Source organism: Scyliorhinus torazame, chromosome 24, assembly GCF_047496885.1.
Source record: "Scyliorhinus torazame isolate Kashiwa2021f chromosome 24, sScyTor2.1, whole genome shotgun sequence".
NCBI classification, from domain to species: domain Eukaryota; kingdom Metazoa; phylum Chordata; class Chondrichthyes; order Carcharhiniformes; family Scyliorhinidae; genus Scyliorhinus; species Scyliorhinus torazame.
The window spans coordinates 37351628-37423716 of NC_092730.1; the positions used below are offsets into that span (position 1 = coordinate 37351628).

A 72089-nucleotide genomic window follows, 5' to 3' on the forward strand; every position below is an offset into this window, starting at 1 on the left:
GAAAGCATGCTATCGGGCTGCATCACAGCCTGGTATGGCAACTGCTTGGCCCAGGACCGCAAGAAACTTCAGAGAGTCGTGAGCACTGCCCAGTCCATCACACGAACCTGCCTCCCATCCATTGACTCCATCTACACAACCCGCTGCCTGGGGAAAACGGGCAGCATAATCAAAGATCCCTCCCACCCAGCTTACTCACTATTGCAACTTCTTCCATCGGGCAGGAGGTACAGAAGTCTGAGAACACGCACGAACAGATTCAAAAACAGCTTCTTCCCCACTGTCACCAGACTCCTAAATGACCCTCTTATGGACTGATCTCATTAACACTATACCCTGTATGCTTCATCCGATGCCAGTGCTTATGTAGTTACATTGTATATGTTGTGTTGCCCTATTATGTATTTTCTTTTCTTCCCTTTTCTTCCCGTGTATTTAATGATATGTTGAGCTGCTCGCTGAAAAATACTTTTCACTGTACCTCGGTACACATAACAATAAACAAATCCAATCCAATCCAGTCAGCGGCGTTGTGTGGAAAGTAGGATTCAGTCTGTGGAGCTCCGTGTCCCATACTCTATATGTTCAGAGTGACCATTGCACAGTCCTTGTGGAGACAAGGCCCCATCTTCACATTGAGAATTCACTCCATCGGGTTATTTGACACTACCACCCTACTAAGTGCGATCAATTTTGAAATATAATTCATGTATATTTCAGTCTCTGACACTGTATGACAGAGTCAGATTCATTCCACATTTGTAATATTGCGGTAATTCATAGGATTGTTGCATATCTTCTGTAACAATCTGTCTTTGGGATTCAGTTAAATCGCTTTGCGAGAGTCTCTGGGACTGTATGAGAGTCTGTCATTCATTCAGTATCTTTCATTCTCTGAAAATCTGTGTGAAAGTCGAAGTAAATCTGCAATGATCAATCTCTGATATTGTTATTGAGTGGATAAAATCATTTTGTTGTTTGTCAGTTTCCGTTAAGACGTCTGCATATCAGAATCATTACGCGTGTCTGTTGGGGGAGGGGCATATAGGCATTTGGGTGGTGAATTAATCTTTATCTGTCAGTCTCTGATGTGCACAGTAAGAAGTCTGACAACACCAGGTTAAAGTCCAACAGGTGTGTTTCAAACACTAGCTTTCGGAGCACTGCTCCTTCCTCAGGTCCTGTTTTATTCTGTTCGCAGTGGAGGCCAACAAACCAAAAATACTCCAATTTACCGAATGATCCCAGTACGAAAAGCAAGGGACAAAAATTGTTTCTTTTCATGTTATTTGAACAACGAAACCAAATTGAACAGGAATAAAGAAGCGCACTGAGCGGATACAATAAGCTTCGGGAGGTAATGAGAAGCTGGTTTGAGTGAGTCCCGATTGTCGGTCGGATCGTGGGTTTAGGGGTATTGATTCCCGCTGACGGAACTTCCATTTGAGATGAAATGCGAGAAGTCCCGCGTTCAAATCCCGGATGAGCCCTGTTTTTTAATCAGGACGATGGATATGGTGTCATTGACTTCAATCGAGAGCAGGTTTGAGCTCCAGAGAATATATCAGTGCAGAACATGTGAAGAAACGAACACGACATTTAAAGACCGTTTCACCATGGTGTAAGACTCTGAATTTATCCTCATATATGAAGTAAAACAAACGAACGCTTGTGCACCCAGGTAGTTGGCTGAATGTAATGGTTGTATGTAACCCCGATAAACCTTTGATTTATTTGCTGAACAAGAATCTTTCAATCTCCGCCTTAAAAATAATCAATGTCCCGCTTCCGCCGCCTTCAGAGGCAGAGTTCCAGAGTCGCACAACTCGCTGAGAGGGAGACATTTCCCCATCTACGTCCGAAAGACACCCTTGTTTTTAACTGCCCAGTAGTTCTGCTCTTACCCACAAGCAGAGACATCCTTTCCACGTCCACCTTGTCAAGACCATTCAAAATCTGATGTTCTTCAATCAAACCAACTGTCACTCTTCACCTCTCCTTTCCTCAATAGAAAACCCGCTCATTCCTGGGACCTATCGAGGAAATCTCCAAATTCATTTTCGGCTAGGTTTATCACCAAACCTGCCTCCTGAAGTCGATCGAAGAACTCCATACGATGCTTTAAATGTTCTTTCCATGTCTGGAAGTTGGAAATAAAAGCAGATTGTCCCACTTTCTCAATGCAATCCCTCAATGGTGGGATAGGGTCAGAGTCCATTCTTGTAACTGCATTCACCTTTCTGTAGACCACACACAACCGTTGGGTACCGTCTGGTTGAGGTACCATCACTATGGGTGAGCTCCATTGGCTGCAACCCACTTCAATTATGCCATTCTTCAGCATACCCTCAATCTCTCTGTTAAACTGTGCCAATTTTAAAGGATTAAGTCTATATGGGTGTTGTTTGATAGGGACAGCATTTCCCACATCTACATCATGTATAGCCATTTTAGTACTTCCCAATTTATCTCTACAAACTTGCCCATGTGATATCAATAACTCTTTCAGGTCAGTTGGTTTTTCCTCTGGCAGGTAACTTCACAATTCATCCCAATTTTTAAGAACATCCTCATTTTCCAATTTAATTTGAGGTATGTCAAATGCACAGTCATCTGGATTTGGTTCGTCACTTTGAGTTAGAATCATTAAAATCTCCTTTCTCTCTCCTTCCCTTTCAAAGTACCTTTTAAGCATATTCACATGACACACTCGGTGAGTCTTCCTCCTATCTGGTGTTTTTACCACATAATTCACCTCACTTAATTTCCTTTCAATCTGATACGGTCCACAAAACCTAGCTTTTAAAGGCTCTCCTACCACTGGTAACAACACTAAAACTTTATCCCCACTGGCAAAACAACGAACTTTGGTTTCTTGTCTGCTACCCGTTTCATCGCATTTTGTGCAACTTTCAAATGTTGTCTAGCCAATTCACCTGCTCTATTTAATCGTTCCCTAAAATTTGACACGTAATCCAATAGTGTAATTTCCGATTTCTCACCCACCAATTTTTCGTTTTGCAATTTAAGTGGTCCTCTTACCTCATGACCAAAAATTAATTCAAAAGGACTAAATTTGGTAGACTCATTAGGTGCATCCCTAATTGCAAATAATACGAGTGGGATTCAGGCACTAGCTCATATACACTCAAGGTGGGTTTCTTCATCTCCTCATACGTTGCAGATACCTCCTCCGGAGGTGATGCAAACACTTCACTAACTCTACCTACCAACTTTGTTTGAATCAGTAACACGCACATGTCCTGTGGCCATTTCATTTGTTTAATTACCTTCTCAAATGAAATGAAAAAGGCTTCCACTTCCTTCTCGTCAACCCTTGGCAATGCTTGGACATTTTTAAATAGATTCCCACCAAGCCTTCGACTATGACGCTCTTTCTCACTATCCTCATCGCTATCATCCAACTGTACGTTTCCCTTTACATCTGCCAATTTTAATTGATTGTCATGTTTCAAGGCCATTTCCTGAAGTTCAAACTCCCACTCTTTATCTTTTTCCCTGATCTGTACCTCCCTTTCTTTTTCGTTTTGTTCTGCTAGGGCTATTCTTGATGTTCTCCTTTCTTCTCTCTCCTTTTCATTTTCCTCTCTCTTTCTCTTTCGACTCTCTCACTCTCGTATTCATGCCGCTTTAATTCTTTCTCATGTTCCATTTGTTTAATTTGCAACTGAATTTTTGCCATTTGCAATGAGCCAAACTCTATCTCAGGCAACTTTTAATGCTTAATCACCGCCATAATTACCTCACCTTTTCGCATTTTGTCAGGTAATGTTAACTGCAATGTTCTTGCAAAATCTAACAGTCTGCTTTTCGTTTCTGTCCGTAAAGTACTACGTGTGACATTCTCCACCCCCAAAAACTTCTGCGCCTCTGAAAGAGACATTGTTCACAACACTCTCCCCACTTAAACTAAAGTACCACACCGGAAAAGCAACAATCGTTCACTGTGTTTAAGTTCACAAAAGCCAATCCAATAGATAGACTATTATCGCGGACGGCCCCCCAATTGTTATGGGCGAGGCGTTTTCAGAACCCCAAAATGTATCATGGAGTTCAACCAACCTCTCCCTTTAATGGATTTGTTGCTTTTCCTAGCACACGGCTTGTTCCCTCGGTGTGGGATTACAATTATGGACACGTGGGTTTTTAAACACAAAACACTGTTTATTCCATGAACTCAACTTAACATCTTAAATAAACATTCGATCTCTTAACACCCCTTACTTCAAGGATAACTCAGAAAATATTGCAACAGTAACTAAATCCTTAAAATGTTCCTTCAAACTTCCAAGCGACTGAACACCTTTGAACAGAATCACATCAGGTTAAAGGCTTTACAATTATGAATTTAAATCACCCAAATGATCCAGAGATGGTATTTTATGTCAGAGATCCAGTACCCGTCAAAGACAGACACTCCCAAGCTCTTTTCAACCTTGCAGCTCTCTGGAAACACACAGACACACACAAGCTTGAATGCAATAACTTCCTGGAGTGATTCCAGGCTGGTTTTAGAATATATTCTATCGACCAAATTACTAATGAATAACGCAGTGAACACTGCTGCGATGGCCGAGTGCTTAAGGCGTTGGACTGGAAATCTAATGGGGTTTCCCCGCGCAGGTTCGAATCCTGCTCACAGCGACTGAGTTTCAAAATGTTTGTTCGACTCCCCGCACAAACTGCTGAATTGGAATGTTTGTAAATGAACGGTTTGAACCTATATCGAGTTCAATCAGATATTTAACATTTTTTGGGGGAAACTGAACGAAATATAAAGAAACTCGCACTCAAATCAACAAAGGGGTGTTAAGGGGCAGCACGGTAGCCTTGTGGATTGCTTCACAGCTCCAGGGTCCCAGGTTCGATTCCAGCTTGGGTCACTGTCTGTGCGGAGTCTGCACATCCTCCCCGTGTGTGCGTGGGTTTCCTCCGGGTGCTCCGGGTACCTCCCACAGTCCAAAGATGTGCAGGTTAGGTGGATTGGCCATGATAAATTGCCCTTAGTGTCCAAATTTGGCCTTAGTGTTGGGTGGGGTTACTGGGTTATGGGGATAGGGTGGCGGTGTTGACTTTGGGTAGGGTGCTCGTTCCAAGAGCCGGTGCAGACTCGATGGGCCGAATGGCCTCCTTCTGCACTGTACATTCTATGATTCTATGATTCTATGAATCAATAAATAATAACGTTTCCTGCAACTTTTGGAAGGAGAAGCAGGAATGGCAGCGACTGGAAACGTGGTTTAGTTTCATTCAGCTGAATGTATTTCTGGGGAACATGATCGAGGCAGAAATGGAACATATTTGAAAAATATTTTCTTGTTCTCTTTCCTTTGTCTATCTATCTGTTTCTTTTTCTCACCTCACTCTTTGTTTTTGTGCTTCTCCGGGGACTGATTGGATACACAGTGAAACTCAGCCCCATCTCATTCCAACTCTTTTGGACGAATACGTCCTGGTGATGGACGGTCCTGAATCATTGGAAGAATCGACAAACTATTCCATTCTTGTCCTTGTGAGAAGTTCCATTCCTGGTTGTGAGGTGGTTCTGGGATAAAGGGATCGAGAGAGATGAGGTGACTGCAGTCTGACTCTTACTCTGAAAACCAGTTAGTGCGCCCTTGTACAAAGTGGATGTGTCTGAGAACAGGAGGAAAGCAGATCATGGGCCTGTGATTGATTTTATTGAGCCGGACCTTGAAAAGTGAAGCAAACTTCTAACCAGTCGGTGTCTGTCTGAGAACTGGTAAGGAATTACGGCTGATATTGAAACGGTTCATCTTTAAGGTCACTAAGATGATTGATGCAGGTAGGGCAGTAGATGTTGTCTATATGGACTTCAGTAAGGCCTTTGACAAGGTCCCTCATGGTAGACTAGTACAAAAGGTGAAGTCACACGGGATCAGGGGTGAACTGGCAAGGTGGATACAGAACTGGCTAGGCCATAGAAGGCAGAGGGTAGCAATGGAGGGATGCTTTTCTAATTGGAGGGCTGTGACCAGTGGTGTTCCACAGGGATCAGTGCTGGGACCTTTGCTCTTTGTAGTATATATAAATGATTTGGAGGAAAATGTGACTGGTCTGATTAGTAAGTTTGCAGACGACACAAAGGTTGGTGGAATTGCGGATAGCGATGAGGACTGTCTGAGGATACAGCAGGATTTAGATTGTCTGGAGACTTGGGCGGAGAGATGGCAGATGGAGTTTAATCCGGACAAATGTGAGGTAATGCATTTTGGAAGGTCTAATGCAGGTAGGGAATATACAGTGAATGGTAGAACCCTCAAGAGTATTGAAAGTCAAAGAGATCTAGGAGTACAGGTCCACAGGTCATTGAAAGGGGCAACACAGGTGGAGAAGGTAGTCAAGAAGGCATACGGCATGCTTGCCTTCATTGGCCGGGGCATTGAGTATAAGAATTGGCAAGTCATGTTGCAGCTGTATAGAACCTTAGTTAGGCCACACTTGGAGTATAGTGTTCAATTCTGGTCGCCACACTACCAGAAGGATGTGGAGGCTTTAGAGAGGGTGCAGAAGAGATTTACCAGAATGTTGCCTGGTATGGAGGGCATAAGCTATGAGGAGCGGTTGAATAAACTCGGTTTGTTCTCACTGGAACGAAGGAGGTTGAGGGGCGACCTGATAGAGGTATACAAAATTATGAGGGGCATAGACAGAGTGGATAGTCAGAGGCTTTTCCCCAGGGTAGAGGGGTCAATTACTAGGGGGCATAGGTTTAAGGTGAGAGGGGCAAGGTTTAGAGTAGATGTACGAGGCAAGTTTTTTACGCAGAGGGTAGTGGGTACCTGGAACTCGCTACCGGAGGAGGTAGTGGAAGCAGGGACGATAGGGACATTTAAGGGGCATCTTGACAAATATATGAATAGGATGGGAATAGAAGGATACGGACCCAGGAAGTGTAGAAGATTGTAGTTTAGTCGGGCAGTATGGTCGGCACGGGCTTGGAGGGCCGAAGGGCCTGTTCCTGTGCTGTACATTTCTTTGTTCTTTGTTCTTTTTTGTTAATTAGTTACAGCAAATCGATTCTTTCAGAGGTGTTGGTGTGTTGTTTTCAGAGACACTGTCATAGTTTCTGAAAATATGATTTGTGCTTGTTTTTGTTTTGTTCAGTAATTTGGAAATCTATTTGGAGCGGGTGCAGTTGGTCAATATCTGTGCCTCTTGCTTGGCAGCTCCCCGGGAAGCAGCAGCTCCATTCCTATCGAGATCTGTGGACACAAACAGGAGACCCAAACTATTGAGCACTGCTGCCATCTCCTGGCTGAAAGCAAGTTGTGCAACAAGTTAACGATGTATTCGTGACACGTTTCAGTCGGAGCAAAATAACATTAACATGGTTAAATATTATCATTGTAGTAATCACATTTAAATCCCCAGATATCTGATTTCTGACTGAGCGACCCAGCTCATCCCGATCTATCGGAAAATAAAAGATTCCCAATACAGCCATATTGGTTACAAGAATATCCAATCTCTGATTGAATACATTCCCCCGCTTCATTGTTTGTGTATTCGTTCTATAAGCACATTGACATTGCCCGGGGACAGGTGGTGGTATAGTGGTGACTGTCCCAGCATTTGACCCAGCTTCAGTTCCTGGCCATCACAGTGGTGAATTATTTAATTAAATATCGCAGGTCAGGACAGAAAAGGAGGGACACACCTCAAATAAAATTCACCAATTGTTCTCATCACCCATGGGTTTCTTATCTAATAACCAGCATCAATTTGTTTTGCGTGTATACATGGTTTAAATAAACAACAACTTCAACATTAATAACTAAGTTCTCAGTCAGAAACAATAGTAAATAGGTGGGTTAAACGGGCCAGAAATACGAGCCACGCGAAGTTCCGTTTACAGAATGAGCTTAAAACACTCCTAGTGGCTGAATAAATTAATCACTAAGTAAGTTACATAATTAATACCAGTAAAAAGTTATTACTGAAACAGGATGAAAAGGGCAGCATCTGGACACAAGGACAAGGTAAGGTCTCAGATCAGTGTAAGAGTCCTATGAAATGACACACAGAACATCAGAAATAAATTGCTTAAATACATTTATTGTGGACTGGTGCAATCTCCTGGCTGAACGGGAGCCGTGTGACACAGATACTTTCATTCAGGGGCGTTTCAAATTGGAGTGAAATGTACACAAACAACACGAATTTCTTTCTGCTCACTGTGCCCAGTTATAGTGATCTGTCTTAAACAGCAGGAGCGGGACCCGCAGTCTTCACCTTGTTTTAAAAGAATTTAGAGTACCCAATTCATTTTTCCCAATTAAGGGGCAATTTAGCGTGGCCAATCCACCTAGCTTGCACATATTTGGATTCTGGGGGCGAAACTCACGCAAACACGGGAGAAGGTGCAAACTTCACACTGACAGTGACCCAGAGCCGGGATCGAATCTGGGACCTCGGCGCCGTGAGGCAGCAGTGCTAACCACTGTGCCGCCATGCTGCCCTCGCACTCTTCACCTTCACGGTGCGTCTGAATTTCAGTTTGGGGGTTTCAGAGAGAGCGGATGATATTGTGCAAACTGAAGTCACTTTTCCTGTGAATGGAGCCGGTTAAAGAGCCCTGGCCGGCCTGAGAGTCCCCGGATCCGGTGTCAGTGGGAGCCTGGAGACAAGGCAGATCCCAGAGAAAGGGAAATAGATTAGAGATAGAGGGCGGATAGGAAAAGCGAGGAAGGGTGAGAGGGGAGAAAAGAGGTGAGTGACACAATGGGTGGTATTGTGAGAGGAACAGATGGAGGGAACTGGAGGTAGGGAGGCAGCTGGAGGCAGGATTCCCCTTTATTTATCCTGATCATTACCACTTCAAATAATTCGAACAGATTGTCATGCATGATGTGCCCTTCTTGAAGCCATGCTGAATCGGTTTCATTATGTTATATATTGCTAAATGTTCTGCTATTATATCCTTTAGAATGGACTCTAACAGTTTCCACATGACAGATATTATGCTAACTAGCATTTAGTTATCTGTTTCTGTCTCCCTCCCTTTTCGAATAAGGGTGTTATGTTGGCAGTTTTCCATAAAGAACAGTACTGCACAGGAACAGGCTCTCCGGCACTACCAGCACTACCACTACTGCGCTCATTATGATGCCTGTCTGAAGTAAACACGCTGCGATTTTCCAGAATTTAAGGATTCATGGAAGATTTTCACCAGTGCATCCTTTTCATCGATGAGAAGTTGGTAAGAAGGTCGTGAATCTGCAGCCTGGTTTGCAATATTGGAAATACATCTTCCGGAAGCACACTCTTCACCACTGATACCACTCCAGTCAATCTCCACTGCACAATCTCCTCGGTCTTGGCGGTTTTCCAAAGGATTTGTTTGAACTCTCGCAAGGATCTAACAATCCACAGGAATGCCATATGACTCCAATTCTTTGAATCCCATCTATCAGAGCTATTTTGATAAAAGGAGGTAATGACACATTATAGACAATGACAAGCTTCCTTCAATGTTAATCTCCTTAATGACATCAAATACAATTGGTCTGAAATCTCTATTGAATAAATAATCATCAAATTCTGCAGTCAGTCCATGAACAACCCGCGCCTTCATTCCACTTATTGTAACTTTAATTTCCCTAATCCCACTTCTTTATTACAAAGGTTTCTTTAAACTCCCTTCAATAAAAGTGCTCACTTTCCTCATCCACCATTCGTAAATGTTTTCTTTTGTATAAAACTTATGTCAAAGAGGAATGAGAAAGACTGGCTGTAGGTAATGGTGACATGTCATGTGGACCAGGTGTGATGCAGCTGAGGATGCTGAGTGATGTAATAGTGGACATTGTGAAGTTACTGCCCAGAAACGTCCGAATTCTATTTGCGTTTTTAATGGACAGCTACAATCCACTTTTTTATTCCAGGACACAACAATGAATAAAGTGAATCAGTGCTGAACAGTTTCTATCATTCCAATCCTCCAGCTTGTCCTTATTGACAAACCGGTCCTGGAATGAAGTTTTTTGCTTTAACGATGAGACCAGCATCTCCTGGGAATACAGCAGCGATTCCTCGAGGACCTGAGCTGTAAACGTGAAATTCAGTGAAAGGATTTCACCCTCCGCACGGAATCTGATCACCTCCTAAACCCCAACATTCAGCTTGGGTGGGCAGGCAAGACAATTTCCTTCCCCCAGCCCCCCACACAGACTGGGTAATATCCCAAACTCGTATCCTGCAATTATCACAATGCTCTACAACATCGCTCTCTTCCCAAAACTCCAGGAATCTCACCCCAAATCCTCAAACCTATTATTCTGTATTCAAACAACATTTTGTCCCCTGACTAAGTTCATCCTGGGAAGAGAAGTTTGGTATTCCGAGTTCCTCTGCAGATATCCGGTTTTTGTTTAATGACCAAAAGAGGCCTAAAACCTGAAAGAAAGCCTCTCTCACAGCCCTGTGAGCATGTCTCAAATGGACGGTGTAGTCAATACCTGCAGAGTAGAAAACAATGGAGAGAATTGTGAGGAATGTCAGCGTCAACATTCGGTGGAAATAAATGATTCAAAAGAAAACATTATTTTAACTACTGAACAGATTCTCTGGGAGCACGACTGATGTCAAAGGGAAAAAATCCAGTTGATTTCTAGTCGAACGCATTAACCATTGGACTGAATTCAGTCCTTCTGTTAAAATCTCTGTAAATTATCCACTGGAAAGTGAAGGACAATTTAAACCTGCAATTCTGGAACAAAGACAGATTTTGCGCTGTTGTATTCTTTGGGGAGAATTACAGAACAAAGAGATCTAGGGGTACAAGTTCGGAGCTCCTTGTAGGTAAAGCCGCAGGTGGACAGGGTGGTGAAGAAGCCATTCAGCATGCTCGCTTTTATTGGTCAGGATATTGAATATCGGAGTCGGGACGTCTTATTGAAGTTGTACAATACATTGGTAAGAGCACACATGAAATACTATGTTCAGTTCTAGTCACCCTATTATGGGAAGTATATTGGTAAACTAGAAAGAGTGCCGAAGAGATTTACGAGGATGCTACCAGGACTTGGTCCTCTGGGTTATAAGGAGAGACTGGACAGGCTTGGACTTTTAGAGGTCTATAAAATAATGAGGAGCATAGATCAGGTAGATAGTCAGCATATTTTCCCAAAGGTAGAGGAGCCTAAAGGGCATAGGTTTAAGGTGAGAGGGGAGAGATGCCAAAGAGACCAGAGAGGATTTGCTTTCACGCGGAGGGTGGTGAGCAACCGAAATGGGCTGCCAGAGGCTGTGTGGAGTCGGTACAATGTTTTCCTTTAAAATACAGTGAGATATTTACCTGGGCAGGGTGGATATAGAGGGACATGGATTAAATGTGGGCAAGTGGGACTAACTTGGTGATAGAAACTGAGCAACATGGACAAGCTGGGCCGAAGGACCTGTTTCCATGCTGTAAACATCTATGACTCTGTGACTCTATGGAGGAAGTGTTCAATCACACAGATCAGGTCAAACGCAGTTACACACTGCTGGGATTGATCTAAGCTACAGAGTGTGAGGATGGTTAGCTGAACAAACCGGAATGCTTGAAATATTTTACGAATCTGTGGTATCTCTGACAAGAGAAATAGTTACCATTTCAGATCCTGACCTTTCATTGGAACGACCTGTTCCACCGTCCACAGAAGCTGCCGGATCAGCTGAATATTTGCAGCATTTTCTGTCTTTGTCTCGGGTTTGCAGAATCCGCAGTATTTTGCTGTTGGGCCAAAGGACAATGAGTTGCCTTTCCTGCTCTGAGGGTTATTGCAGGTCTCTCTGGCTGTGATTATCGCTGATTATCCATCTCTGGGACCTGTATTATTCAATATGACTGCCGTTTGTGGAGGGTTTCTGAAATCCTGTCAGGGAGCTGGAGTTAAAATACACGGAGCCCTTACTCAATCTAAATGTAGGGCAGAACAGTCTCGAGGTGCTCAACGACCAGCCCAGTTTGTTTGTTCCTGTGAATACAACAGGATATAAACAGAGACAGCTGCAAACACATGTAGCATTGCATTCATAAAGTCATCGAATCAGACAGCAGAGAAATGGCCCTTCAGCCCATCGCAACTGTGCCGGTCAGAAACAACCACCGAACCATTCTCATCCCATTTCCCAGCACTTGGAACATCGCCTCGTGTACCCTGGGATCGCAAGTGCCCATCTAAACACTTCTTAGATATTATGAGGGTCTCTGCCCCACCAGCCTTTCAGGCAGCGAGTTCCAAACTCCCGCCTCCCTCCAGGGAAAGAGGTTTTCCAATAAACGGTTTCACAAGAAAAGCCTCTGCAGTCAGGAGCTGAAAAGGGAGAGATGACCCCTCTGTCATCTTGTACTCTGTGCCGCTATTAATAAAGCCATGACACTGTTTGATTTATAAACGACTCTTACAGCCTGCCCTGTCACCTTCAATGATTTGTACACATGTCCCGCTGTTCCTGCACTCTTTTTTGTAAATAGACACTTTATTTTATATTGTCCACTTCTGTTCTTGCTACAAAAATAAATCACTTCATTCCTTGTCTGCTACATGTCCTCCCTTTGCACCAACCTGGCTGTGTCCTTTCTGAGTTTTACTAGAATTTCTGTAGCGCTTTTCGCAGCCACAGGACGGCCCAAAACATTCCCAGACAATGAAGTAGTTTTGAGATGTCGTCACTGTGCGAATTACTGAACTTTGGAACTGCCTGTTGGACAACTACAGAAATCCTCATATGGGGATGGGAAAGCGTTGCAGGCGTGGCTCTGTGGCGCAACGGATAGGGTGTTGGACTTCTAGTCCCTGTCGTGATGAGACATTCAAAGGTTGTGGGTTCGAGTCCCACCAGAGTCAGATTTTCGGTTTGAAGAAATCAGTAACAGGTTTATCAATGTTCCCAGATAAGTGGAACTGCCGTCCCGAACTTCCTTCTGAAAGGTGACTCCAGTCACTCTCCGCTTTCCCATCTGAGCAACGTCATAGACAAAAACCACTTCTGGACAAAATTAAACTCTTTGAAAGCTGCTGACCAGAGTCAGTCTGTTCCCTCCTCAGACAGATTGCAAACCGGGCAGATATCGCAGCGGGCAGTTTGTTCCTCACAGGCAGCTCCAAACAAGGATGATGTGAATCGACACCACTGAATGTTCACACCAACACGTTTATCACAGCTATAATGAGCTGGAACAGCTGTTTAGATCAGACAGTGGAGGATGATCACAGGCTCTCTGCATGTTCCTTCAGACAGGTTTCCGACTGGACACGTGGAATGAGCGGCCGTGTGAACATGAGTGGTTTTGGGGGCGATTTCTCACTTACCAGACTGGAGTTCCGGTTCCATTCCCAGGCCTTTCTCTTTCCTTGTCCTCTTGTCATTTGCATTTTTCATTGTTTCATCAATGGCGGCCGCGTCTTCAGCTGTCTGAGCCTTGAGCTCTACAATTCATTCTAGAAAAATCTCCAGCTGTCTCTCCGCCGTCCAAGTGCAAAATGAATGCAATTAGAAGCAAAAGACAAACAAACGGACCGGCAAGAAACACACCAAACAAAATGGAGAGAGATTGTATAATCTAAAATTACTGAGCTCGATGTTGAGGACGGAATTCTGTGGGTGGCTACTTAAATGTTGAGGTGGTTTTACTCGAGTTTCCGTTAATCTCCATTGGAACACGGATGACCAAGGACAGAAAGGTCAGAGTGGGAGAGGTGGAGAATTGAAATGACAAGTGGCAGGAAACTCAGAGACATGATTGTGGATTGAACAGAGATTTATCAAAGCGGTCACAGTCTGTAATCTGACCTGTTGAAGTAGATGAGACCAAATGGTGGCCGCAAATACAGGAGCTTAAACGGAAAAGCACAAGTGTATCACTGGTTCACTTGGGATGAGTGTTTTGGGCCCTTGGAGAATGAGGAGGGAGGAGGTAAAAAGGCAGGAGTTGCATCTCCTGCACTTGCAAAGAAAGTTGCAGATAGAAAGAGAGCGGATATTGGCGGTGGAGCAGCGGTGCGGAGGGGATTGTCCCTTCAGTCTGGAGAATGGGGAGAGCAGGGGAGGGTGTTTTTGATGATGTCATAAATGGTCCCTGGAATACGGAGACTGACGGGCTGCAAGGTGAGAACAAGCGGAACCAAAACAGTTCAGCTCGGCTTACACAGGACACAACAATGTCAGTAACGGAAAGATCTTTTGGGATAAGAGCAAGAGCTTTGCAACATCGTTCACTTTTATTTCCATTTCCCACCTCAGCCGCTTTTCCTAAAAATGTTGGCAGCGGTTGGACCTCCACCCGCATCCTCGAAGAGACTGAAACCTAAACCCATCTCCTCAGACCGCTCGGCCTCGCTATCCTAAAGGTTCATTGTTTCTGATACTGATGACTGGTGATTGGCATCTTGCTGTTTATCAGCTGAGTCCAGAATTTCACATTGAGAGAGAAGGAAATGATCCAATCACAGAGCTGGAACGCTGCTTCTAGTTTTCTCCCCACAAATGCTATTTAATTCTGAGCATTTCCAGCATTTCCTGTGTTTATTATTTATGATTTTCAGCATTTGAAGTAATTTGCTTTGTGATTAGTGAACTTTCGGAGCTCAGTTCAGCGGACTCGGTTTCCAAAATATTTTAAAAGTTATTTGACGGGATGTGAGTGTCGCTGAATCCGTCAACATTTATTGTCCAAAATTAATTACCCTTAAGAATTTGGCGGTGACGTGAATCTTGAGCCGCTGCAATTCCACGTGGTGTATGTACACACACAGTGCTGTTAGGGAGGGAGTTCCGGGATTGTGAGCCAGCCACAGAAAGGGTGATATATTTCCCAGGATGGTGTGTGTCTCGGAGTGGAACTTTCAGGTGGTCGCTGTTTCTCTGTATCTGCTCCCCTTGTATTTCCAGGTGAAAGATCCCGCGGGTTTGGATGGAGCCTCACGGAGGAAAAGCCAATGTCAGGGGTGGGATTCGAACCCACGCCTTCAGAAAAGTCTGCGACCTGAACACTCGGCCACACTGGGAAAAACATTGGGTAACAGCAAATTCCTGCCGATGCTGTAATCTGAAACGAAAGAGAAAATGCTGGAAAATCTCAGCAAGTCGAGCAGCATCTGTAGGGAGAGAAAAGAGCTAACGTTTCGAGTCCAATGACTCGGCTTTGACAAAGGTTCATTAGGCTCGAAACGTTAGGTCTTTTCTCTCCCTACAGATGCTGCCAGACCTGCTGAGATTTTCCAACATTTTCTCTTGCGGCCACGCTGACACACTGAGGTGATCAACCGGTGAAGTGGGGATTGTGCCAAGGGTCGGAGCCGACTCGATGAGCCTCCTCTTGCACTGGAGGGGCTCTGTGATAACTTAAACATGGTGAAAGCGGCAGCATCCGGGCACAAGGACAAGGTAAGTTCTCAGGCCAGAGTAAGTGTCCTATGTGATGACACACAGAACATCAGAATTAAATTGGTGAAATACATTTATGGTGGACTGGTGCCATCTGGTGGCTGAACGGGAGCAGTGCGACACGGATACATTCATTCAGGAGCATTTTAAATTGGACGGAAATAAGCGACGCAGAGCTGGATTTTTTCACGGAACACTTTATTAAACTAATGTGAAGTAGCAAAATGACTCAGATATCGTCAGTGAGCGATGGTGGTATAGTGGTGAGCATAGCTGCCTTCCAAGCAGTTGACCCGGGTTCGATTTCCGGCCATCGCAGTAGTAATTTGGAAGTGAACTTTTGCGCTACTTCGTGAACATAATAACATAAGAACATAAGAACTAGGAGCAGGAGTAGGCCATATGGCCCCTCGAGCCTGCTCCGCCATTCAATGAGATCATGGCTGATCTTTTGTGGACTCAGCTCCACTTTCCGGCCCGAACACCATAACCCTTAATCCCTTTAGTCTTCAAAAAACTATCTATCTTTATCTTAAAAACATTGAATGAAGGAGCCTCTACTGCTTCACTGCGCAAGGAATTCCATAGATTCACAACCCTTTGGGTGAAGAAGTTCCTCCTAAACTCAGTCCTAAATCTACTTCCCCTTATTTTGAGGCTATGCCCCCTAGTTCTGCTTTCACCCGCCAGTGGAAACAACCTGCCCGCATCTATCCTTTCTATTTCCTTCATAATCTCATATGTTTCTATAAGATCCCCCCTCATCCTTCTAAATTCCAACGAGTACAGTCCCAGTCTACTCAACCTCTCCTCGTAATCCAACCCCTTCAGGTCTGGGATTAACCTAGTGAATCTCCTCTGCACACCCTCCAGTGCCAGTTCGTCCTTTCTCAAGTAAGGAGATCAAAACTGAACATAATACTCCAGGTGTGGCCTCACTAACACCTGATACAATTGCAGCATAACCTCCCTAGTCTTAAACTCCATCCCTCTAGCAATGAAGGACAAATTTCCATTTGCCTTCTTAATCACCTGTTGCACCTGTAAACCAACTTTCTGCGACTCATGCACTAGCACACCCAGATCTCTCTGCACAGCAGCATGTTTTAATTTTTTATCATTTAAATAATAATCCCTTTTGCCGTTATTCTTACCAAAATGGATAACCTCACATTTGTGAGTTTCAAACCGAGAAAGAGAAACAGTTTCTAACTCAGAATTTAGGCGCAATTAGGGAGTGGAGTGAAATAAGTAACTTTCTCATCATTTTTAATATTGTTTCAATATGGACAGTGTTCCACTATTCACCCACAAGCCGTCAAACAACAGCTAAAAGCCGCAGCTTTTTCACTTCACCCTCATGAAGTGGACCAAACAGAGACACAACAGACACGTTACAGACGAGGATGGGATTTGAAGCCACGTGTACAGAGCACAATGGGATTATCCCCTTAACCACGTGGTGCAGCTGCTTTACTTCATGGCCCTTTAATATCCCTCAATCTAACCTCTTTGAGTTTCTTTCGCACAGTTGCTGATGTACAGAACACAGTCAAAGTGTAAATAAATAAAAATAATCTCTGAGTTAATTTGCGCTTGCGGCGCAACGGGAGCGCGCCTGACTCCAGATCAGAAGGTTGCGTTGAAATCACATCAGGCGCACGCAATTTTTCTGCAGCTGGTTCCAGGACTTTCTCTCTGTGTGGGAATGTTCTCGAAATGACTCCGTTCAAAAGCACGATGCAGATAATATATTTCATATTTACCCGCTTGAGCAATTTAGTCAAATATCAGGAGATTCAAAGTCGTCCTGTTAATGCAGAAGGAGGAGGGAGGGGGGGGGGGAGGAGGGGGGGGGGGGGCGCTTGACAGGATAAATGCTGAGAAGCTGGTTCACCATGTGGGAGAGTCGAGGACCAGAAGGAATAATCTCAGAGTAAGTGGCCGCCCATTTCAACCAGAAATTATGAGTAGTTTCTTCTCTCGGAGTATAGGGCATCTGTAGAAATGTTTGTATGAACCGAATATGGCTGTAGAGGGTGGGTCAGTTAATTTGTTGACGGCTGCCACAGACAGAATTCTTTTAAATTTAGAGTACCCAAACATTTTTTCCAACTAAGGTGCAATTTTGCAACCAATCCACCGACCCTGCACATCTTTTGGTTGTGGGAGCGAAACGCACCCAACACAGGGAGAATATGCAAACTCGACGCAGATAGTGACCCAGAGCCGGGATCGAACATGGGCCTTCGGTGCCGTGAGGCAGCTGTATAAATTACTGAACCACCGTGCTGCCCTTGAGACAGATTTTTAATCAGTAAAGGAAAGCAAGGATTATGGGGATAAGGCGGGATACTGGGTTTGAGGATTATATCCGGTCAGACATAACCTCTTTGAATGGTGGAGCAGACACGATGGGCAGAATGGCCTACTTCTGCTTCTACGTCTTACAGTGTAATCAGATCCTCTGATGGACTTGTTTTCACGGCTGGGCGGCCGGTTCTGGAAAGACAAAATCTGCCAGCAGTGCCCCAGATGAAGCTGGCGTCTGTTTTGGAGCTTCTGAAGCCGCAAGTTTTCATGGTGCCAAACTCCTGCCCAAAGCTGGTGTCGTGATTTAAATCGATTATCAGACAGAGGATTAGGAATACCGGTATAGAGAATGGTGCAAGAAGATTCAATCCTCAGTGCATTCCAGACCCGAAGCACTCGTTGTGCAAAAGTGCTTCTTTTTCAAACATCACAGCTGCTTCCTTTGCAAATCAACGGAAATCTGTGCCCTCTCATTCTTGCTCTTTTTACTCGGGGGAACTGTTTCTCTCTGTTTACTCCGCCTAGCCCCCTCATGATTTTGAACCTCTCCATCATATCTCCTCTCTGCCTTATCCTCTCCAAGGAGACCATTCCCAACATCTCCAATCTAGCCTCCTAAATGGAACCAATCCTGTAAACCTCTTCTGCACGCTGCCCAATACGTCCACAGCCTTCCAATATTGTGGCTCCCAGAGCTGTGCAAAATATTCCATCTGATGTCTAACTGGTGCCTTGTACAGATTCAGCATAACCTCCTTCCTCTTGTTCTCTTTTCCACTCGTAAATAAACCCAGAATAAGATTTGCTTTATTACCTGCTCTCTCCACCTGTCCACCTTCAATGATCTATCCACATACACACCCAGCTCTGTCTGCTCCTTCATCCCATAAATCGTTGAGGGGTAGCACGGTAACATAGTGGTTAGCACTATGGCTTCACAGCGCCGCGTCTCAGGTTCGGTACCCGCTTGGATCACTGTCTGTGTTCTCCGTGGGTTTCGGCCGGGAGCTCCGGTTTCCTCCCACACTCCAAAGATGTGCAGATTAGGTCGATCGGCCATGCTAAATTGCCCTTAGGTTAGATGGGGTTGCTGGGGTGCGGGGATAGGGTGGAGGTGTTGGCTTCATGGGGGTGCTCTTTGAAGAGCCGGTGCAGATTCTATGGTCCGAATGGCCACCTTCTGCACTGTAAATTCTGTGATTCTATACTTCTCTACCAAAATGCATCATCTCACACGTCTCCAGACTGAAAATCATCTTTTGTCGTTTGAAGTTCTAGACTGTCCGGTCTCAGTTTCCAAAATTTCCAAGTTTGTACCATCCCCAAATTTGAAACTGTTCCCTGTACACCATGATCTACAAATTGTTATGTATCAGGGAAAGCAAATGTTCCAGTAGGAACCCATGTGGAACACTACAAACCTTCTTCCAGTCCGAAAAGTCTCTATTGAGCATTACATTCTGTTTCTGATTATTCAACCACATTTATATCCATATTGCTACTGTCCCTTTTATTCCAGGAGCTACACATTTCGCTAATTCTGTGCAGTTTTGGTTTCCTTATTTAGGGAAAGATGTAAATACTTTGGAAACGGTTCAGAGAAGGTTTCCTCGATTGGTGCCAGGAATGAGCCTTTCGTCAGTGGTAGGGAAATTACTGGAGCGAATCCTTCGAGACAGAATCTACTCCCATTTGGAAGCAAATGGACGTATTAGTGAGAGGCAGCACGGTTTTGTGTCTCACTAACTTGATAGAGTTTTTCGAAGAGGTCACAGAGATGATTGATGCAGGTAGGGCAGTGGATGTTGTCTACATGGACTTTAGTAAGGCCTTTGACAAGGTCCCTTATGGTAGACTAGTATAAAAGGTGAAGTCACACCGGATCAGGGGTGAGCTGGCAAGGTGGATACAGAACTGACTAGATCATAGAAGGCAGAGAGTAGCAATGGAAGGGTGCTTGTCTATTTGGAGGGCTGGGGCTAGTATTGTTCCGCAGGGATCAGTGCTGGGAGCTTTGCTGTTTGCAGTGTGTATAAATGATTTGGAGGGAAATGTAACTGGTCTGATTAGCAAGTTTGCAGATTACACAAAGGTTGGGGGAATTGCAGATAGATACGAGGTCTGTCAGAGGATACAGTAGGATTTAGCTCGTTTGCCGACTTGGGCGGAGAGATGGCAGATGGAGTTTAATCCGGACAAATGTGAGATAATGCATTTTGGAAGGTCTAATGCAGGTAGGGAATATACAGTATTGAAAGTCAGAGCGATCTATGTCTCCAGGTCCAGAGGTCACTGAAAGGGGCAACACAGGTGGAGAAGGTAGTCAAGACGGCATACGGCATGCTTGCCTTCATTGACCGGGGCATTGAGTACAATAATTGGCAAGTCATGTTGCAGCTGTATAGAACCCTAGTTAGGCCACACTTGGCGTATCGTGTTCAATTCTGGTAGCCGCACTACCAGAAGGATGTGGAGGCTTTAGAGAGGGTGCAGAAGAGATTTACCAGGATGTTGCCTGTTATGGAGGGCATTAGCTATGAGGAGCGTTTGAATAAACTCGGTTTGTTCTCACTGGAACGACGGACGTTGAGGGGCGACCTGATAGAGGTCTACAAAACTATGAGGGGCAGAGACAGAGTGGATAGTCAGAGGCTTTTCCCCAGGGTAGAGGGGTCAATTACTAGGGGGCATAGGTTTAAGGTGCGAGGGGCAAGGTTTGGAGTAGATGTACGAGGCAATTTTTTAACACAGCGGGTAGTGGGTGCCTGGAAACCGCTACAGGAGGAGGTGGAGGAAGCAGGGACGATAGTTACATTTAAGCGGCATCTTGACAAACACATGAATAGGATGGGAATCGAGGGATACGGACCCAGGAAGTGTAGAAGATTTTAATTTAGTCGGGCAGCATGGTCGGCACGCGCTTGGAGGGCCGAAGGGCCTCTTCCTGTGCTGTACTTTTCTTTTTTTCTTTGTTGGTCTTTGAGCGGGTTTGCTATTGAGGAAAGGTGAGACAGACTGCACTTGTTTCCAGTAGAGATGTGAAGAGTGACAGTTGATCTGATTGAAGTACATCAGATTTTGAATGGTCTTGACAAAGTGGACGTGGAAAGGATGTCACTGCTGGTGGGTGAGAGCAGAACTACTGGGCAGCGAATAACAAGCAATTAACACGGTTTCGATTCCCGGCCATCGCAATAATGGTTTGATCGGAAGCGTTTGCGTGATTTCGTGGGTTTCACACTGAGGAAAGAGAGCTGGAAGAAGAGGCTGGAGGGAGGACTCCGGGTAAAATTCCCCTTCTCTTGTAGTAAATAGTCTGGTTGGATTGTTCACATCCGTCCGAGAGTGGAAACTGGGATCTCCGCTCTTATTCTGGTTTATTATTGGATATTGTTAAATATCCTTATTGCCCCTCTGTGGGATATTCCTGGAAGTTATTATATAAGCTTTTCCTCTTCTCGCTGTTAAAGGATTTTCAAACATTGAAACACTCCTGATTCTATCTTGACCAAATGCCATGACTGTGTTAATAAAACATAACCCATTCCAATCAGTGGAGATGTGATGTTGGCACCAATAATACTCACGCACCACAGCAACAGGACTCTGTTTCCCGCCGAGAGAGTCGATTGAAGAGCTTCCAATTTCGTTACTTTGAACTTCACAGTGATGTAATGCTGTCTGCTTCATTCCCGGGACAAATTTCCGGATCACACTGGAAGCAACACTTTGATTCTAATTTACTGAAAAGAAAATGCGGATGTGCTGGGGAATAGCGATTTGTTTACTTTCGGTGTGAGTGAGGATAGAAACAGCAGAGTTTCGGTTTCGATCCATCGACCTCTGGGTTATGGGCCCAGCACGCTTCCGCTGCGCCACTCTGCTCTTTAGTTCCACCGTGTCCACAATTGCTGTTCTGTGCCAGCCAGATAACTATTCACTGCCTCCATTTTTCCCTTCAATCAAGAACCCACGTGTTGTGAAGCTCACTCTGGCAGGACAATAACACGGAACATCAGCACGTCTGTAACAGACAGAGGACAGAGAAAGACACACCGAAAAGCAGGAAGAGACTATCAGGACAAACACACAATGACACACAGAATAGGTGCCGAGCAAACCAGCAAGATATTGAGATAGAAAAACTAACTATTTAGTAAAATGTGTTTTCTGTTTCACAATGATAGGCCCCGTTTGTAAATATACATCCTGCTGTGCAATTGTGCTCTCCGTTGTGTAGCCGTGCTCTCTGATGTGTAACTGCACACTCTGATGTGTAACAGTGCTCCCGGCTGTGTAACTGTGCTTTCTGCTGTTTAACTGTGCTCTCTGCTGTGTAACTGCACACTCTGCTGTGTAACTGAGCTCTCTGCTGTGTAACTGTGCTTTCTGCTGTGTAACTGTGGTCTCTGCTGTGTAACTGAGCTCTCTGCTGTGTAACTGTGCTTTCTGCTGTGTAACTGAGCTCTCTGCTGCGTAACTGTGCTTTCTGCTGTGTAACTGAGCTTTCTGCTGTGTAACTGAGCTCTCTGCTGTGTAACTGTGCTTTCTGCTGTGTAACTGTGGTCTCGGCTGTGTAACTGTGCTCTCTGCTGTGTAACTGAGCTCTCTGCTGTGTAACTAAGCTCTCTGCTGTGTAACTGTGCTTTCTGCTGTGTAACAGTGCTCCCGGCTGTGTAACTGTGCTCTCTGCTGTGCAACTGTGCTCTCTGCTGTGTAACTGAGCTCTCTGCTGTGTAACTGAGCTCTCTGCTGTGTCACTGTGCTCTCTGCTGTGTAACTGTGCTCTCTGCTGCGTAACTGTGCTCTCTGCTGTGTAACTGTGCTCCCTGCTGTGTAACTGTGCCCTCTGATGTGTAACTGTGCTCTCTCCTGTGTTACTGTGCTCCCTGCTGTGTAAGTGCACACTCCGCTGTGTAACTATGCTCTCTGCTGTGTAACTGTGCTCCCTGCTGTGGAACTGTGCTCTCTGCTGTGTAACTGTGCACCCTGCTGTGTAACTGCACACTCTGCTGTGTAAATGTGCTCTCTGCTGTGTAACTGTGCTCTCTGCTGTGTAACTGTGCACCCTGCTGTGTAACTGCACACTCTGCTGTGTAACTGTGCCAACTGCTGTGTAACTGTGCACCCTGCTGTGTAACTGTGCTCACTGTTGTGTAACTGTGCTCTCTGCTGTGTAACTGTGCTCTCTGCTGTGTAACTGTACACTGCTGTGTAACTGCACACTCTGCTGTGTAATTGTGCTCTCTGCTGTGTAACTGTGTGCTCTCTGCTGTGTAACTGTGCTCTCTGCTGTGTAACTGAGCTCTCTGCTGTGTAACTGTGCTCTCTGCTGTGTAACTGTGCTCTCTGCTGTGTAACTGTGCTCCCTGCTGCGTAAGAAGTCTTACACCACCACGTAAAATTCCAACAGGTTTGTTTCAAACATTAGCTTTCGGAGCACTGCTCCTTTCTCAGGTGAATGAAGAGGAATGACACCTGAAGAAGGAGCAGTGCTCCGAAAGCTTGTGTTTGAAACAAACCTGTTGGACTTTAACCTGGTGTTGTTAACTTCTTACTGTGCTCACCCCAGTCCAACGAACTGCGTTCTGCTGTGTAATTGTGCTCCCTGCTGTGTAACCGTGCTCCCTGCTGTGTAACTGTGCTCTCTGCTGTTTAACTGTGCTCTCTGCTGTTTAACTGTGCTCTCTGCTATGTAACTGTGCCCTCTGCTGTGTAACTGCACACTCTGCTGTGTCACCGTGCTCGCTGCTGTTTAACTGAGCTCTCTGTTGTGTAACTGTTATCTCTCTGTCATGGAACCGTGACACTGCCGGGGACAGATCTTCACTGTGGTTGTGTCAAACCATTCCGTGTTGTGTAAATGTGTTCCCAGTTGTGGAAATATGATCCGTCTGAAGCAGAACCTTCCTCCGCCATTACTGAGACTAAATTTCAATTCCAGATTTATTAAATCTTGTCAGGAAAGTGAGTTCAGGCCTCTGGATTCCCAGTCCAGCGACATAACCTTGTGTTCCTGTTATCAAAACAGTTCGTTCATCTCAACATTCTCAATACTGTGAAGGCGTGGCGCCAAATCTAATGTTTTTTTTCCCCACGCAGATTCAATCCCTACTCATAGAAAGACTGGGACACCGTTCGTCGCATTACTGCAATCCCGCGTGTCTGGTTTTACAATGCTTTCTATAGAACGAATTGTCTGCATAGAAATAAGCTGCGATGGCCGAGTGGTTAAGGCGTAGGACTCGAAATCCAATGGTGTTTCCCCGCGTAGGTTCGAACCCTACTCGCAGCGAAATAATGGCAATGTTGGAGCCATGTTCGAAAAATGCAGTGTTGTTTCATCATTCAATGTATTCTGATGAAATGTCATTACATAAGAACCTTCTTGTGCCCTGAAGCTGTGTTTCTCATTCTGCTTTCGCTATGAACTTTCTGATTTGTCAGGACAAGATCACCACTTCATTAACTTCATCAGGAACCAGAATTGTGAAAATGTCTGATCACAAAGCAATGTGAAATTTATTTTTGTCACACCTTTTGCCAGAATTTATCATATGTCAGAATTTTTAATGTCTCTTATTGTGAAACTGAAGGCAGCAATGCTCCCCATATACCGTCACTGCCGACTTACCATGACCCAACTATTGTTTATTTTCACTTTCCATTTGCTTGAGAAACTGTTTTTAATCATTCTTACAATGTTTATGTTATTTCACTCCAATTTAAAAATGTTCCTGAAAGTGTCCGTGTCGCACGGCTCCCGTTCAGCCAGGAGATGGCACCAGTCCACAATACATTTATTGATGCTATTTATTTCTGATGTTCTGTGCGTAACAACAATCGCTTATTGTCACAAGTCGGCTTCAGTGAAGTTACTGTGAAAAGCCACGTTCCGGCGCCTGTTTCGGCAGGCCGTACGGTACCATTACATAGGCCTCTTACTGCGGCCTGAGACCTCAACTCGTCCTTGTGTCCCGATGCTGCCGTTTGTAACCTGCTTAAATCATCACTTTTATTAATTAGTCATCATTTTGTAAGTAACCTAGGTGCTAATTTCACCAGGTACCAGGAGTGTCCATAACACAGTTTGTAAACTGAAATGTACTTATCTCATTTTTCTGGCCCGGATAACCCAGCTGTTTACTATTGTTTCTAACTGAGAACTCATGTGTTCAAAAAACATTTGTACTGAAAAAGAATGAAGCTGGATTTTAAGAAAGAAGCGCACGAATGAAGATTATTTTGTGTATTGTATTTGAGGAGTGTCCAAATTTAAAATGCTCATGAATGAAAGTGTCTTTGCCGAACGCCTCCCGTTAAGCCAGGAGATGGCACCAGTCCACAATAAATGTATTTATGCAGTTTATTTCCAATGTTATGAATCATTACATAGGGCTCTTACTCTGGCCTGAGAGCTTACCTTGTCTCTGTGTCCTGAGGCTGCCATTTTCACCCTGTTTAAGCAATCATAGAATACTTCTTGTGCAGAAGGAGGACATTCGGCCCATCGAGTCTGCACTGATCACCCCAAGGAGCACCCAACCTACGGCCCATACCCACGTAAACGTTTGGACACTAAGGGCCAATTTAACATGGCCAATCTATCTAAACTGGACATCTTCGGACAGTGGAGTAAACTCACGCAGACACGGGAAGAACGTGCAAGACTGTAACCCAAGGCTGGAATTGACCCCGAGTCCCTGAGTGTTAACCACGGTGACACCCAAAAGCCGACTCTGGTGGGATTTGAAGCTACCGCCTCATGGCCACGAATTGCATGTTTTTGTATTAGTCGTCATAATGTAAGCCATGATGTGGGGATGCCGGTGTTGGACTTGGGTGGGCTCAGTAAGAAGTCTTACAGCACCAGGTTTAAGTCCAATAGGTTTCTTTCGATTCACCTGAGGAAGGAGCTGGGCTCCGAAAGCTAGTGATTCGAAAGAAACCTGTTGGACTTTAACCTAGTGTTGTAAGACTTCTTATCACAATGCAAATACATCAGTTGCTGATCTCATCAGGCTCCAGGAGTGTCCATAAACTGAATGTTGCTTGTGTCGTTTTACTGACGCGATTAACCCAACTTTTCACTCTTGTCTCTATTTACGATTTGTTATTGTTTACTAATATTACTTACATTTATTATTACTGTTATTATTATTTACATTGTGTATTTATGCATGTCTTATGTTTTACATGTATGAACCGATCTGTCTGGACTGTATGTAGAACAATACTTTTCACTGTACCTCGGTCCACGTATTATGGGCCAGGGTTTAGAGAACCCCAAAGTATATCACGGAGTTCACCTGACACACAACTTTAAATACATTTTGGTTATGGGGAGCACAAGGGCCCATTTTACAGGTGTGATGCAACAGAGATCTAAAGTATGTTTAAACAAAAGTATTTTAATTACATGAATCCAGTAAACATTTTATAAACACACAGTAAACAGTATATCAACTACAAATCCTGACCACTCCCCAAAAGATACAGGACTCTATAGATAACCCTTGATAACTTTCCAAACACCATCTGGTCTTTGCTTGCGAAATCCGACCAACTGTCCTGGCTTGAAACAATTCACACCTCTTTAACCTGGGGTTAGCCCTCTCTCTGGCTCTGTAAAGACTTAATTACCTGCAAATGCTCGCATTTAAAGTCTTGCATCTTTGACTTTGTCTATATAAATGTTTCTAGAACCTACCTCTCCATTCAGCTGGGGAAGGAGCAGCGCTCCGAGAGCTAGTGATTTGAAACAAACCTGTTGGACTTTAATTTGGCGTTGTAAGACTTCTTCCTGTATGTGAGAAGGGATAGAATCTCCGTGGAAAAAGACCATTGGATTTGGAGTCCAACCCTTGAACTATTCGAAAATCTCAGCTCCCTAAACGCACTGTTCGACTGATTAACTTGTTGGTGTAACAATATCAGTTACAGATATTCCAGAAATTCATGTTTTTTAAAAAAACATTGCGGTTAGTTGGGCGCAGTTGGTGAAGAAGTGCAGTATTGACTGCGGTGCATTATCTAACCAATCAGAAAAGGTACCAGCTTACACCTGACTAAAGTGAACCAGCTCCGATGCCTTTCAATTCCAGATTTATTAAATCAGTGAATTTAACTGTCACCAGAGGCCGTGTTGGGATTTATTCTCTGTCCCAAAGATTAGTTCGGGCCGCTGGTTTCCCAATCCAGTGTCATAACCTTTCACCCCAGTTAACAAAAACCGTCCATTCAGCTCATTACTGAACATCTTCCTGAGTAGATTAGAATTCCCGCCACAGAATCTTATTGAACCGATTGACACAAAATATTTTGTTCTGGATGGAGCTTCGATTTTTTATCCAGATCAAACAGAAATTGTGGATTCCTTAGGATCTAAGCAGAGTACCAAGATGAGAGACAATTGAATGAACAAAATAGCAAGAAAATAGATTCTGAGACAAATCGGGAAATGTTTAGACGGAAACGCGGAACTTTGAGCTGAGGAAGGAAAACCAGCAACGTGATTTCTGTTTGAAACGGCCGCGGCAGGACTCGAACCTGCAGTTTTCTGATATTGTCAGTAGATTCACCTTATCCGTTAGGCCACGCAGCCACCTGCTACGCTGAGATAACTGATGTTAACATCTTGTGAGAAAATACTGTGACTAGACGTGTTTCATTCCTGTGTTTTGATGATCCGCTGATTCCCAGATTCCATAAAATACAAGGGAAAGCTCCAGCTGCCGGACATGGTCATTTTCGACGTCGAAAACTCCTTTCACCCTGTGAGCCGTGGAGATTCATGGAGCAACATCCACAAACTCGGCTGCTTCCGGACATGTGTCACATCCTCTGCCTGCTCCACAATCACATACAGTCAGTGATCCTCACCAAGTGAACGAACAGAAACTCCCCTCAATAAAAACTGCAGAGAAACAAAGGGAGCGTCATTGCACAAATTCACTTTTCCATTTTCCTCACTTCAATATTGTACCTGTCACCCAGCAACTTCCCCACAGGCCTGGAGAAAATCAAAGGAAGGACAGGAAATTGTTCACACTCCAACCATCTTCATTGGAAAGACAAACTCGATCTTCAGTCATTGAGCTCTAGGCTGCAGGTAATGTTTGTGTGGGTGCTGACTCAGAAACTTAGCCCAGGTCACTGCAGTTATGGATTTTATATCATTTGCGCTGGGAGTTTCTGATAGTGCATCGTGTGTCAGGATGGCCGAGCGGGTCTAAGGCCATTTCGTAGCTCAGGTCGCAGTCTCCTCTGGAGGCGAGGATTGAAATCCCACCCCTGACATTGACTGTTCCTCCGCGAGGGTCCATCCAACCCCGCGGGATCTCTCACCTGGAAACACAAGGGGAGCAGATACAGAGAAACAGCGACCACCTGCAAGTTCCACTCCGAGACACACACCATCCTGAGAAATATGTCACCCTTTCTGTGGCTGGCTCACAATTCCGGAACTCCCTCCCTAACAGCACTGTGTGTGTACATACACCACATGGACTTGCAGCGGCTCAAGATTCACGTCACCGCCAAATTCTCAAGGGTAATACATTTTGGACAATAATTGTTGACGGATTCAGCGACACTCACATCCCGTCAAATATTTTAAAAAATATTTTGGAAACCGAGTCCCCTGAACTCAGCTCAGAAAGTTCACAAATCACAAAGCAAATTACTTCAAATGTTGATCATCATAAATAATAAACACAGGAAATGCTGGAATTGCTCAGAATTAAACATCATCTGTGGGGAGAAAACTAGAAGCAGCGTTCCAGCTCTGTGATTGGATCATTTCCTTCTCTCTCAATGTGAAATCCTGGACTCAGCTGATAAACAGCAAGATGCCAATCACCAGTCATCAGTATCAGAAACAATGAACCTTTAGGATAGCGAGGCCGAGCGGTCTGAGGAGATGGGTTTAGGTTTCAGTCTCTCCGAGGATGCGGGTGGAAATCCAATCGCTGCCAACATTTGTAGGAAAAGCGGCTAAGGTGGGAAATGGAAATAAAAGTGAACGATGTTGCAAAACTCTTGCTCTTATCCCAAAAGATCTTTCCGTTACTGACATTGTTGTGTCCTGTGTAAGTCGAGCTGAACTGATTTGGTGCCGCTTGTTCTCACCTTGCAGCCCGTCAGTCTCCGTATTCCAGGGACCATTTATGCCATCATCAAAAACGCCCTCCCCTGCTCTCCCCATTCACCAGACTGAAGGGACAATCCCCTCCGCGACCGCTGCTCCACCGCCAATATCCGCTCACTTTCGATCTGCACCTTTCTTTGCAAGTGCAGGAGATGCAACACCTGCCTTTTTACGTCCTCCCTCCTCATTATCCAAGGGCCCAAAACACTCATCCCAAGTGAACCAGTGAGACACTTGTGCTTTTCAGTTTAATCTCCTGTATCATAGATTATCATAGAATTTACAGTGCAGAAGGAGGCCATTCGCCCCCAACGGTATTTGCTGCCACAATTTGGTCTCATCTACTTCAACAGGTCAGATAACAGACTGTGACCGCTTTCAGTGGTGTCGATTCACATCATCCTTGTTTGGAGCTGCCTGTGAGGAACAAACTGCCCGCTGATATGTCTGCCCGGCAATCTGTCTGAGGAGGGAACAGACTGACTCTGGTCAGCAGCTTTCAAAGATTTTATTTTTGGGATTTCTTCTGTGACGTTGTTCTGATGGGAAAGCGGAGAGTGACTGGAGTCGCCTTTCAGAAGGAAGTTCGGGGCGGCAGTTTCACTTACCTGGAGGCATTGATAAACCTGTTGCTGATTTATTCAAACCTTGCCTAAAAACCGACTTTGATGGGACTCGAACCCACAACCTTTGAATGTCTCATCACGACAGCGACTAGAAGTCCAACGCGCTATCCGTTGCGCCACAGAGCCACACCTGCAACGCTTTCCCATCCCCATATGAGGATTTCTGTAGTTGTCCAACAGGCAGTTCAAAAGTTCAGTAATTCGCAGAGTGACGACATTTCAAAACTACTTCATTGTCTGGGAATGTTTTGGGCCGTCCTGTGGCTGTGAGAAGCGCTACAGAAATTCTAGTAAAACTCCGAAAGGACACAGCCAGTTTGGTGCAATGGGAGGACATGTAGCAGACAAGGAATGAGGCGATTTATTTTTGTAGGAAGAACAGAAGTAGACAATATAAAATATAGTGTCTATTTACAAAAAAAAGTGCAGGAACAGCGGGACATGTGTCCAAATCATTGAAGGTGACAGGGCAGGCTGTAAGAGTCGTTTATAAATCAAACAGTGTCATGACTTTATTAATAGCGGCACAGAGTACAAGATGACAGAGGGGTCATCTCTCCCTTTTCAGCTCCTGACTGCAGAGGCTTTTCTTGTGAAACCGTTTATTGGAAAACCTCTTTCCCTGGAGGGAGACGGGAGTTTGGAACTCGCTGCCTGAAAGGTTGGTGGAGCAGAGCCCCTCATAATATCTAAGAAGTGTTTAGATGGGCAATTGCGATCCCAGGGTACACGAGGCGATGATCCAAGTGCTGGGAAATGGGATGAGAATGGTTCGGTGGTTGTTTCTGACCGGCACAGATGCGATGGGCTGAAGGGCCATTTCTCTGCTGTCTGATTCGATGACTTTATGAATGAAATGCAACATGTGTTTGCAGCTGTCTCTGTTTATATCCTGTTGTATTCACAGGAACAAACAAACTGGGCTGGTCGTTGAGCACCTCGAGACTGTTCTGCCCTCCATTTAGATTGAGTAAGGGCTCCGTGTATTTTAACTCCAGCTCCCTGACTGGATTTCAGAAACCCTCCACAAACGGCAGTCTTATTGAATAATACAGATCCCAGAGATGGATAATCAGCGATAATCACAGCCAGAAAGACCTGCAATAATCCTCAGAGCAGGAAAGACAACTCATTGTCCTTTGGCACAACAGGAAAATACCGCGGATGCCGCAAATCTGAAACATAGACAGAAAATGCTGCAAATATTCAGCTGACCCGGCAGCTTCTGTGGAGAGAGGAACAGGTCGTTCCAATGAAGGGTCAGGATCTGAAATGTTAACTATTTCTCTTGTCAGTGATACCACAGATTCGTAAAATATTTCAAGCATTCCGGTTTGTTCAGCTAAACATCCTCACACTCTGTAGCTTAGATCAATCCCAGCAGGGTGTCACTGCGTTTGACCTGACCTGTGTGATTGAACACTTCCTCCATAAAGTCACAGAGTCATAGATGTTTACAGCATGGAAATAGGTCCTTCGGCCCAGCTTGTCCATGTTGCCCAGTTTCTATCACCAAGTTAGTCCCACTTGCCCACATTTGATCCATGTCCCTCTATATTCACCCTGCCCAGGTAAATTTGATTTGATAAAATTAGCATTTGATAAGGTTCCCCATGGTAGGCTTATGCAGAAAGTAAGGAGGCATGGGATAGTGGCAAATTTGGCCAGTTGGATAACGAACTGGCTAACTGATAGAAGTCAGAGAGTGCTGGTGGATGGCAAATATTCAGCCTGGATCCCAGTTACCAGTGGCGTACCGCTGGGTCCTCTGCTGTTTGTGATTTTCATTAATGACTTGGATGAGGGAGTTGAAGGGTGGGTCAGTAAATTTGCAGACGATACGAAGATTGGTGGAGTTGTGGATAGTGAGGAGGGCTGTTGTCGGCTGCAAATAGACATAGATAGGATGCAGAGCTGGGCTGAGAAGTGGCAGATGGAGTTTAACCCTGAAAAGTGTGAGGTTGTCCATTTTGGAAGGACAAATATGAATGCGGAATACAGGGTTAACGGTAGAGTTCTTGGCAATGTGGAGGAGAAGAGAGATCTTGGGGTCTATGTTTATACATCTTTGAAAGTTGCCACTCAAGTGGATAGAGCTGTGAAGAAGGCCTATGGTGTGCTCGCGTTCATTAACAGAGGGATTGAATTTAAGAGCCGTGAGGTGATGATGCAGCTGTACAAAACTTTGGTAAGGCCAAATTTGGAGTACTGTGTACAGTTCTGGTCGCCTCATTTTAGGAAGGATGTGGAAGCTTTGGAAAAGGTGCAAAGAAGATTTACCAGGATGTTGCCTGGAATGGAGAGTAGGTCTTACGAGGAAAGGTTGAGGGTGCTAGGCCTTTTCTCATTAGAACGGAGAAGGATGAGGGGCGACTTGATAGAGGTTTATAAGATGATCAGGGGAACACATAGAGTAGACAGTCAGAGACATTTTCCCCGGGTGGAACAAACCATTACAAGGGGACATAAATTTAAGGTGAAAGGTGGAAGATATAGGAGGGATATCAGAGGTAGGGTCTTTACCCAGAGAGTAGTGGGGGCATGGAATCACTGCCTGTGGAAGTAGTTGAGTCGGAAACATTAGGGACCTTCAAGCAGCTATTGGATAGGTACATGGATGACGGTAAAATGTTATAGTGTAGATTTATTTGTTCTTAAGGGCAGCACGGTAGCATTGTGGATAGCACAATTGCTTCACAGCTCCAGGGTCCCGGGTTCGATTCCGGCTTGGGTCACTGTCTGTGCGGAGTCTGCACGTCCTCCCCGTGTCTGCGTGGATTTCCTCCGGGTGCTCCGGTTTCCTCCCACAGTCCAAAGATGTGCAGGTTAGGTGAATTGGCCAATGATAAATTGCCCTTAATGTTCAAAATTGCCCTTGGTGTTGGTTGGAGGTGTTGAGTTTGGGTAGGGTGCTCTTTCCAGGAGCCGGTGCAGACTCAAAGGGCCGAATGGCCTCCTTCTGCACTGTAAATTCAATGATAGTCTATGATTAATCTAGGACAATGGTTCGGCACAACATCGTGGGCCGAAGGGCCTGTTCTGTGCTGTATGTTCTATGTAAATATCTCACTGTATTTTAAAGGAAAACATTGTACCGATTCTACACTGCCTCTGGCAGCCCATTTCGGATGCTCACCACCCTCCGCGTGAAAGCAAATCCTCTCTGGTCTCTTTTGCATCTCTCCCCTCTCACCTTAAACCTATGCCCTTTAGGCTCCTCTACCTTTGGGAACATATGTTGACAATCTGCCTGATCTATGCTCCTCATTATTTTATAGACCTCTATCAGTTCACCTCGAAGCCTCCGACGCTCCAGGGAAAAAATCCAAGCCTGTCCAGTCTCTCCTTATAACCCAGAGGACCAAGTCCTGGTAGCATCCTCGTAAATCTCTGCGGCGCTCTTTCTAGTTTACCAATATACTTCCCATAATAGGGTGACTAGAACTGAACATAGTATTTCATGTGTGCTCTTACCAATGTATTGTACAACTTCAATAAGACGTCCCGACTCCTTTATTCAATATCCTGATCAATAAAACCGAGCATGCTGAATGGCTTCTTCACCACCCTGTCCACCTGCGGCTCTACTTACAAGGAGCTCCGAACTTGTACCCCTAGATCTCTTTGTTCTGTAATTCTCCCCAAAGAATACAACAGCGCAAAATCTGTCTTTGTTCCAGAATTGCAGGTTTAACTTGTCCTTCACTTTCCAGTGGATAGTTTACAGACATTTTAACACAAGGACTGAATTCAGTCCAATGGTTAATGCTTTCGACTAGAAATCAACTGGATTTTTCCCTTTGACTTCAGTCCTGCTCCCAGAGAATCTGTTCAGTCGTTAAAATAATGTTTTCTTTTGAATCCTTTATTTCCACTGAATGTTGACGCTGAAATTCCTCACAGTTCTCTCCATTGTTATCTACTCTGCGGGTATTGACTGCACCGTCTATTTGAGACATGCTCACAGGGCTTTGAGAGAGGCTTTCTTTCAGGTTTTAGGCCTCTTTTGGTCATGAAACAAAAACCGGATATCTGCAGAGGAACTCGGAATACCAAACCTCTCTTCCCAGGATGAACTTAGTCAGGGGACAAAATGTTGTTTGAATACAGAATAAAAGGTTTGAGGATTTGGGGTGAGATTCCTGGAGATTTGGGAAGAGAGCGATGTTGTGGAGCATTGTGACAATAGCAGGATACGAGTTTGGGAGATTACCCAGTCTGTGTGGGGGGGCTGGGGGAAGGAAATTGTCTTGCCTTCCCACCCAAGTTGAATGTTGGGGTTGAGGTGGTGATCAGATTCCGTGCGGAGGGTGAAATCCTTTCACTGAATTTCACGTTTACAGCTCAGGTCCTCGAGGAATCGCTGCTGTATTCCCAGGAGGTGGTGGTCTCATTCTTAAAGCAAAAAACTTCAATCCAGGACCAGTTTGTCAATAAGAACAAGCTGGAGGATTGGGATGATAGAAACTGTTCAGCACTGATTCACTTTATTCATTGTTGTGTCCTGGAATAAACAAGTGGATTGTAGCTGTCCATTAAAAACGCAAATAGAATTCGGAAGTTTCTGGCCAGTAACTTCACAATGTCCACTATTACATCACTCAGCATCCTCAGCTGCATCACATCTGGTCCACATGACATGTCACCATTACCTACAGCCAGTCTTTCTCATTCCTCTTTGACATAAGTTTTATACAAAAGAAAACAATTACGAATGGTCGATGAGGAAAGTGAGCACTTTTATTGAAGGGAGTTTAAAGAAACCTTTGTGATAAAGAAGTGGGATTAAGGAAATGAAAGTAACAATAAGTGGAATGAAGGCACGGGTTGTTCCTGGACTGACTGCAGAATTTGCTGTTTATTTATTCAATAGAGATTTCAGGCCAATTGTATTTGATGTCATTAAGGAGATTAACATTGAAGGAAGCATGTCGTTGTCTATAATATGTGATTACCTCCTTTTATCAAAATTGCTCTGATAGATGGGATTCAAAGAATTGGAGTCATATGGCATTCCTGTGGATTGTTAGATCCTTGCGAGGGTTCAAACAAATCCTTTGGAAAACCGCCAAGACCGAGGAGTTTGTGCAGTGGAGATTGACTGGAGTGGTATTAGTGGTGAATATTGCAAACCAGGCTGCAGATTCACGACCTTCTTACCAACTTCTCATCGATGAAAAGGATGCACTGGTGAAAATCTTCCATGAATCCTTAAATTCTGGAAAATCGCAGCGTGTTTACTTCAGACAGGCATCATAATAAGCGCAGGCTGCTAGTGCCGGAGAGCCTGTTCCTGTGCTGTACTGTTCTTTATGGAAAACTGCCAAAATAACACCCTTATTCGAAAAGGGAGGGAGACAGAGACAGATAACTAAATGCTAGTTAGCTTAATATCTGTCATGTGGAAACTGTTAGAGTACATTCTAAAGGAAATAACAGCAGAACATTTAGCAACATATAACATAATGAAACAGATTCAGCATGGCTTCAAGAAGGGCACATAATGCATGACAATCTGTTAGAATTATTTGAAGTGGTAATGATCAGGATAAATAAAGGGGAATCCTGCCTCCAGCTGCCTCCCTACCTCCAGTTCCCTCCATCTGTTCCTCTCACAATACCACCCATTGTGTCACTCACCTCTTTTCCCCCCTCTCACCCTTCCTCGCTTTTCCTAGCCGCCCTCTATCTCTAATCCATTTCCCTTTATCTGGGATCTGCCTTGTCTCCAGGCTCCCACTGACCCCTAGGTGGATTGGCCATGCTAAATTGCCCCTTAATTGTGAAAAATGAATTGGCTACTCTAAATTATTTTAAAACAAGGTGAAGACTGCGGGTCCCGCTCCTGCTGTTTAATACAGATCACTATAACTGTGCACAGTGAGCAGAAAGAAATTCGTGTTGTTTGTGTTAATTTCACTCCAATTTGAAACGCCCCTGAATGAAAGTGTCTGTGTCACACGGCTCCCGTTCAGCCAGGAGATTGCACCAGTCCACAATAAATGTAGTTATGCAATTTATTTCTGATGTTCTGTGTGTCATTACATAGGACTCTTACTCTGATCTGAGACCTTACCTTGTCCTTGTGTCCTGATGCTGCCCTTATCATCCTGTTTCGGTAATAACTTTTTACTGGTATTAATTATGTAACTTACTTAGTGATTAATTTATTCAGCCACTAGGAGTGTTTTAAGCTCATTCTGTAAACGGAACTTTGCGTGGCTCGTATTTCTGGCCCGTTTAACCCACCTATTTACTATTGTTCCAGACTGAGAACTTAGTTATTAATGTTGAAGATTGTTGTTTATTTAAACTATGTTTCCACTCAAAACAAATTGATGCTGGTTATTAGATAAGAAACCCATGGGTGATGAGAACAATTGGTGAATTTTATTTGAGGAGTGTCCCCTCCTTTTCTGTCCTGACCTGCGATATTTACGAAGAACAAAGAAATGTACAGCACAGGAACAGGCCCTTCGGCCCTCCAACCCCCTGCCGACCATGCTGCCCGAATAAACTACAATCTTCTACACTTCCTGGGTCCGTATCCCTCGATTCCCATCCTATTCATGTATTTGTCAAGATGCCCCTTAAATGTCACTATCGTCCCTGCTTCCACCACCTCCTCAAGGCAGAAGGAGGCCATTCGGCCCATCGAGTCTGCACCGACCCTCTTAAGCCCTCGCTTCCACCCTATCCCCGTAACCCAATAACCCCTCCTAACCTTTATGGTCACTAAGGGCAATTTATCATGGCCAATCCACCTAACCTGCACGTCTTTGGACTGTGGGAGGAAACCGGAGCACCCGGAGGAAACCCACGCTGACACGGGGAGAACGTGCAGACTCCACACAGACAGTGACCCAGTGGGGATCAAACCTGGGACCCTGACACTGTGAAGCCACAGTGCTAATCACTTGTGCTACCATGCTGCCCTAGAATTAGGCCACTCGACCCATCGAGTCTGCTCCGCCATTCAATCATGGCTGATATGTTTCTCATCCCCATTCTCCTGCCTTCTCCCCATAACCCCTGATCCCCTTATTAATCCAGAACCTATCTGTAAGATAGATCCAATTCTCACTCCTAGCCCCGTAACCCCATCTAATCTTTTTGGGGCAATTTCCCCCACAAATCACCCAATTCACCTAACCACATCCTTGGACAGTGGGAGGAAACCGGAGCACCCGGAGGAAACCCACGCAGACACGAGGAGAACGTGCAAAGTCCACACAGACAGTCACCCGAGGCCGGAATCGAACCTGGGAACTGGCGCTGTGAGGCAGCAGTGCAGACCACTGTGCCACCGTGCCGCCTCCAAATAAATTCCACCAGTTGCCATGGAGGGATTTTGACCCTGTGTCCCTCGAGAATTAGCCTGGGCCTCTGGATTACTAGCCCAGGAACATCACCATTACACCACAACCACTTATTGAATTAAATAATTCACCACTATGATGGCCAGGAACTGAAGCTGGGTCAAATGCTGGGACAGTCACCACTCCCCCTCTGTATTTATAGAACGAATACACAAACAATGAAGCGGGGGAATGTATTAAATCAGAGAGTGGATATCCTTGTAACCAATATGGCTGTAATGGGAACCTTTCATTTTCCGATAGATCGGGATGAGCTGGATCGCTCAGACAGAAATCAGATATCTGGGGATTTAAATGTGATTACTACAATGATAATATTTAACCATGTTAATGTTATTTTGCTCCAATTGAAACGTGTCACGAATACATCGTTACCTTGCTGCACAACTTGCTTACAGCCAGGAGATGGCAGCAGTGCGCAATAGTTTGGATCTCCTGATTGTGTCCACACATCTCTATAGGAATGGAGCTGCTGCTTCCCGGGGAGCTGCCAAGCAAGAGGCACAGATATTGACCAACTGCACCCGCTCCAAATAGATTCCCCAAATTACTGAACAAAACAAAAACAAGCACAAATCATATTTTAAGAAACTATGACAGTGACTCTGAAAACAATACACCAACACCTCTGAAAGAATCGATTTGCTGTAACTAATTAAAGATGAACCGTTTGAATATCAGCCGTAATTCCTTACCAGTTCTCAGACAGGCACCGACTGGTTAGAAGTTTGCTTCATTTTTCAAGGTCCGGCTCAATAAAATCAATCACAGGCCCATGATCTGCTTTCCTCCTGTTCTCAGACACATCTACTTTCTACAAGGGCGCACTAACTGGTTTTCAGAGTGAGAGTCAGACTGCAGTCACCTCGTTCTCTCTCGATCCCTTTATCTCAGAGCCACCTCACAACCAGGAATGGAACTTCTCACAGAGCCAAGAATGGAATAGTTTGTCGATTCTTCCACTGATTCAGGACCGTCCATCACCAGGACGTATTCGTCCAAAAGAGTTGGGGTGAGATGGGACTGAGTTTCACTGTATCCAATCAGTCCCCGGAGAAGCACAAAAACAGTAAGTGAGGGAGAGAGAAAGAAACAAAGAAACAGATAGAGAGATAAAATATGTTCCATTTCTGCCACGATCTTTTTACCCAAAAATACATTCAGCTGAATGAAACCGAACCACGTTTCCATTCGCTGCCGTTGCTGCTTCTCCTTCCGAACGTTGCAGGAAACGTTATTATTTATTGATTGTTGTTTTCAGTGCGAGCTTCTTCATATTTCGTTCAGTTTCAAAAACAAATATCTGACTGAACGATCGATTCAAACCATTCATTTACAAACATTCCGATTCATTCTCGAGTCAGCGGCTTGTGCGGGGAGTTCAACAAACATTTCGAATCACAGTCGTTGCGAGCAGGGCTCGAACCTGCGCGGGAAACCCCCATTGGATATCAAGTCCAACGCCTTAACCACTCGGCCATCGCAGCTGTATCACTTTATTGGTAATTTGGTCGATGGAATACATTCTAAACCCAGCCTGGAATCACTCCAGGAAGTTACTACATTCAAACGATCAACGGGGCCCCGGGGTTTATGTGAGGAGGGGTTGAATCTTCGTGGGAAATGACCATTGGATTTGGAGAGAAGCCTTGAGAGACTCGAAAATCTCAGCTCCCGAAACGCACAATTCCACCGATTAAATAGTTTGTGGAACACCATCAGTGACATTGGAAATATATTAGAATTTTCAATGGAACAGGACCACACTTCCCAGTCTGGAAGAAAATTAAAATGATGAAATCAAGAAATTACAGCACAGGAGACCTGTGCAGGCCGAATGGTCACATGATGACCTGATGACGCAACTAACATGATCACGTGTCTGGATTCCGGCCGTTCCCCGGATCGCGGTCAGAGCACAAGCCAGGAGGACCTGCTCAATTATTAAATCAATTATTTTTTATTACATGTCCTTGGTCGCCAGGCATTGAGAGACCAGCATTTCTACATGGTGTCAGGAGTGGGCAGTATGGTAGAAGGACTCCACCGCATCAACCTCCTTGGATCATAGAATCGTAGAATCTCCAGCTCAGAAGGAGGCCATTCGGCCCAACGAGCCAGCACTGACCATCCGAATGAGCACCGCAGCGACTCTCTTCGAGAAGAGGTTTAAGAGTTAGTGCAGCACCAGCCCGGCTAGCTCAGTCGGTAGAGAATGGGATTCTTAATCCCAGGGTCGTGGGTTCGAGACCCACGTTGGGCGCGTCTATATCATTATCAGAAAATATTGATGCTGAATGAACTGTCTTCATAACAGGAACACAAGGTGATGTCGCTGGACTGGCAATCCTGAAGCCTGAACTAACCCTTGGTAACAAAATTTAATAAATTTGGAATTGAAATTTCGTCTCAGTAATCTGCTTCAGAGAGACCATATTTCCACAACAGAGAGCACGGTTATACAGCAGAGAGCTCAGTTACACAGCAGCGAGCACGGTTGCACAGCAGGATATACATTTACAAACAGGGCCTTCCTGCAGCAGAAAACACATTTTCCGAAATAACCATTTTCTCCATCTCGGCACCTTTTCTGTGTGTCATTGTGTGTGTGTCCTGATAGTCTCTTCCTGATTTTCTGTGCGTCTCTGTCTGTCACAGCCGTGCTGATGTTACGTATTAATCTCACTTTTCCCAAACAGTAATTGTGATTGATAAATACAGAAAGATTTCCACACTGACATTCAGTACCAATGTCTGAATCCCACCCTCACATACAGTACAAGACATTGACTCATAAGGAAGGAATCCAGCTCTCACAAGCTGTTCCAGAGACTGAGGTGCAGAGTGTTCCCTCCACTCGCGAACACTACCTGTGATTTACAGACACAGAACAAATCTCAGTCAGGTGAGTAGCAGAGTTTGATGGGGACGACATGTATTCCACAATCGCCTTCTCTGCGCCAGATAATCAGATGCAGTCGACACGCGGTGTCTGTGTTGGTTTAACAAGAGTTTTACACAAGACCTGGAACACATTTACACAATATCAGGGTATAAGACGTAGGAGCAGAAGTAGAACATTTAGCCCATCGAATATGCTCCGTATTTCAATGAGATCATGCTTGATCTGATATATGACGTGTTATGACCCCATACTGTGGCACGTTGTCACAGTGGCTACCTCACAGCACCAGCGATCCGGGTTCATTTCCAGCCTTTAGTCTCTGACTATGTGGAGTTTGCACTTCTCTCCATGTCTGTATGGGTTTCCTCCGGGTGCTGCGATTTCCTCGCACAGTCCAAATGTGTGCGGGTTAGGTGGAGTGTCCATGCTAATTTGCCCCTTAGCGTTCAGAATATTGGGTGGTGTTACAGGGATGTGGTGGGGACATAGGGGCTCTTTCAGAGGGTCGGTGCAGAGTCGATGGGCCGAATTGACTCCTTTTACATTTTAATGATTTCATGATAATCCTCATGTCCACTTTCCCGGCTTTTTATCTCTAGATTTCATGATGAACCTTTAAAACCAACATTCCAACCAAGCCTCAGGTACCAGTAACTCCTCAATGGTCGTTAATTTCATGGCTGTCAATCATTTGGTCAGTCTGAGAAAGTCACATCCTGGAAATATCACACATTGATCCAGTTCTAAAGTAAATTAAGTCGCTCTAGTCCCTGATGACCATAGGCTGCTTAATAATAATAATAATAATAATAGCAATAATAATAATAATAATAATAATCGCTTATTGTCACAAGTTGGCTTCAATGAAGTTACTGTGAAAAGCCCCGAGTCGCCACATTCCGGCGCCTGTTCGGGAAGGCTGCACGGGAATTGTGAGAAGGCGGGGTTTTCATAATTCAGTTCTGGTATAACCGTGTGATCTGAATCTAATTCATCTGGTTTTCCTTCTGATAATCTTGTCTCACAGTGAGGCAAACCTCACTGATTGGATAGACGAGTGATCGTTCTTCAGTCTTGTCATGGACGGACCCGCTGAATATGGAGGCATATCCTGTGTGGCAGGATTTAGCTCCAACTCAATCTATAAGTTTGTGGATGATAGCACTGTGGTAAGTCATATCGCAACAATGACGAATCACATACAGAAGGTAGATAAATGACATGGTTGCATAGTGTACTGTCATGAATGAAATGAAATGAAAAGAAATGAAATGAAAATCGCTTATTGTCACGAGTAGGCTTCAATGAAGTTACTGTGAAAAACCCCTAGTCGCCACATTCCGTCGCCTGTTCGGGGAGGCTGGTACGGGCAGGCTGCTGGCCTGCCTTGGTCTGCTTTAAAAGCCAGCGATTTAGCCTAGTGTGCTAAACCAGCCCCTGTCATGTGAGTGTACCTTCAAGACATGGATGTTGAAGCAATGTACATTTAAGAAAACAGTGATGTCAGAGAGTGGGTGGAGCTGGGCTTTAGGTCAGCCATTTTGCAGGTTTTTAGTTTCAGTTTAAAAAGCAGCTTGTGTGTGTCTGTGTGTTTCCAGAGAGCTGCAAGTTTGAAAAGAGCTAGGGAGTGTCTGTGTTTGCAGGGAGCTGGATCTCTGACATAAAAGACCATCTCGGGATAATTTGGGTGATTTGAATTCATAATTGTGAAGCCCTTAACTTGATGTGATTCTGTTTGGAAGTCGCTTGGAAGTTTGAAGGAACATTTTAAGGAATTATTTACTGTTGCAATATTTTCTGAGTTATCTTTGAAGTAAGGGGTGTTAAGAGATCCAATGTTTATTGAAGATGTTAAGTTGAGTTTATGGAATAAACAGTGTTTGGTGTTTAAGAACCCACGTGTCCATAATTGTAATGCCATACCTAGGGAAAAAGCCGTGTGCTAGGAAAAGCAACAAATCAATTAAAGGGAGAGGTTGGTTGAACTCCATGATACATTTTGGGGTTCTGAAAACGCCTCGCCCATAACAATTGGGGGCTCGTCCGGAATAAAAGTCTGTCGATTGGATTGGCTTTTGTGAACTTAAAGACAGTGAAGGATTGTTGCTTTTCCGGTGTGGTACTTTAGTTTAAGTGGGGAGAGTGTTGTGAACAATGGCTCTTTCAGAGGCTCAGAAGTTTTTGGGGGTGGAGAATGTCACACGTAGTACTTTACGGACAGAAACGAAAAGCAGACTGTTAGATTTGGCAAGAAGATTGCAGTTAACATTACCTGACAAAATGCGGAAAAGATGCGGTGGTCAAGCATTTACAGTTGCCTGAGATAGGGTTTGACTCATTGGAAATGGCAAAAATTCAGTTGCAAATTAAACAAATGCAACATGAGAAAGAATTAAAGTGGCTTGCATACGAGAGTGAGAGAGAGGAGCAAGAAAGAGAAAGAGAGAGAGAGGAAAAAGAAAGAGAAAGAGAGAGAGGAAAAAGAAAAGGAGAGAGAAGAAAGGAGAAAAGCAAGAGTAGCCCTAGCAGAACAAAAAGAAAAAGAAAGGGAGATACAGATCAGGGAAAAAGATAAAGAGAGGGAGTTTGAACATCAGAAAATGGCCATGAAACATGACAATCAGTTAAAATTGGCAGACGTAAAGTGAAACGGACAGTTGGATGATAGCGATGAAGATAGTGAGTACGAGCGTCATAGTCGAAGGCTTGGTAAGAATCTATTTAATTCTGTCCAAGCATTGCCAAGGCTTGGCGAGAAGGAAGTGGAAGCCTTTTTCATTTCATTTGAGAAGGTAGCTAAACAAATGAAATGGCTGCAGGACATCTGGGTGTTACTGATTCAAACAAAGCTGGTAGGCAGAGCGAGTGAAGTGTTTGCATCACTACCGGATGAGGTATCTGGAACGTATGAGGAGGTGAAGAAACCCATCTTGAGTGTATATGAGCTAATGCCTGAAGCTTACAGACAAAGGTTTAGAAATTTAAGGAAAGAATTTGGTCAAACATACATGGAGTTTGAAAGGCTCAAACAGAGTAATTTTGATTGGTGGATAAGGGCTTTGAAAATAGAACAAAGATATGAAGCTCTCAGAGAAATAATACTTTTGGAGGAGTTTAAAAATTCAATTCCTGATCTAGTGAGAACTCATGTGGAAGAACAGGGGGTTAAAACTGCGAGATTAGCAGCGGAAACGGCAGATGATTATGAATTAGTTCAAAATTCAAAGATTGGTTTCCGACATCAGTTTCAGACGGTGTGGGATAGAAACTGGGGACATGAGGAATACTCAAGTGGTAAAGGTAAAGGTGATCTGATGGGAGACAATAAAGAAAGTGTACCTCAAATTTAAAAATAAATCCAGGAAGTTGGAAAATAAATGAAAAGTTTCAAATGTTTTCACTGTAATAAATTTGGCCATGTAAAGTTACAGTGTTGGTGGTTGAAGAAAAGCACTGAGAAGGCTGATGTGGTAAAGCAGGATAAGACGGTGGGGTTTGTTAGAGTGGTAAAGGAAAGCCCAAGGGAAGCGAAGGAGGTGCAAACAATTGTACAGCCTGTTCAAGAAGTAATTGTTAAGCAGGTGCCAGATGTATTAAAACAATTTACTTGCGTGGGTAAAGTTTACTCATGTGTATCAGGAGGAGCAGGTAACGAAGTCAAAATTTTAAGAGATACAGGGGCTAGTCAATCTTTAATGGTAAGAGATGAGGAATTATGTAGTTTGGGAAGAATGTTGCCAGAAAATGTGGTGATATGTGGAATTCAGGGTGAGAGGAGTAGCGTTCCATTATATAAGTTTGGAAAGTCCAATGAAGGGTGGTGAAGTGGTAGTAGGAGTAATAGATAAACTATCTTGTCCAGGAATACAGTGTATCTTGGGTAATGATATAGCTGGATCGCAGGTGGGAGTGATGCCTACTGTGGTTGATAAGCCAATGGAAAATCAGTCAAATGAAGTGTTGACGGACGAATATCCTGGGAGTATTCCGGGTTGTGTAGTAACAAGGTCGCAAATTCATAGGTTAAGACAAGAGGATAAATCAAAGAGTGAAGATGAAGTTGAAATGCAATAATCAGAAACGATTTTTGATCAGATGGTTGAAAAAGAACAAGAACAGGTGGAGGATGAGGTGGATATTTTTAGTTCAGGAAAATTGGCGGAGTTACAACAGAAATCTGTAGAAATAAAACGGATATATCAGAAAGCATATACGGAAGAGGAATCTGATAGTATACCAGAGTGTTATTACCTGAAAAATGATGTCCTGATGAGAAAATAGAGACCTTTACATATGCAGGCGGATGAAAAGTGGGCAGAAGTTCATCAAGTAGTATTGCCGGTAGGGTATACAGAGGAGGTGCTGCGAGTTGCACATGAGGTACCAATGGGAGATCATTTGGGAATAAGGACAACTCAAGTTAAAATCCAGAAAGAAAATTTTGGCCTGGACTATATAAAGATGTAGTTACATTTTCTCACATGTCGCACATGTCAAGTGACAGGGAAACCTCAAGCAGTGATGTAACCAGCGCCCAATCGATTGTGTAGGACCGCTTCCTAAAACAAAAAATGGGAATCAATATTTTTTGACTGTAATGGATGTGTCTACTAGGTTTGCAGAGGCCATTCCAGTACGTAATATTACAGCTAAATGGATGAAAGTAAATGAAAATCGCTTATTGCCACAAGTAGGCTTCAATGAAGTTACTGTGAAAAGCCCCTTGTCGCAACATTCCGGCGCCTGTTCGGGTAGCCTGGTACGGGAATTGAACAGTGCTGCTGGCCTGCCTTGGTCTGCTTTAAAGGCCAGCTCTTTAGCGCTGTGCTAAACCAGCTCCTGGCTGATTGTGGAGGAGTTACTTCAATTCTTTACTAGATATGGACTACCCACAGAAATTCAATCGGATCAAGGAACGAATTTTACTTCAAAGTTATTCAAAGAAGTTGTGGATACCTTCGGAGAAAAACAATTTAAATCAACTGCGTACCATCCAGAATCGCAGGGAGCGTTAGAAAGGTGGCATCAGACATTATTGGACAAGGTACCTAAACCAGACGGTACCCAACGGTTGGGTGTGGACTACAGAAAGATGAATGCAGTTACAAGAACGGACTCCTATCCTATCCCACCATTGAGGGATTGCATTGAGAAAGTGGGACAATCTGATTTTACTTCCAATTTCCAGACATGGAAAGAACATTTAAAGCATCGTATGGAGTTCTTCGATCGACTTCAGGAGGACGGTTTGGTGATAAATCTACGCGAAAGTGAATTTGGAGAAGCCCAAATCACTTTCCTTGCGGAGTTTCCGATACCCTCAAGACAAAGGGAAATAATGCGATTTCTTAGCATGAGTGGATGTGATTGAACAGCTGTGCAAAGGTTTTATAGCATGATTACTCCACTGATGGAATTACTGAAGAACCGTAAAAAAATTCAATGGACAGCGAACTTTCAACAGGCATTTGGCTGCCTGAAAGCTGTGATCACCAATATTCCTGTATTGGAGAATTGTAAAGGACTCTGTGGTCAGATTGAACTAAAGTATCTGATTCTAAAGAGAAATGCCGAGGAGTAGAGGAATGGATGGATCGTGCAGAGACTTTTTTCAAAGAGACTGTCAATCGAGAAGAATTTCGGTTGGAGGAAGAAGAACAAAGAAAAATGGACTATGTTATTATACCTGTTTGAGTGTGTTGTTTTCTTTAAATGAAAATGTATATTTACTGTGTACATTTCTTAGTGGATGGTGCAAAAGTGAAAAATTAAACCATCTTGAAGTTGATGGTTTTTTTTCTTGGGAGGAGGTGTCATGCGAGAGTGCCTTTAATAACTGGATGTTTAAGCAATGTACCTTTAAGAAAACAGTGATGTCATAGAGTGGGTGGAGCTCAGCTCAGTTCAGCCATTTTGCAGTCTGTGTTTTGGCAGGTTTTTAATTTCAGTTTAAAAGCTGTGTCTGTGTGTTTCCAGAGAGCTGCAAGTTTTGCAGTTTGGTTTTGCTGAGAGCAGCTAAAAAAGTGCCTGGCTGGTTTTGCTGAGGGCAGTTTAAAAGTAGAAAGCAAGTTTGCGACAGTCTCTGCCATTCTACAAAATATATATATATCCTTTAACCTGATGTGATACTGTTTAAAGGTGTTAAGTCTCTTGGAAGTTTGAAGGAACATTTGAATGAATTATTTACTGTTGCAATATTTTCTGAGTTATCTTTCAAGTAAGGGGTGTTAAGAGATCCAATGTTTATTTAAGATGTTAAGTTGAGTTCATGGAATAAACAGTGTTTTGTGTTTAAAAACCCACGTGTCCGTAATTGTAATATCACACCTATGGAATAAGCCGTGTGCTCGGAAAAGCAACACATCCATTAAAGGGTGAGGTTGGTTGAACTCCGTGAGACATTTTGGGGTTCTGAAAACCCCTCGCCCATAACACAAGAAATTTGGAAATGGTCAGAGACAGTTGGAATGAAATGGGATGAAAACAAATGGGTCGAGATGGGGTAGAGCCAATCATCTGAAGTTGTTGAATTCGATGTTGAGACCGGAAGGCTGCAGCGTCCCTAACCGGAAGATGAACTTCCTGGAGTGATTCCAGGCTGGTTTTATAATGTATTCCATTGGACTCTGTTCAATTCCCCACTGAGTCGAAAATCAATCGCAATCCCGGTTGGTTGTCAGTAAATGGTTTGAATTTATCGAGTTCAGTCTGACATTTAACATTTTGTTGGGAAACTAAACGAAATATGAAGATGAATAAAAAGCTCACACTCAAAGCAACAATCACTAAATAATAACGTTAATAATAATAAATAATAAGTTCCATTGCTGGTTGTGAGGTGGCTCTGAGATAAAGGGATCGAGAGAGAACGAGCTGACTGCAGTCTGACTCTTACTCTTAAAACCAGTTAGTGCGCCCTTGTACAAAGTGGATGTGTCTGAGAACAGGAGGAAAGCAGATCATGGGCCTGTGATTGATTTTATTGAGCAGGACCTTGAAAAGTGATGCAATCTTCTAACCAGTCGGCGCCTGTCTGAGTAACTGGCAAGGATTGACGGCTGACATTGAGACAGTTCAGAGGGAATTCGCTGCACCAAATCCATTCTTTAGAGATGTTGGCATATTGTTTTCAGAGAGACTGTCATACTTTCTTTAATTATGATTTGTGCTTGTTTTCGTTTTGTTCAGTAATTTGGGGAATCTATTTGGAGCGGGTGCAGTTGGTCAATATCTGTGCCTCTTGCTTGTCCAGCTCCCCGGGCAGCAGCAGCTCCATTCCTATCCAGATGTGTGGACAGAAACGGCAAACCCAGATTATTGTATCCCCGCCGAGGTTCGAACCCCGCTCGCAGCGGCTCTGCTCCGGAATATTTACTCAGCTCCATAAACAAACCACTGACCACACAAATGACCGTCGCTCCCTTTGCCTCTCATTGATGGTTTTCACCCAATTTCGCTGTTTGGGGAATGAAAGTAACATTTTATCGCGTGTGATAATTTGCATATTTAAAAGAATTGCACTAAACATCTGAAACAATTCTTAATAAATGATAATTGATCAAAATTAAACAAGTGTCCTGAAATGATTGGAAGGAAAGGCCCATCCCACCAGGACAGCAATGTTGGGAATGGACCGGAGTGAAACATTCCCAGACCATGTCCAACATATTTCTCCTCAGCATGAAAACTCCCCGCGGAAAGACTGAAACATGCACACATTTGATCACATCACGATTAACATCACTCACACCTTAACCATGAGCCACTGATGACGTCATGATTAAACAGACAACATTTGCAGTGGTGTGTGAGTATTATTCCTGCCAATATCTCATCTCCACTGACTGGAATGGGTTCTGTTTATTATCACGGTGACGTCATTTGGTAACGTTAGAATCACAATATCCAGTAATACCCCACAGAGGGGCAATAAGGATATTTAACAATATCCATTAATACCCCACAGAGGGACAATAAGAACATTTACAATTTCCAGTAATACTCCACAGAGGGACAATAAGGATATTTAACAATATCCAGTAATACCCCACAGAGGGGCAATAAGAAAATTTACAATATCCAGTAATACCCCACAGAGGGGCAACAAGGATATTTAACAATATCCAGTAATACCCCACAGAGGGGCAATGAGGATATTTAACAATATCCAGTAATACCCAACAGAGGGACAATAAGGAAATTTAACAATATCCAGTAATACCCCACAGAGGGACAATACGGATATTTAACAATATCCAGTAATACCCCACAGAGGGGCAAGAAGTAAATTTACAATATCCAGTAATACCCCACAGAGGGGCAATAAAGATATTTAACAATATCCAGTAATGCTCCACGGAGGGTCAATAAGGATATTTAACAATAGAACATAGAACATTACAGCGCAGTACAGGCCCTTCGGCCCTCGATGTTGCGCCGACCTGTGAAACCACTCTAAAGCCCATCTACACTATTCCCTTACCGTCCATATGTCTATCCAATGACCATTTGAATGTCCTTAGTGTTGGCGAGTCCACTGCTGTTGCAGGCAGGGCATTCCACGCCCTTACTACTCTCTGAGTAAAGAACCTACCACTGACATCTGTCTTATATCTATCTCCCCTTAATTTAAAGCTATGTCCCCTCGTGCTAGACATCACCATCCGAGGAAAAAGGCTCACACTGTCCACCCTATCCAATCCTCTGATCATCTTTTATGTCTCAATTAACTCACCTCTTAACCTTCTTCTCTCTAACGAAAACAGCCTCAAGTCCCTCAGCCTTTCCTCATACGATCTTCCCTCCATACCAGGCAACATTCTGGTAAATCTCCTCTGCACCCTTTCCAATGCTTCCACATCCTTCCTATAATGCGGCGACCAGAATTGCACGCAATACTCCAAATGCGGCCGCACTTTAGTTTTGTATAGCTGCGACATGACCTCATGGCTCCTAAACTCAATCCCCCTACCAATAAAAGCTAACACACCGTACGCCTTCTTAACAACCCTCGCAACCTGGGTGGCAACTGTCAGGGATCTATGTACATGGACACCGAGATATCTCTGCTCATCCACACTGCCAAGAATCTTGCCATTAGCCCAGTACTCAGTCTTCCTGTCATTCCTTCCAAAATGAATCACCTCACACTTTTCTGCATTAAACTCCATTTGCCACCTCTCAGCCCAGCGCTGCAGCTTATCTATGTCCCTCTGTAATTTGTAACATCCTTCTGCACTGTCCACAACTCCACCGACGTTAGTGTCATCTTCAAATTTACTCACCCATCCTTATACGCCCTCCTCCAGGTCATTTATAAAAATGACAAACAGCAGTGGCCCCAAAACAGATCCTTCTGGTACAGCACTAGTAACTGGACTCCAGCCTGAACATTTCCCATCAACCACCACCCTTTGTCTTCTTCCAGCTAGCCAATTTCTGATCCAAACTGCTAAATCTCCCTGAATCCCATGCCTCCGTATTTTCTGCAGTAGTCTACCGTGCGGAACCTTATCAAACACTTTATGAAATCCATATACACCACATCAACTGCTTTACCCTCATCCACCTGTTTGGTCACCTTCTCAAAGAACTCAATAAGGTTTGTGAGGCACGACCTTCCCTTCACAAAACCGTGTTGACTATCTCTAATCAAATTATTCCTTTCCAGATGATTATACATCCTATCTCTTATAAACCTTTCCAATATTTTTCCTACAACAGAAGTAAGGCTCACTGGTCTATAGTTACCGGGGCTATCTCTCCTCCTCTTCTTGAACAAGGGGACAACATATGCTATCCTCCAGTCTTCTGGCACTATTCCTGTAGACAAAGATGACTTAAAGATCAAGGCCAAAGGCTCAGCAATCTCCTCCCTAGCTTCCCAGAGAATCCTAGGATAAATCCCATCCGGCCCACGTGACTTATCTATTTTCACACTTTCCAGAATTGCAAACACCTCCTCCTTATGAATCTCAAGCCCTTCTAGTCTAATATTCTCCTCGACAACATTGTCTTTTTTCTGTGTGAATACTGACGAAAAATATTAATTTAGCAATACCCCACAGAGGGACAATAAGGATATTTAACAATATCCAGTAATACATTACAGAGTGGCAAGAAGGATATTTAACAATATCCAGTAATACCCCCACAGAGGGACACTGAGGATATTTAATAATATCTAGTAATACCCCACAGACGGGCAATAAGGATATTTAACAATATCCAGTAATACCCCACAGTGGGACAATAAGGATATTTAACAATATCCAGTAATGCCCCACAAAGTGGCAATAAGGATATTAAACAATATCCAGTAGTACCCCGCAGAGGGGCAGTATGGATATTTAACAATATCATGTAATACCCCACAGAGGGGCAATACGGATATTTAACAATCTCCAGTAATACACCACAGAGGGACAATAAAGATATTTAACAATATCCAGTAATACCCCACAGAGGGGCAATAAGGATGTTTAACAATATCTAGTAACACCCCACAGAGAGGCAATAAGAATGTTTAACAATATCTAGTAATACCCCACATAGAGGCAATAAGGATATTTCACAATATCCGGTAATACCCCACAGAGGGACAATAAGGATATTTAACAACATCCAGTAATACCCCACAGAGGGACAATAAGGGTATTTCACAATATCCAGTTATAAACCACAATAAAACTCGAGACACCAGTTTCCCCTCTCGGACGGGTGTGAACAATCCAACCAGACTATTTACAACCAGAGAAGAGGAGATTTACCCGGAGTCCTGCCTCCAGCTGCCTTTCTTCCTCCAGCTCTCTCCCTCTGTTCTTTCTTCACTCTCACACATTGTGCCATCCTTCGATTTCCCTCCCTTTCCCCCTCCCTGTCTCTTCCTACCCCACTCCCTCTCTCTCATGTCTTTCTCTTTCTCTGGGCTCTCCCTTGTCTCCGGGCTCCCACTGACCCCGGGCTCGGGGACTCTCATCCCGGCCCCGGCTCTTTAACCGGCTCCATTCACAGGAAAAGTTTCCACAATAACATCCGCTTTCTCTGAAACCCCCAAACTGAAATTCAGACTCACCGTTAAGGTGAAGACTGCGGACTGCGGTTCCCTCTCCTGCTGTTTAATACAGATCACTGTAACTGTGCACAGTGAGCAGAACGAAATTGCTGTTGTTTGTAAACATTTCTTACTGACATCACTGTCATTCTGCTTTAACAGGACGAGGTTGTGTCTTCTGATATTTGAATCGATATAAAACTGTGCAAAGATATAAACTGAACGGGTAAATCTGAAATATTCTGAAAAGATTATTTACATTATGCTTCTAAACGGAGTCATTTCATTTCCACACAATGAACTTTGTCCAAATGTAAAATTGTGGAATCAGCTGTAGATCAACTCAGTCAGCCTGACGTGATTTGAACAAGCAACCTCCTGATGTGACAAAGAGTCATTAGACTCAAAACATTAGATTTTTCTCTCCCTACAGATGCTGCCAGACCTGCTGTGATTTTCCATCATTTTCTCTTTCGTATCAAGCAACCTTCTGATCTGGAGTCAGACGCGCTACCGTTGCGCGACACACTCAAGTACTGGTCACTGAACCTTTCTCCTCATAGATTTATTCATTATCAGTCAATGACTGGTACTGCACGTGAGGGTGGAATCCAGTCTCTGTCAGATATTGGTGCCGAATATCAGTGTGGAAATCTTTCTGTATCGTCCAATCACAATTACTGTTTGGGAAAAGTGGGATTAATTCAGTATCAGTGGGTATGAGTGTTTTTTGGGCTGTTGGGGCACTCAACAGCGGATCAATGGTTTCCTGCTTGAACCAAGCATAGAATGCATTGAGTTCATCGGAGAGGGGTGCTCTGCTGCTGGAGACGCTGCTCGGCGTCTCTTTGTAGCCCGTTATGTTGTTTAAACCTTGCCACAACCGACGAGAGTCTGTAACGCTAGGCTGTGACTCTAGCTTGGTCTGATATTCTCTCTTGGCATACCGGATGGCTTTACCGAGGTTGTACCTGGATTTATTGTATAGGTCAGGGCCGCCTGACTTGAACACCTCAGACCTGTCCTTCTGTAGGGAGTCAATCTCCCGATTAAGCCATGGTTTCTGTCATGATATCCTCATTAACATATCGTGGTGCAATAACACACAAACACTGATGGGCAGGTAGATGGACCAACCAACACACACATAACATCGCAGCCAATCAGCAGTGAGAGCACACGCACTATAAAACAGGGAACACCACAGTTCCCGCTCATTCTACCAGGAGAGAGCACAGAGCTCGCAGCGTGCCACTCAGACATACACCATGTGCTGAGTGTCTCACTAAGATAGTGTTGGGCTGGGTCCACAGGTTTGCTGGTGAAGTACGAAGCACAGCCAGAAGTTAATAGTTATTATTGTACAGAATAATAAAACAGAGTTGTACCATCTACAACCGTGTTGGTTTGTTTGTTTATCGGAACACCCAACACGACATGATACCAGGTCTGGATACTCGCCAGCAACTGTGAGACCTACCTGCACCTCTTCAGAAACCCGTCATCCTGCGCCATTGAAACCATCATCCCGCCCCATCGGATCGCTGGAACCTTCATATTCCGGATCGCTGGAAAGCTTGGCGTCAACTGGAAGCTGTTTAAACAGAGCTTCCAACTCTGCCTAGAAGCCACAGGCAGGGAGAATGCATCGGACACCAGGAAGATCGCCCTCCTCCTCTCCACGGCAGAGCAACACGCCATCCACATCTACAACTCCCTGGCATTCACGGAAGGCGAGGACAAGACGAAGTACAAGACGGTCCTTCTAAAATTTGAGCAACACTTCAGCGTGGAAGTAAATGAGAGCTTCAAGAAGTAGCTCTTCCAGCAGCGCCTGCAGGGTATGGATGAGCCTTTTCCGTCTTATTTGACATATCTCCATATCCTCGTGCAGTCCTGCGGCTATGAGGCCACCTCCGACTCCATGATTCGGAATCAGATAGTTTTTGGGGTCACCTCGGACACCCTACTCCAGCGGCTCCTCAACATGAAGCGCCTCACCCTAGCCACCGCCATCGAGACCTGTGTCCTCCACGAAGACGCAACCAGCCGGTACTCCAAATTCCAGGCGGCCGAATCGGCAGGGCTCCTGTCCTACGAGGCCGAGCAGGTCCAGTCGATTGAGTTCCTCCCGGCCCGCGGCCCGGACGAGGGCGGCCATTTTGCGCGCTTTCCGAGGCCTCCCGCGCTTGTACACGCCAAACGAGGGGACATCGACACAGAGAGACGGGATGCACAGGCATGCTCTATGCAGGACCGCACCATGTATGCACGGTGGCGCGACGAACGCCATGATGTCACGATGTGCGGCAACTGTGGATTTGCACACTTAAAGCAGCAATGTCCAGCCAAAGCGCGACAATGCCTCTGCTGCAGCAGGATGGGCCACTACGCTGCCTGCTGTCGAGCAGCTCAACGTGCCAACACTCTGCAATTCTGCCAGCCTCGCAGGGGCGTGCGGGCCATTTAGCCCCCATACACCGAATCATACCCTGACGACGTGCAGACCGGTGATACCGACGACCGGGAACCCTTTTGTGTTGCGGTAATAAACAAGAACTGGATGTCCCCAAGTCGGACCCACCAGCCGATGCCAGTGCACAGCATTAATCCGGGCGATGAATGGTGTGCCATCCTAACGGCCAACCCAAATCCGTCGCCCACCTAATAGACTGGACTTATGAGCCCGTTTGCACATTGGACTCACTGAATTGTTTTGCAATACTGTTAACGTGTTTCTTTCTTGTTGTTCCAGAAGTTCTGTTTCGATATTTGCTGATTGCACTTGTTTTGTTTGTGCTACAACCTCGTTGCTCTGTTGCACCTGACACCTTCCGATGTTTTTAGTTTAGCCTCATGTACATGTTGTAAATATTGCACACACATATTCATATGCACTCAGTACACACCAATATTTATTACCATGTAGGCACATTTCCTTGTGAAAAGGGGGGATGTCATGATATCCACATTAACATATCATAACATATTCTCTGAAGGTAAATTTGCAGGTTGAGTTCGTAATTAAGAAAGGAAATGCAATGTTGTCATTTATCTCAAGAGGCTTGGAATATAAAAGCAGGGATGTACTTCTGAAGCTTTATAAAGCACTAGTTAGTCCCCATTTAGTCTTCTGTGAGCAATTTTGGGCCCCACACCTCAGGAAGGACATACTGGCAGTGGAGCGGGTCCAGTGGAGATTCACACGGATGATCCCAGGAATGGGAGGCCTAACATACGATGAACATCTGAGGATCCTGGGATTATATTCATTGGAGTTTAGGAGGTTGAGCGGAGATCTAATAGAAACTTACAAGATAATGAATGGCTTAGATAGGGTGGACGTAGGGAAGTTGTTTACATTAGCAGGGGAGACTAGGACCCGGGGGCACAGCCTTAGAATAAAAGGGAGTCACTTTAGAACAGAGATGAGGAGAAATTTCTTCAGCCAGAGAGTGGTGGGTCTGTGGAATTCATTGCCACAGAGGGCGGTGAAGGCCGGGACGTTGAGTGTCTTTAAGACAGAAGTTGATAAATTCTTGATTTCTCGAGGAATTAAGGGCTATGGAGCGAGAGTGGGTAAATTGAGTTGAAATCAGACATGATTGAATGGTGGAGGACTCGATGGGCCGAATGGCCTTACTTCCACTCCTCTGTCTTATGGTGTTATGGTGCAATCACACACACACACTGATGGACAGGTAGTTGGACCAACCAACAACACACACACCATCGCAGCGAATCAGCAGTGAGGGCACACGCACTATAAAACTGGGTACACCACAGTTCCCGCTCATTATACCAGGAGATAGCTCAGAGCACAGAGCTGACAGCGAGCCACTCAGACATACACCATGTGCTGAGTGCCTCACTAAGATAGTGCTAGGGCTGGGTCCACAGGTTAGCTGTTGAAGTACGAACCACTGCCAGAAGTTAATAGTTATTATTGTACAGAATAATAAAACAGAGTTGTACCAGCTACACCCGTGTTGGTTCATTTGTGTATCGCAACACCCAACACGACAGTTTCTGGTTGGGAAACGTACGTACTGCTTTCTTTGGCACGCAGTCGTCCACACTTTTGCTGATGAAGTCTGTGACAGTGGTGACATACTCATTTCAGTTAGTCGCTGAGTTCTTAAATATGGACCAGTCCACTGTCTCCAACAGTCACGTCAGAGCTCTTCTGCTTCCTCGGACCAGCACTGCACGACCTTCTTAGCTGGATTCTCCCACTTAAGTTTCTGCTTGTATGCCGGGAGAAGGAGCACCGTCCTATGGTCTGATTTTCCAAAGTGCGGCCACGGGATGGAACGGTAGGTGCCCTTGATTTTTGAGGAGCAGTGGTCAATCGTGGTGTCTCCCCTGGTGGGACAGGAGATGTGCTGGTGGAATTTTGGCAGTACACTCTTGAGGTTGGCCTTGTGGAAGTTTCCGGCCATGATGAATGTGCTTTCAGTATGGACAGTGTTTGACTATTCACCACCCAAGGCCTCAAACAAAAGCTAAAAACCACAGCATTTTCACTTCACCCACATCAAGTTAACCAGAGACACAACAGAAACGTTACAGACGAGGATGGGATTTGAAGCCACGTGTACAGAGCACAATGGATTATTGTGCATCACCTTAACCACGTGGTACAGCTGCTTTACTTCAGGGCCCTTTAGTATCCCTCAATCAGACTTCTTTGAGTTTCTTTCGCACAGGTGCTGATTTACAGTGTACCGTCAAAGTGTAAATAAAAAATAAATCTCTGAGGAGAAAGGTTCAGTTATTAGAACTTGGGCTTCTGGCGCTCAGGTAGCGCGTCTGACTCCACATCAGAAGGTTGCGTCCAAATCACGTCAGGCTCCCGGAGATTTTCTGCAGCTGGTTCCAGGAATTTCTCTCTGTGTTGGAATGTTTTTGAAATGACTCCGTTCAAAAGCGCAATTCAAATAATCTTTTCCGGATATTTCTGATTTACCTGCTCAGTTTATATTTTTGCAAGGTTTAATATCGGATCAAATATCACGAGACTCAAACTCGTCCTGTTAATGCAGAATGACAGTGAGTTCAGTAAGAAATGTTTACAAACAACTGCAATTTCTTTCTACTCAATGTACACAGTTATAGTGATCTGAATTAAACAGCAGGGGCGGGAACCGCAGTCCGCGGTCTTCACCTTCACGGTGGGACTGATTTTCAGTTTGGGGGTTTCAGAGAGAGCGGATGTTATTGCGGAAACTGAAGTCACTTTTCCTGTGAATGGAGCCGGATAAAGAGCCCTGGCCGGCCTGAGAGTCCCCGAGACTCCATGAATCTTCACAGCTCACAGGGTGAAGGGCTTTTCCACTTTGAAAATGACCATGTCCGGCAGCTGGAGCTTGCCCTTGTATTTTCTGGGATCTGGGAAACAGCGGATCACCAAACAATAGAAATGAAACACATGGAATCGCAGTATTTATTCACAAGAGATAAACATCAGCTCACGTATCACAGCCAGTGGCCGCGTGGCCTAATGGATAAGGCGTCTGACTTCGGTGAATTTCAAAGATGATATCAGAAGATTGCAGGTTCGAGTCCTGCCGCGGTCGTTTTATCAGAAATCCGGTGCAACTTGCTGACAGCCGAGTTTTCCCTCCTCAGCTCAAACTTCCACCTTTCCATCCAAACACTGTTGGGATTTTTTGGAATGTAATTTCTTGTAACTTTGTTCATTCAATTGTCTCTCATATTTTGTTTAGTCCCTAATGAATCCACAATATCTGTCTAATTTAGATAAAGTGTTGAATAAATTATTATGCATCAATTTGTTCAATACAATTCTGTGGAGGAAATTCGAATGTCCTCAGGAAGATGGATAGAGTCATAGATGTTTACAGCATGAAAACAGGCCGTTCGGCCCAGCTTGATCATGCCGCCCAGTCTCTATCACTAAGCTAGTCCCACTTGCCCGTGTTTGGCCCTCTCTTATCCACCCTGCCCATGTAACTGTCCAACTGATTTTTTAAAGATTAAATTGTACACGCCCCTGCCTCTGGCAGCCCGTCCCAGATACTCACCACCCTCAGCGTGAAGAAATGTCCTGCCTGGTCTATTTAGTATCTCTCCCCTCTCACCTTATACAAATGCCCTCTAGTTCGAGACACATCTACCTTTGGGGAAATGTGTCGACTACCTACCTTATCTATGCTCCTCATTATTTTATAGATCGCTGTAAGATCACCCGTAAGCCTCTCAAGCTACCATTCAAATTCACCGATTTAATAGATTTACAGGGGGATTAACAGGGTGGATGCTGAGAGGTTGTTTCTTCATGTGGGAGAGTCTCGGACCAAAGGCAATGATATCAGAGTAAGGGGCCGCCCATTCAAACCAGGGATGATGAGTAATTTCTTCTCTCAGACTATAGTGTATCTGTGGAACCATTTTTGTAACCGAATAGGGCTGTCAGGCTGGGTCAGTTAATATGTTCAAGGCTGATACAGACAGATTTTTAATCAGTAAGGAAATCAAGGATTATGGGGATGATGTGGGAAAGTGGGTTTGAGGATTATATCAGATCAGTTAAAACCTATCTGAATGGTGGAGCAGACACGATTGGCCGAATGACCTACTTCTGCTCCCACGTCTTACAGTGTAATGAGATCATCTGATTAACTTGTTTTCACAGCTGGGCTGCCGGTTCTGGAAAGACAAAATCTGCCAGCAGTGCCCCAGATGAAGCTGGCGTCTGTTTCAGAGATTCTGAAGCCGCATGTTTTCATGGTGCCAAACTCCTGCCCAAAGCTGGTGTAGTGATTTAAATCGATTATCAGACAGAGGATTAGGAATATCGGTATAGAGATTGGTGCAAGAAGATTCATTCCTCAGGCCTGTTGAACTCCGAATCTAACCTTCATCCTCGTTCCGTGTCGACGAGACTGGATTCAAACCCGCAGATGCAAAGCACAATGGATTAGCAGCGCATCACCGTCACCTCTCGGCCAACTCGCCATGTAACCTGACTTCACCAAACCACCTCATGGACTTTTAACATCCCCAATAACTAACGGAAGAAGGTTGTCTACTAAATGCATTGGTCCAGATGTGCAGCCAGATGTGAAGTGTTGGAAATGTTGTTCCTATCAGCAAATTACATTTCCATCATGTCAGCTCAGGGATTGTTCTGATTGGACTGATGGGAAACACTTCAACACCATGTCCAACATGTTTCTGCACATTGTAAATAAAACACCGCGGAAAGACTAAAAGATACAAACAATTGATCGCATCATGATGGACATCACTCGGAAGCCTCAAACATCCCGTCAATGTCGGAGTTCTGACGATTCTAATTTGTTATCCAGAGAAACCCTGCAGGGCATTCGGCCTCTTGAGTCTGCACCGAACTTCGGAAGGCGCACTCGACCTGGACACCCTCTTCCGCTTCTCCTCATAACCCCGCACTTGCTCATGACGAATCCAGCCAATCTACACTGTGGGACGAAACAGGAACACACTGAAAAAACCCATGCAGACACGGGGATAAAGTGTAAACTCCACATAGATAGTCACGCAAGCTGGAATCCAACTATAATGAAATGCGAACTGACAGGATGAATTGCTCTAACTCCACATGAGTTGAGTGAGTTGGAAAATGAATGGCAGATGAATGTATAATATGTATAAATGTGAGGTTATACACTTTGGGAGCAAAACCAGGAAGGCAGATTGTCATCTGAATGTCCATTAATTGGAGAGGGGAACGTGGAACGAGACCTGGCGGTCCTCGTACACCTGTTGCTGAGGGTGAGCTTGCAGGTGCAGCAGGCGGGAAAGGAGGTCAATAGTATGTTGGCCTTCATCGCGAGAGGATTTCGGTGCAGGAGCAGGAATATTCTTGGTGCAATTATCCAGGGCCCTGGTGAGGCCACGTCTGGAATATCGTGTGCACATTTGGTCTCCTTCTCTGAGAAAGGGTGTTCTTGCTGTAGAGGGAGCGCAGCGGAGGTACAGCAGACTGATTCCGGGGATTAAAGGTCTGACGTATGAGGAGAGACTGGGCGGTTGCGATTGTATTCGCTGGCGTTCAGAAGAATGAGGGGATTTCATAGAAACCTATCGAATTCCAAAAGGACTGGACAGAGTTGATGCCGGAAGAATGCTCCAGATGGTGTGATGTTCAGAACCAGGGGTCACAGTCTGACGATATGGGGTAGACCGTGTTGGATTGAGAAGAGTATAAATGTCTTTACGCAGAGTTTGGTCAGATTGGAATTTGCTCCCACAGCAATTTGCTGAGGCAAAACCACTATATTTTCAAGAAACAGTTTGATGAAGCACATGGGGAGAAGGCAATCAACAATACGGGAGGGGAGGCGTGGGAAGGAGGGATCAGCCAATTGGGTTGGATGATCAGCCATGATCACAATGAATGGCAGAGAAGGCACGAAGGGCCGAAGGGCCTCCTTCTGCTCCAATTGTTTATGTTTCTATGATTGGCGCAGAACAACTTAAAGGCTGCTAGGCGGGAGGTGCCGCTGATCTTCACAGGAACAGACAGCGAGACGGAACATTGATCATAAACAGACAGTGAGAGAATACAACACAATAAACACAGGAAGCAACAATGGGAAATAACAAATCCATTCGATTGGAGAACAAGCACCCGGAGATCAGAGGCTCAATGCCCTTGACTGCTGAAGTGTTCTCCGATGTGTTCTCCGGTGTGACATGTGAATATTCGATTCATTCTCTATCTGCAGTCTCTGTTCCTGTGTGTGGCACAGGTCTCCCCAGGCCAACTAGCCAGCCGCTGATTTGATCTCAGTTAAAATAACTTTTAATTGCGCCCCAAAGCCCATCAGTTTCCCCACAATTATAAATCAGAAATGTGAATGAACAATGTGACATTTATCTCTCTGTTATGGTGATGATCAGAAGCAGTGATGTCAGTTTTCACCACTCGCCAAGTCAGCCTGTGGATGCGTCTCGCCAATCACGTGGGTAATGTAATTCTGCCAGTCAGTGTGTTCAGTTGGCATTTTAGGAGAAATTCGAAGTCATCATGACTTCATCAGTGGCCTCATGGTTAAGGTGTGAGTGATGGAACATTACAGCACAGAACAGGCCCTTTGGCCCACAATGATGTGCCGACCCATTATCCGAGATTAATCATAGAATTTACAGTGCAGAAGGAGGCCATTCGGCCAATCGATCTGCACCAGCCCCCGGAAAGAGCACCCCACCCTTGGACTGTGGGAGGAAAACGGAGCACCCGGAGGAAACCCATGCACACACGGGGAGCATGTGCAGACTCCGCACAGACAAGCCGGAATCGAACCTGGGACCTTGGAGCTGTGAAGCAATTGTGCTATCCACAATGCTACCGTGCTGCCCTTAAGAAGAAATTAATCTACACTATATCATTCTACCGTAATCCATGTACCTATCCAATAGCTGCTTGAAAGTCCCTAATGTTTCCGACTCAACTACTTCCACAGGCAGTGCATTCCATGACCCCACTACACTCTGGGTAAAGAACCTACCTCTGACATCACCCCAATATCTTCCACCATTCACCTTAAATTTATGTCCCCTTGTAATGGTTTGGTCCACCCAGGGGAAACGTCTCTGACTGTCTACTCTATCTATTCCCCTGATCATCTATCAAGTCGCCCCTCACCCTTCTCTGTTCTAATGAGAAAAAGCCGAGCACCCTCAATCTTTCCTCATAAGACCTACTCTCCATTCCATGCAACATCCTGGCAAATCTCTTTGCACCTTTTCCAAAGCTTCCACATCCTTCCTAAAATGAGGCAACCAGAACTGTACACAGTACTCCAAATGTGGCCTTACCAGGGTTTTGTACAGTTGCATCATCACCTCACGGCTCTTAAATTCAATCCCTCTGCGAATGAATGCTAGCACACCATAGGCCTTCTTCACAGCTCTAACCACTTGAGTGGCAACTTTCAAAGATGTATGAACATAGACCCCAAGATCTCTCTGCTCCTCCACATTGCCAAGAACCCTACCGTTAACTCTGTATTCCGCATTCATATTTCTCCTTCCAAAATGGACAAATTCACACTTTTCAGGTTTAAACTCCATCTGCTACTTCTCAGCCCAGCTCTGCATCCTATCTATGTCTCTTTGCAGCCGACAACAGCCCTCCTCACTATCTACAACTCCACCAATCTTCGTATCGTCTGCAAATTTACTGACGCACCCTTCAACTCCCTCATCCAAGTCATTAATGAAAATCACAAACAGCAGAGGACCCAGTACTGATCCCTGCGGTACGCCACTGATAACTGGGATCCAGGCGAAATATTTGCCATCCACCACCACTCTCTGACTTCTATCGGTTAGCCAGTTCGTTATCCAACTGGCCAAATTTCCCACTATCCCATGCCTCCTTACTTTCTGCATAAGCCTACCATGAGGAACCTTATCAAATGCCTGACTAAAATCCATGTACAGTACTTCCACTGCTTGACCTTCATCCACATGCTTGGTCACCTCCTCAAAGAATTCAATACGACTTGTAAGGCAACACCTACCCCTCACAAATCCGTGCTGACTATCCCTAATCAAGCAGTGTCTTTCCAGATGTTCAGAAATCCTATCCCTCAGTACCCTTTCCATTACTTTGCCTACCACCGAAGTAAGACTAACTTGCATGTAATTCCCATGGTTATCCCTATTCCCTTTTTTGAACAGGGGTACGACATTCGCCACTCTCCAATCCCCTGGTACCACCCCTGTTGACAGTGAGGATGAAAAGATCATTGCCAACGGCTCTGCAATTTCATCCCATGCTTCGCATAGAATCCTTGGATATATCCCGTCAGGCCCGAGGGACTTGTCTATCCTAAAGTTTTTCAAAATGACCAACACATCTTCCTTCCGAACAAGTATTTCCTCGAGCTTACCAGTCTGTTTCACACTGTCCTCTCCAACAATATGGCCCCTCTCATTTGTAAATACTGAAGAAAAGTACTCGTTCAAGACCTCTCATGTCTCTTTAGACTCAATACACAATCTCCCGCTACTGTCCTTGATCGGTCCTACCCTCACTCTAGTCTTTCACATATGTCTCACAAGTTTTCCTTGATCCTACCCGCCAAAGATTTTTCATGCCCTCTCTTAGCTCTCCTAATCCCTTTCTTCAGTTCCCTCCTGGCTATCTTGTATCCCTCCAGCGCCCTGTCTGAACCTTGTTTCCTCAGCCTTACATAAGTCTCCTTCTTCCTCTTAACAAGACATTCAACCTCTCTTGTCAACCATAGTTCCCTCACTCGACCATCTCTTCCCTGCCTGACAGGGACATACATATCAAGGACACGTAGTACCTGTTCCTTGAACAAGTTCCACATTTCACTTGTGTCCTTCCCTGACAGCCAATGTTCCCAACTTATGCACTTGAATTCTTGTCTGACAACATCGTATTTACCCTTCCCCCAATTGTAAACCTTGCCCTATTGACGAATGTGATATAAAATAGTTACTTTAGAGTTACTAGTTAATGTAATGTAGAAATAAGCCACTTTGATTTTTGCAGTTAGGGACAAAGGAATTTGAGACCGCATGGAAAAAGCAGGAAGAGGTGTGTCTATGAGAGTGAGACTGCATTGATAGGGGCCAGAGAAAGGGATTGGAAGTGAGCCAATCAGAATAGATCGAACAGGTCAGGAGGGACATAGGCTGACCTATGTCCGTCGAGTATGTGAAACTTGATACCATTTGAATTGATTTTGCAGAGATCTCTTTGTCTTTTAGTCAGTCGTTTTCTGGAGTGTAAGAGGCAGGGTGTCCTGTTACATTTCTGTAAGATGATTCAAGCTTGCAAGCTAAATAAATAACTTCTGTTTACGTGCGAATCCGTCCCAACTTTTATTGAGGCCAGACTGACAGAGAAAGAAATTTGGAGATCAACACTATTGCACGCACCTATCCCTCTCCTTTACTAAAGTGAAAGTCACAGAATTGTGGTCACTATCTCCAAAATGCTCCCCCACTAACAAATCTATCACTTGCCCTGGTTCATTGCCAAGTCCCAAATCCAATATGGCCTCCCCTCTGGTCGGACAATCTGCATACTGTGTTAGAAAATCTTTCTGGACACACTGCACAAACACCACCCCATCCAAACTATTTGATCGAAAGAGTTTCCACTCAATGTTTGGGAAGTTGATGTCACCCATGTCTCCTATCCTGTGACTTCTGCACCTTTCCAAAATCTGTTCCCTAATCTGTTCCTCCACATCTCTGCTACTATTGGGTGGCCTATAGAAAACTCCCAACAAGAAGACTGCTCCTTTCCTACTTCTGACTTCAACCCATACTATCTCAGTAAGCAGATACTCCTCGAACTTCCTTTCTGCATCTGTTATACTATCTCTAATTAAAACGCCCCCCCCCCCCACCTCTTTTACCACCCTCCCCAATCTTATTGAAACATCTACAACCAGGGACCTCAAACAACCATTTCTGCCCCTCTCCTATCCAAGTTTCCGTGATGGCCACCACATCGTAGTCCCAAGTACCGATCCATGCATTCACCCACCTTATTCCTGATGCTTCTTGCGTTGAAGTATACACACTTCAACCCATCTCCGTGCCTGCAAGTACTCTCCTTTGTCAGTGTTCCCTTCCCCACTGCCTCACTGCACGCTTTGGAGTCCTGAATATCGGCTACCTTATTTGCTGGACTACCAATCCGGTTCCCATTCCCCTGCCAAATTAGTTTAAACCCTCCCGAAGAGTACTAGCAAACCTCCCTCCCAGGATATTGGTGCCCCTCTGGTTCAGATGCAACCCGTCCTGCTTGTACAGGTCCCACCTTCCCCAAAATGCACTCCAATTATCCAAATACCTGAAGCCCACCCTCCTGCGCCATTCCTGCAGCCACGTGTTCAACTGCACTCTCTTCCTATTCCTAGCCTCGTTATCATGTGGCACCGGCAACAAACCAGAGATGACAACTCTGTCTATCCTGGCTCTTAACTTCCAGCCTAACTCCCTAAACTCGTTTATTACCTCCACACCCCTTTTACGACCAATGTCGTTGGTACCAATGTGCACCACGACTTCTGGCTGCTCACTCTCCCCCTTAAGGCTCCTGAAGACAAAATCTGAGACATCCCTGTCCCTGGCACCCGGGAGGCAACATACCTTCCGGGAGTCTCGCTCGCGACCACATAATCTCCTATCTATTCCCCTAACCATTGAATCTGCTATTACTATTGCTTTTCTATTCTCCCCCCTTCCCTTCTGAGCCCCAGAGCCAGACTCAGTGCCAGAGACCTGGCCGCTAGGACCTTCCCCCGGTAGTTCATCCCCCCCAACAGCATCCAAAATGGTATACTTGTTTTGAAGGGGAACGGCCACGAGGGATCCCTGCACTGTCTGCCTGTTTGTTTTCTTTCCCCTGACTGTAACCCAGCTACTCTTGTCCTGTACCTTGGGTGAGGTTAACTCCCGTTAACTCTTCTCTATAACCCCTTCTGCCTCCCAGATGATCTGAAGTTCATCCAGCTCCAGCTCCAGTTCCCTAACACGGTCTCCGAGGAGCTGGAGTTGGGTGCACTTCTCGCAGGTATAGTCTTTGGGGACACCTGTGGTATCCCTCACCACCCACATCCTACAGGAGGAGCATGCAACTGGCCTCGCCTCCAGCCCCTCTTACCTTACAGAATATAGCTGCCCTGTGGACCAACTGGACCTCGCCCTCCGACTCTGCTCCCAGTCAGCTGCACTCTCTGTAAACTCCTGGATCCCTTCTCGCTCTTCGAAGACTGGTTCGAAGTTTGCTTCACTTTTCAAGGTCCGGCTCAATAAAATCAGTCACAGGCCCATGATCTGCTTTCCTCCTGTTCTCAGACACATCCACTTTCTACAAGGGCGCACTAACTGGTTTTCAGAGTAAGAGTCAGACTGCAGTCACCTCGTTCTCTCTCGATCCCTTTATCTCAGAGCCACCTCACAACCAGGAATGGAACTTCTCACAGAGCCAAGAATGGAATAGTTTGTCGATTCTTCCACTGATTCAGGCCCGTCCATCGCCAGGACGTATTCGTCCAAAAGAGTTGGGATGAGATGGGGCTGAGTTTCACTGTGTATCCAATCATCCCCCGGAGAAGCACAAAAACAAGGAGTGAGGAGAGAAAAGAAAACAAAGAAATAGATAGAGAGACAAAGGAAAGAAAACAAGAAAAAAAATTTCAAGTATGTTCCATTTCTGCCTCGATCATGTTCCCCAGAAATACATTCAGCTGAATGAAACCCAACCACGTTTCCATTCGCTGCCATTCCTGCTTCTCCTTCCAAACGCTGCAGGAAACGTTATTATTTATTTATTGTTGCTTTGAGAGTGAGTTCCTTATTTATCTTTATATTGAAGAATGAAATGAAAATCGCTTAATGTCACAAGTAGGCTTCAAATGAAGTTACTGTGAAAAGACCCTAGTCGCCACATTCCGGCGCCTGTTCGGGGAGGCTGGTACGGGAATTGAACCGTGCTGCTGGCCTGCCTTGGTCTGCTTTCAATGCCAGCGATTTAGCCCTGTGCTAAACCAGCCCCGTTTAGTTTTTAAAAAGAACGTATTTCGAAAAAACTGAATTCGATAAATGTTCACACCGTTAACAGACAACCAACCGAAATTCCGATTAATTGTCGAGCCGGCAGCTTCCCGGGGGAGTTAAACAAACATTTCGAATCACAGTCGCTGCGAGCAGGATTCGAATCTGCGCGGGAAAACCCTATTTCATTTGAAGTCCAACCACTCGCCCATCACAGCTGCGTCATTCAACATCAATTTGGTCGATAGAAAAATTCTCAAACCAGCCTGGAATCACTCCAGGAAGTTGTTGCATTCAAACGATCAACGGGGCCCCGGGGTTTATGTGTGGAGGGATTGAATTTTCGTTGAAAATTACCATTCGATTTGGAGAGACTCGGAAATCTCAGCTCCCTAAACGCACAATTCCGCTGAATAAATATTTTGTGTAACAACATCAGTTAAATTGGAAATATATTAGAAATTCATGTTTCTTTTCAAATGCAGCAGCACTACACTTCCCAGTCTGGAAGAAAATTATAATGATGAAATCTAGAAATTACAGAGGGAGACCTGTGCAGACCGAATGGTCACATGATGACCTGATGACGCAATTAAAATGATCACGTGTCTGGATTCCGGCAGTTCTCCCCGGATCGCGGTCAGAGCACAAGCCAGGAGCAGCTGCTCAATTATTAAATCAGTTATTTTTTATTACAGCTCCTTGGTCGCCAGTCATTGAGAGACCAGCATTTCTCTTAAGGGCAGCACGGTAGCATTGTGCATAGCACAATTGCTTCACAGCTCCATGGTCCCAGGTTCGATTCCGGATTGGGTCATTGTCTGTGCGGAGTCTGCACGTCCTCCCCGTGTCTGTGTGGGTTTCCTCCGGGTGCTCCGGTTTCCTCCCACAGTCCAAAGATGTGCGGGTTAGGTGAATTGGCCAATGATAAATTGCCCTTAATGTCCAAATTGCCCTTGGTGTTGGGTGGAGGTGTTGAGTTTGGGTAGGGTGCTCTTTACAAGAGCTGGTGCAGACTCAAAGGGCCGAATGGCCTCCTTCTGCACTGTAAATTCAATGATAATCTATGATTAATCTAGGACAAAGGTTTGGCACAACATCGTGGGCCGAAGGGCCTGTTCTGTGCTGTATTTTCTATGTTCTATGTTTTCTATGTTCTATGTACATGGTGTCAGGAGTGCGCAGTATGGCAGAAGGACTCCACCGCATCAACCTCCTTGGATCATAGAATCATAGAATCTCCAGCGCAGAAGGAGGCCATTCGGCCCAACGAGTCAGCACTGACCCTCCGAATGAGCACCGCAGCAACTCTCTTCAAGAAGAGGTTTAATAGATACTGCACCAGCAGCCCGGCTAGCTCAGTCGGTAGAGCATGGGACTCTTAATCGAGCCCCACGTTGGGCACGTATATATTATTATCGGGAAATATTGATGCCGAATGAACTGTCTTCATAACAGGAACACAAGGTTATGTCGCTGGACTGGGAATCCAGGGGTCTGAACTAACCCTTGGTGACAAGATTTAATAAATCTGGAATTGAAATTTCGTCTCATGTTCTGCTTCAGACGGATCATATTTCCACAACAGGGATTGATTTGACTGAACCACAGTGAAGATCTGTCACCGGCAGACTCACGGTTCCACGACACAGAGAGAACAGTTGCATTTCAGAGAGCTCAGTTACACAGCAGGATATACATTTACAAACAGGGCCTTCTCCACCTCAGCACCTTTTCTGTGTCATTGTGTGTGTCCTGATAGTCTCTTCCTGCTTTTCTATGTGTCTTTCTCTGTCTGTTACAGCCGTGCTGATGTTACGTATTAATCTCACTTTTCCCAAACAATAATTATGATTGATAGATACAGACAGATTTCCACACTGACATTCAGTACCAATGTCTAATAGAGACTTAAACCCACCCTTACATACAGTCCCAGACATTGACTCATAATGAAGGAATTCTGCTCTCACAACCTGTCCCAGAGACTGAGGTGCAGAGTGTTCCCTCCACTCGCGAACACTACCTGTGATTTACAGATACAGAACAAATCTCAGTCAGGTGAGTAGCAGAGTTTGATGGGTACGACATGGATTCCACAATCACCTTCTCTGCGCCAGATAATCAGATGCAGTCGACACGCGGTGCCTGTGTTGTTTTAACAAGAGTTTACAGAAGAACCGGAACACATTTACACAATACCAGGGTATAAGACGTAGGAGCAGAAGTAAGCCATTCAGCCCATCGAATACGCTCCGTATTTTAATGAGATTATGATTGACCTGATATATGACGTGTTATGACCTCATACGGTGGCACGTTGTCACAGTTGCTACCTCACAGCTCCAGCGATCCGGTTCAATTCCAGCCTTTGGTCACTGACTGTGTGGAGTTTGCACTTTCTCTCCGTGTCTGTGTGGGTTTCCTCCGGGTGCTGCGATTTCCTCGCACAGTCCAAATGTGTGCGGGTTAGGTGGACTGTCGATGCTAAATTGCCCCTTAGTGTTCAGAAAGTTGGGTGGTGTTACAGGGATGTGGTGCAGAGATAGGGACGCTGTCACAGGGTCGGTGCAGAGTCGATGGGCAGAATGGCCTCCTTTTACATTTTAATGATTTCATGATAATCCTCATGTCCACTTTCCCGGGTTTTTATATCTAGATTTCATGATGAACCTTTAAAACCAACATTCCAACCAAGCCTCAGGTACCAGTAACTCCTCAATGGTCGTTAATTTCCCGGCTGTCTATCATTTGGTCAGTCTGAGGAAGTCACGTCCTGGAAATGTCATACATTGATCCAGTTCTAAAGTAAATAAAGTCGCTCTAGTCCCTGATGACCATAGGCTGCTTTCCCCGTTGACGGTGAGATCTGACTGGTGGTGATTTAACCTGAGAATCATAAGACCATAAGACATAGGAGCGGAAGTAAGGCCATTCGGCCCATCGAGTCCACTCCACCAATCAATCATGGCTGATTGCAACACCATTTACCCGCTCTCTCTCCAGAGCCCTTAATTCCTCGAGAAATCAAGAATTTATCAACTTCTGTCTTAAAGACATTCAACGTCCCGGCCTCCACCGCCCTCTGTGGCAATGAATTCCACAGACCCACCACTCTCTGGCTGAAGAAATTTCTCCTCATCTCTGTTCTAAAGTGACTCCCTTTTATTCTAAGGCTGTGCCCCCGGGTCCTAGTCTCCCCTGCTAATGGAAACAACCCCCCTACGTCCACCCTATCTAAGCCATTCATTATCACCATACCCCAGGCGAGGGGCAAGTTTGTGAAGGCTGGGTTTTCATGATTCCGTTCTATATTTACCGTGTGATCAGAATCTAATGAACCTGGTGTTGTCTCTGTTAATATTGTCTCATGGTAAGGCAAACATCACCGATTGGATAGACGAGTGATCGTTCTTCAGTCTTGTCATGGACGGACCCGCTGAATATTGAGGCACTTTCTGAAAAATTTACCTTTCTACCAGGAATAGTCTCATCCCAACACAATAATTTATCATTAATCTGCTCCAAGTATACTTTCATGACTCGCTGAAAGAATATACTCTATTTCCTGGAGATACCGGTAACTCAATGATCAGACTATGTCCATCGTGAAGTGTGTGTTCCGATGATCGACGGATTCCTCTCTGTAGCCGGGAACGTTTGTTCTTGTTGTCAAATGCTGGTTGATTCCAGTCTTTCAGCGGGGGCCCTTCACACTGTGTGGAAACATCTTGGACATGATATTGAAGTGTTTCACATCAGTGAAACATCATTCTCAAAAGTCCCTGAATATGCTGGGAATTCGTTTTACTGACAAAATCTGCATTTCTATCATTGACCACCGGGCTGAAATGAAATGAGATGAAAATCGCTTATTGTCACAAGGAGGCTTCAAATGAAGTTACTGTGGAAAGCCCCTAGTCGCCACAGTCCGGCGCCTGTTCGGGGAGGCTGGTACGGGAATTGAACCATGCTGCTGGCCTGCCTTGGTCTGCTTTCCAAGCCAGTGATTTAGCCCTGTGCTAAAACAACCCGTGAAGACAAAGTGGCGCATATTTTCCATCAATTCATGGATGCAACACGAATTAAGACTTTTTGACGCATGCATTTGTGGGTTGAGGTGGCCGAGTGGTTAAGGCGTTGGACTGCTAATTCTCTGTGCGTTCGAATCCCATCCTCGTCGATTTTTCATCCGCTAGTTGCTCGGAAGTGGGACTCATTTTTCCAAGATGGGTCTGCAGTAACTGATGTGACAATCCAGTCCAAGTTGTCAGGCCAGATTGCAGCGAGTTGTGTTGGAAAAGCGAGAATTCAAAATTCAGTCTTGTTCTGATTGAGATGAATTGATCGGATAGTGAGAGAGGAACCACTTTGATTTGATTTATTGTCCCATGAAAATTATTTTTCTGCTACCAAGGGAACATACACATTACATAGATAGTAGACAGAAAAAGTATAATCGACAGAGTACATTGACAAATGGTACATGGACAAACAGTGATTGGTTACAGTGCGGAACAAGGGCCCAAACAAAGCAAACCGATGAGCAAGAGCAGCATAGGGCGTCCTGAATAGTGTTCTTACAGGGAACAGATCAGTCCGAGGGAGAGTTGTTGAGGAGTCTAGTAGCTGTGGGAAAGAAGCTGTTCCTATGTCTGGATGTGCGGGTCTTCAGACTTCTGTACCTTCTGCCTGATGGAATAATCAGTAAAAAGGTAAAACCTGGGTGGGAGGGTCACTGATAATGTTGTCTGCTGTCCTGCGGCAGCGGGAGTTGGAGACAGAATCACTGTGCGGGTGGCAAGCTTGTGTGATACGTTGGGCTGATGTCACCACACTGCAGTTTCTTGCGACCTTGGGCCGAGCAGTTGCGATCCCAAGCTGTGATGCAGCCCGATAGGATGCTCTCTGTGGTACATCTGTAGACGTTTGTGAGAGTCGATGCAGACATGACGAATTTCCTGTCCTTCCATAGGAGGTAGAGACGATGTTGGGTTTCTAGACTGTTGCATCAACATGAGTGGACCAGGACAGACTGTTGGTGAGGGTGACACCCGGAAATGTAAAGCTATCCACCATCTCCACTTCGCAGCCATTGATGTAGAGGGTGTGTGTGTTGTGCAACGCTTCATGGCGTCGATGATCAGTTCCTTGATCTTTCCGACATTTAGTGACAGGCTGTTTTAGGTACACGATGCAACCAAGTGATTTATCTACCTTCTGTGTCTAATTCGTCATTGTTTGCGATACGACCTACCGCCGTGGTATCATCCACAAACTTATAGATTGAGTTGGAGCTAAATCCTGCCACACAGGATATGCCTCCATATTCAGCGGGTCCGGCCATGACAAGACTGAAGAACGATCACTCGTCTATCCAGTCAGTGAGGTTTGCCTCACTGTGAGACAAGATTGTCTAAGAGAACACCAGATAAATTAGATTCAGATCACACGGTTATACTAGAACTGAATCATGAAAATCCCGCTTTCTCACAATTCCCGTTCCAGCCTCCCGGAACAGACGCCGGAATGTGGTGACTCGGGCTTCTCACAGTAAATTCATTGAAGCCAACTTGTGACAATAACAGATTATTATTATTATTATTATTGCTCGTCGCCTGAGGTATGGTGATCCTCAGGTTAAATCACCACCAGTCAGATCTCACCCTCAAAGGGGAAAGCAGCCTATGGTCATCAGTGACTAGAGCGACTTAATTTACTTTAGAACTGGATCAATGTGTGACATTTCCAGGATGTGACTTCCTCAGACTGACCAAATGATTGACAGCCGGGAAATTAACGACCATTCAGAAGTTACTGGTACCTGGGGCTTGGTTGGAATGTTGGTTTTAAAGTTTCATCATGAAATGTAGAGATAAAATGCCGGGAAAGTGGACATGAGGGTTATCATGAAATCATTAAAATGTAAAAGGAGGCCATTCTGCCCATCGACTCGGCACCGATTCTCTGAAAGAGCCTCTGTGTCCCCACCACATCCCTGTAACACCACCCAACTTTCTGAACACCAAGGAGCAACTTAGCATGGACACTCCACCTAACCCGCACACATTTGGACTGTGCGAGGAAATCGCAGCACCCGGAGGAAACCCACACAGACACGGAGAGAAAGTGCAAACTCCACACAGTCAGTGACCAAAGGCTGGAATTAAACCCGGATCGCTGGCGCTGTGAGGTAACCACTGTGACAACGTGCCACCGTATGAGGTCATAACACGTCATATATCAGATCAAGCATGATCTCATTGCAATACGGAGCATATTCGATGGGCTAAATGGTTTACTTATGCTTCTATATCTTATACCCTGACATTGTGCAATATTCTGCTATTTGTCTCTAAAACCTTGTTAAAACAATGTTTAGCGAGTTGGTCACACCGCAGGTGAAAGGTACTGAAGGAGATAGAAAATGGGTGACCAAAAGACAGAGCAAGAGTAGGAAAGCAGTGCAGGTGTCCCCTGCGGTCATCTCCCTGCAAAACAGATATACCGCTTTGGATACCGTTGAGGGAGATGGCTCACCAGGGGAAGGCAACAGCAGCCAGGTTCATGGCACCGTGGCTGACTCAGCTGCGCAGCCGGGCAGGAAGAAGATTGGCAGGGCTATAGTGATAGGTGACTCAATCGTAAGGGGAATAGACAGGCGGTTCTGCGGACACAATCGAGACTCCAGGAT

At 44.8% G+C, this 72089-nt stretch overlaps 8 non-coding genes across 8 annotated transcripts; 6 read left to right on the plus strand and 2 right to left on the minus strand.

Moving 5' to 3' along the window:
* Positions 1-4583: 4583 nt before the first annotated feature.
* On the plus strand, positions 4584-4665 carry trnas-gga (transfer RNA serine (anticodon GGA)). The gene has a single exon. It is a non-coding gene; the product is annotated as a tRNA-Ser (tRNA).
* Positions 4666-12786: 8121 nt separating this feature from the next.
* trnar-ucu (transfer RNA arginine (anticodon UCU)) lies at positions 12787-12878 on the plus strand. The gene is given in 2 exon segments: positions 12787-12823; positions 12843-12878. It is a non-coding gene; the product is annotated as a tRNA-Arg (tRNA).
* A 2785-nt stretch (positions 12879-15663) lies between these two features.
* trnag-ucc (transfer RNA glycine (anticodon UCC)) lies at positions 15664-15735 on the plus strand. The gene has a single exon. It is a non-coding gene; the product is annotated as a tRNA-Gly (tRNA).
* Positions 15736-23943: 8208 nt separating this feature from the next.
* trnas-cga (transfer RNA serine (anticodon CGA)) lies at positions 23944-24025 on the plus strand. The gene has a single exon. It is a non-coding gene; the product is annotated as a tRNA-Ser (tRNA).
* Positions 24026-29539: 5514 nt separating this feature from the next.
* On the minus strand, positions 29540-29631 carry trnar-ucu (transfer RNA arginine (anticodon UCU)). The gene is given in 2 exon segments: positions 29540-29575; positions 29595-29631. It is a non-coding gene; the product is annotated as a tRNA-Arg (tRNA).
* An 8658-nt stretch (positions 29632-38289) lies between these two features.
* On the minus strand, positions 38290-38371 carry trnas-uga (transfer RNA serine (anticodon UGA)). Its single transcript has one exon. It is a non-coding gene; the product is annotated as a tRNA-Ser (tRNA).
* A 703-nt stretch (positions 38372-39074) lies between these two features.
* Positions 39075-39147, plus strand: trnak-cuu (transfer RNA lysine (anticodon CUU)). The gene has a single exon. It is a non-coding gene; the product is annotated as a tRNA-Lys (tRNA).
* A 17184-nt stretch (positions 39148-56331) lies between these two features.
* On the plus strand, positions 56332-56421 carry trnar-ucg (transfer RNA arginine (anticodon UCG)). The gene is given in 2 exon segments: positions 56332-56368; positions 56386-56421. It is a non-coding gene; the product is annotated as a tRNA-Arg (tRNA).
* The last annotated feature ends 15668 nt before the right edge of the window (positions 56422-72089 follow it).